The 63366-nt window shown below is 36.5% G+C and overlaps 5 protein-coding genes across 6 annotated transcripts; 3 read left to right on the top strand and 2 right to left on the bottom strand.

The window, feature by feature from the left end:
- Nucleotides 1-11209: 11209 nt before the first annotated feature.
- Nucleotides 11210-18931, bottom strand: LOC144666956 (uncharacterized). Its single transcript, XM_078528405.1, has 8 exons — nt 18915-18931; nt 17968-18375; nt 17064-17111; nt 16639-16850; nt 15572-15661; nt 14211-14544; nt 12422-12709; nt 11210-11630 (listed from the first exon to the last, which is right to left on the bottom strand). The coding sequence occupies exons 2-8, from the start codon at nt 18344-18346 to the stop codon at nt 11278-11280; spliced, it is 1704 nt and encodes a 567-aa protein (XP_078384531.1). The 5' UTR covers nt 18347-18375; nt 18915-18931; the 3' UTR covers nt 11210-11277.
- An 11681-nt stretch (nt 18932-30612) lies between these two features.
- On the top strand, nt 30613-36663 carry LOC144665977 (melatonin receptor type 1B-B-like). Of its 2 annotated transcripts, XR_013573100.1 has the most exons (3): nt 31711-31785; nt 34152-36029; nt 36072-36663. XR_013573100.1 is itself a non-coding variant. In XM_078527307.1 (2 exons), the coding sequence occupies exon 2, from the start codon at nt 34219-34221 to the stop codon at nt 35242-35244; it is 1026 nt and encodes a 341-aa protein (XP_078383433.1). In that variant the 5' UTR covers nt 30613-30648; nt 34152-34218; the 3' UTR covers nt 35245-36663. The 2 variants fall into 2 exon arrangements, 1 of the variants encoding a protein (XP_078383433.1); XM_078527307.1 differs by lacking the exon at nt 31711-31785 and adding an exon at nt 30613-30648 and having other exon boundaries at nt 34152-36663.
- A 5007-nt stretch (nt 36664-41670) lies between these two features.
- On the top strand, nt 41671-43155 carry LOC144666301 (D(1) dopamine receptor-like). Its single transcript, XM_078527706.1, has one exon. It carries the CDS (start codon nt 41909-41911, stop codon nt 42959-42961), a length of 1053 nt encoding a protein of 350 aa, XP_078383832.1. The 5' UTR covers nt 41671-41908; the 3' UTR covers nt 42962-43155.
- A 4946-nt stretch (nt 43156-48101) lies between these two features.
- Nucleotides 48102-49483, bottom strand: LOC144666750 (melatonin receptor type 1C-like). The gene has a single exon (XM_078528130.1). The coding sequence runs from the start codon at nt 49423-49425 to the stop codon at nt 48340-48342; it is 1086 nt and encodes a 361-aa protein (XP_078384256.1). The 5' UTR covers nt 49426-49483; the 3' UTR covers nt 48102-48339.
- A 7603-nt stretch (nt 49484-57086) lies between these two features.
- Nucleotides 57087-58878, top strand: LOC144665942 (melatonin receptor type 1B-B-like). The gene is made up of 2 exons (XM_078527224.1): nt 57087-57127; nt 57673-58878. Exon 2 carries the CDS (start codon nt 57690-57692, stop codon nt 58674-58676), a length of 987 nt encoding a protein of 328 aa, XP_078383350.1. The 5' UTR covers nt 57087-57127; nt 57673-57689; the 3' UTR covers nt 58677-58878.
- The last annotated feature ends 4488 nt before the right edge of the window (nt 58879-63366 follow it).

The following is a 63366-nucleotide window of genomic DNA, read 5'->3' as shown; positions in this document are numbered from 1 at the left end:
TATGGAAAAACTTAAATTCCGACCAGGACAAGCAATTTTACAGCGACATGAAGAGCGATAAACCAACGACACGGCACAATTTTAAATTTAGACAAGCGACACGGGAACCCCCCCTGGCAGGGCCTCTTTATACCTTAGTCGTCTTAAGCTGCGTTCACATTTAACCCGAAACATGTTTAGAATAAACCACGTTTCAACGGAACATGTTTCACCTTAACATGCTTGTTATTGCATTGTTCACATTAGGTGTAAGTTTCAAACACGTTTCATTCCTGGTGTGTAATTTATGCGGCTTCACGGTTCTTGCATAAATCTTCACCGTAAAAATATAGCTCGAAACTAAATTACAATAAAGTTTCCATTAAATCTTTGTCTTTCTGTTTATTTTTAAGCCCTAGCTTCGATGAAGCAGGGCTTTCAAGCGTTTAGCAAGAAGACAGTATTGTCCGAATTTCCGCTATCAGTCGGTAGCAGAACATTTTTATTTTGTGAAGTTTGTTTTTCATTTGCAATGCTGCAATGCTGCGCGCTTGTAGCCGCCGTCGTAAACTTTCGTGGCGATATTTTGCCAAATATTCTGCTTCCTATCCATCACCGATAATTCATATTGTATCGCTTTATTAGCCCATATTTTAAATAAACATTTGGTCTCATAGAAAGCCCAAATTTGAAGCTTTTGGGCACTCGCCTCCTCACCGCATGTCCGCCATTTTTAACTTGTTTAGTCTGATGGTGATTGAAACTACCCCACGAGATAGTTTCATTCACCATCATGTTTCAACCATGATTCGCGCAATGCACTGCCTGATGTGAACACTTTTGACAGCGAAACATGTTTCATTCGTGATCAGACTAATCATGTTTCGGCCTATATGTCAACGCAGCTTTAATCTACCGGTAACACTCTTTTTCTAGCCGTAATGATCTTCAACTCAAGACCTTTATCATCGAATATAATAAGGCCTTTGTTATATTATGGTAAAAAAGTATCCAAGTAGCGTAACCGTTTGACTAATACCCGGCGTATCTAATCGAACAAAATCAAACCAAAAATCAATCAAACCTAATCGAACAACTATCGTCGATTCGAGAATCTTCTTTGCTGTGAGTTCGATTGTCGAACCAATCGAACCAATCAAACCCAATCGAGCTCAGTCGATTTGATTGTGTTCGAAATCCGTCTCATGCAAGATAAGTAAAACACGCAGGACTAATCAGGGGGAGCATGCACCGTACAAAATGGCTGCAACAAACAAACAGAAGTTCGAAAGTTCGATTGACTTCGTACTGTCGACTGTTCGGTAATCGAACTTTTGATTTTGATCGATTGACCAAATTTTATTGTGAATTTGATCATAGTTAGTAGAGTCTCCTCTACTAACTATGGTTTGATTATGTTCGATAACCGAATTCAATAGAAAGATTGGTGTTTGATTGGGTTCGATTAACGTGTAAATGAATTGCGTGCAAAAGCTTCAAAAAAATGACTACTCGGTAATGGTAGAGGTCGATCACGGGAGAGATAATCTAATCGGCGCGTGTCGCGGGTAAAATGTCGCGGGTACAAAAAATTGTCGCGGGTCCGAAAACAAGTTATATTTTTTGTTTTATAGTTTTTCTTAAGTTTAATACCTCACGGGAGAGGTATAGCTTTCGAGAGCTTTATTTTAACCTCAAGGTGTGAGTCACCGTTCAAACGGGGTTTCACGATGGGTGTCGTAACTAGAGCTCGTCTCCGGAATAGGGGGACTCCTATATGAAACGAAAGCGGAGATGTTCGTGTGAAATTTTGAAAAGAACCCCTAAATCCCTAAGTAAGGACCAATCTGAAAGTGACTCAAGCTTTTCTTGGCCCTATATGATAACAAAAAAAAAATAAGAATATAATTTTTATTTGTACAATTCGTCGTGAGCAGACCTAGGCTAAACCATACTGCCCGGAAAACCCTAAGCGAGACCAAAAATCGGAAATTTACACCCCTAACGAAAAGCATCCCCGCCTTTCATATGCGAGTCCCCCCAGGGAGCTGGTCTCGCAAGGAGAGCTTTGACTCTACATTCATGTGCGCTTTGCCGGTTAAAATTCTTATTTTACGATTACCTAGCTATTTATTTCTTAAAACAAAGATATATATAAAATGTTTAAGCCAGACAAATAAATGCAAAGATAACCTTTATACAGACAAGGCGAATAAAAAATCAATTCTACAAGCTTGTTTTGTCGTTTGATAAAACATTAAAAAATTAAAAAAAAAATCAATTAAACTACTTACATTGAGCCCGGTTGTGTAAGCATATGTCACTACAAAGTGTTTCTTTTGAAACTTATTTTAATTTTCTGATCGTTACTTTTTTAGATTTTATTCATTTATTTCATTCAATAGTCTACTTTATATGAACTTGCATTTGCAGCAAGGGGAACTGGATTACAATACATGTAATTGCGGCTATATATTTAATGCATAATAATTTATAATACTTGCAACTCTATGTACACATTTATATACAATAGCACATCACTTATGTCAAATTACATACCTTACGATAAATATTATGCACAATTATATATAAATAAATATATACATAAAATGAATTTAGTAACATTTCTTCGGAAGTAGGTAAGGAGGATAAAATTTCAGGATGCTTGCTTGACCTTCTTCATTTGTGTGGGGCGAGTTGTGACTTGTTAGTTTGGCATAAACCAGATATTGTTTTCAATGTTTTCTTTTTTTTTTCACCGTAATGGTCATATACTTTGTCTTTATGGGTTTTAAGTAAAAGCTTAGTAAGGGAATTTCCTTTTTTTTAGCATTACGCCAGAGGCTGATATGTAAGACAAAGATAATGTCAATCAAAGGGGCTTTGTTAGCCCACTCGTGAATGAGAATACTAAATGTATTGGTGTAGAGCTATGAAATGATTCTGTCTTTTTGTGAGCGGCATGTTAGTATAGAAGTTGTTTGAAGGGAGATATGATCACGTTGGTTCCTTGTGTTTACAGCGGACGCGGGTAATCCATTCATTTTTTTTTTTTACGACAATCTATTTTACAATTTTATACGACGTCTTTTTTTTTCTTTCTCCTTTTTTTTATGAATCTATTAGAGATGCAAATCAAGTACTATACAGTACATTATTAAAAGGCAACAAAATTCGTCAGTTTGGCGAGCTTTTTGACGATAAATTATTTACGTATCATGACTATCGATTATCGTACAATACGCTTGGAACTATAAAACATTCAGAGACTGCTAAAATTGGACTTTATTCATACAATTGTCCTGAAATCAACCTTTTAATACCCAACACAGTCGCAGTCCACAGTTCGTGCCTGCAAAATCGAAAAATTTCATGAAAACACGGAATATCACTAGTGCTTCGAAGATTTTCATATTTTCTCTAAGATTATTTCTTCTATTTGTCATGTGAAATTCTTAAGAGCTATAAATCGAGCCATTCGAATAGGTTTTATACATACAAGCCATTAAACTTTGAACCTACAGTATCGGTCAGCGCGATAAGAACATTACAAAGAAACCTATATGCTAATTTTCAGCGCAAATGGCACGCAAGTCGAACTGGTCTAGCGGTAAAGCGTTTTTCTTCAAAACCATAGTTGATGTTAAGGGTCGCCGGTTCAAACCTCAGAGGGGTGAAACATTTTTTTTTTTTTACGACAATCTTTTTTACAATTTTATACGACGTCTTTTTTTTTCTTTCTCCTTTTTTATGAATCTATTAGAGATGCAAATCAAGTACTATACAGTATATTATTAAAAGGCAACAAAATTCGTCAGTTTGGCGAGCTTTTTGACGATAAATTATTTACGTATCATGACTATTGATTATCGTACAATACGCTTGGAACTATAAAACATTCAGAGACTGCTAAAATTGGACTTTATTCATACAATTGTCCTGAAATCAACCTTTTAATACCCAACACAGTCGCAGTCCACAGTTCGTGCCTGCAAAATCGAAAAATTTCATGAAAACACGGAATATCACTAGTGCTTCGAAGATTTTCATATTTTCTCTAAGATTATTTCTTCTATTTGTCATGTGAAATTCTTAAGAGCTATAAATCGAGCCATTCGAATAGGTTTTATACATACAAGCCATTAAACTTTGAACCTACAGTATCGGTCAGCGCGATAAGAACATTACAAAGAAACCTATATGCTAATTTTCAGCGCAAATGGCACGCAAGTCGAACTGGTCTAGCGGTAAAGCGTTTTTCTTCAAAACCATAGTTGATGTTAAGGGTCGCCGGTTCAAACCTCAGAGGGGTGAAACATTTTTTTTTTTTTACGACAATCTTTTTTACAATTTTATACGACGTCTTTTTTTTCTTTCTCCTTTTTTATGAATCTATTAGAGATGCAAATCAAGTACTATACAGTATATTATTAAAAGGCAACAAAATTCGTCAGTTTGGCGAGCTTTTTGACGATAAATTATTTACGTATCATGACTATTGATTATCGTACAATACGCTTGGAACTATAAAACATTCAGAGACTGCTAAAATTGGACTTTATTCATACAATTGTCCTGAAATCAACCTTTTAATACCCAACACAGTCGCAGTCCACAGTTCGTGCCTGCAAAATCGAAAAATTTCATGAAAACACGGAATATCACTAGTGTTTCGAAGATTTTCATATTTTCTCTAAGATTATTTCTTCTATTTGTCATGTGAAATTCTTAAGAGCTATAAATCGAGCCATTCGAATAGGTTTTATACATACAAGCCATTAAACTTTGAACCTACAGTATCGGTCAGCGCGATAAGAACATTACAAAGAAATTTATATGCTAATTTTCAGCGCAAATGACACGCAAGTCGAACTGGTCTAGCGGTTAAGCGTTTGGTCTTCAAAACCATAGTTGATGTTAAGGGTCGCCGGTTCAAACCTCAGAGGGGTGAAACAAAAAGTTACAAAAAAAGAAGGAAAATTAATTTATAATTTAAAGCATAAATTAGTATTCATAAATTAAAGTTAACAGCCCATAATTTAATGGATAAATTATTATTCATAAATTAAAGTTAACAGCCCATCGACCGACCGACCGACTGACTGAGTGAAAATTTGCATATCACTTTCCATAACCATACTCGTTTCATTACATTCACGAGTAAAAACTGACAATTGATGGCTTTGCAAGATAAAACCCACGCGTAGGACCGTGTATCAAATAAACCAGATAATTGGCCTATTTTTCTACACAGTTGTCATTCCTTGTTTCCTCATTATTAACAGGTCAAAGGCTTAGAAAATATATTTACCCACTGGACACTTGTTCTAGAGGAATATCCCCTGGTTCGTTGAGAGTGTGACTTTGGTTCCGATTGCCATTGGTACTCAGAGCAGACCCGGTTGCTGCTGGCTGTACTTGCTGAGGACATTCTAATATGTCTCGCAGCGCCTTGCGCATTTCTTTGGTTCGACCAAAATTCAACAAAGGACTTAAACATCCATTAAGTTGGAAAAGGAAAGCAAAGTAAGGCCTAAACGGAAGAAAGTTAGTTACTCCTTTCGCGTACAAAACTATGGGAATAAAAAGGGCAGGTAGAAATGTTAGCAATAATGCCAAGAAGATCAGCCCAACAGTGTTAGCTAATCTTTTTTCCCGCTCCAGTATGGCATGCACATGGGGTGCCTCATGGGTTGGAGTTTTGTTACAGTATAGGCTAAGGTAACAAAAGAAAATAGCAAACAAGCAAATAAGGTAAAAGAAAAGACTCATTATTTGTCCAATAGCTTTGTATCCATCGCCCATCTTCTCAGATAAGTAAACCACAAATGAAATCACTACACTGACCAACCATGTTATACATATAATCTTAATAGCACGTGATTTCGTCACGTGGTTTCGATACCACCAAGGTTTCTTCACTGCCATGTAACGATCTCTGCTGACTACTGCCAGGTTGCCAAGCGTTGCTAGGTTACACAAAAGAGCAAAGGCAAAGGTCTCACGGCTGATTTCACCAGGGCACATGTGTTTGTTTGTTACTGTTTCAATTTCTCTGAGGAGTGCAAATACTGAATATAATAAATCAGTAATTGACAGGCTGGACAGCATCAACAGTGATGGATGTTGAAGAGATGGAGTTCGTGCTACGGTGAGTGAAAACAAGCGTATTGCAAATAAATGACAGGACACCCAGCAGTATACTAAGTGGATGAATAGCGAGAATGGTGATGTTTCGCACCTGGTGCTGAGTTTCTTCAGGAAGGTTGGGCATCAGACATGCTTGATAAGGAAGGTGGCTGGTGTTGTTTGTAATCATCTTTATACTGACAAAAAGAGAAAAGGAAAGGATTTTAGTTTGTATCAAAGTGTACAAAGACTATTTGTAAAACACGCCATCTTGACGTTTGTTATTACATGCAACAAGAAACTTAATAAACATGTGATATTGAAGATTACATCATGAATGTATTTTCGAAATTACAGATGATACGGTCTCTTTACTGCTGTTCAGGTGTGGCCGGAACATCACGGAAAAAAAAGAACTGTTTTATTTTTTAGCTGGCGTACAGCTTTCGCAAAATAAAAGAAATGTTCTTTTTTTAAGATCATGTCAAGCGTTGACATATTTTGGCACATAATATGCTTTTGGCTCCCATTAATTTAACATATAATCAAGAAAATCATGCCTCGAAAGAAAACGGAACATCAGTCGATGGATTAGCGAAGAAATATTACTCTATAAGTTTTTGATATTACCAGAAGACCATATTAACGCAATAATCGTTATCCCATCCACAAACCTGATTTTTACTCTACAAAAAGACGGAAACCTAAATCCGACTACAATCAAACTCGGATTGTTATTAAGTTTGCATTCCACCCATCAAAAAAAATTGCATCCATCAAAAAAGTTTTACATTAGTTTGCGATTCAGACGAATTTTCGTCCGAAAAAACATCTTTCGTAGTCACTATTGAAATTTACACATTTTTTAACGATATACCCGTAAGAATATAGACAGTCATCTGATATGTGAACTGTTCGTTATTTGTCCAGATACTCAAGACCATACGCTTATTCTTGGAATCTCAAGGTTTTAGTTCTTAACTGCGGCTTTCGTGCATAATTATCCAGGGAGATTGCGTGTACCGCGCGCAACAGCAAAATTGAGGGGCAAAAGAAAAAAAAAAACATATTTTTTTTTTCAAATGCTAGTTATAAATTTTCACTTTTATAAGGACGACTGCCTCCGAAATCTAGGGAAATGTATGGCTTATATGGGCAATTCACTAAATTGAGCATATCAAAAACAACTTATCTCGGGCATTTTGCCAATGATCGGTATTCTATTCATCTTATTTTGACGAATTAATGTTTGAGATGAGCATATTAAGTGATAAGATGATAATACTGTAATTATAATGAAAACGTTTTAAAATGATTTGTATTTGCAAGAATCTTCCCTTCGGATCACCACTCTGTTTAAGAAGTACCTCGAAAGATTTTATATATTTCAAAAAAGCGTATTAAAAAGTTATATGCTGCATTTCAAGTAATATATAAGAAAAATGCGATATTACGACAGTATCGAATCATCACAATGTTTATAAAAATTCGACTTTTATTTAATTCACTTCTAACTGAAACGAACCCTTTTAATTTCTCATTAAGATTTGATTCAAATATCGATCATTGAAACAAAATGCCTAATACATTTACATGACATGCCCAATCATAACAAGAGCTTATTAGCCATTGAAAATCCGGGGTTTTGCAGTTAATCTTACCTAAGTAAAAAAAGTATTGAAATTTAAAACGGAACATGCAAAGATGTTTTTGGCGCTCAGTTTTGATATAATTTGCAAAATGTTTATGAAAATCCGGGTTTTTGCAGTTAATCTTACCTCAGTAAAAAAAGTAATGAAATTTGAAACGGAACATGCAAAGATGATTTTGCCGCTCAGTTTTGTAATATTTTGCACGACATGGCATCTCCCTGGATTAACACGCACGAATACCGAAAACTTCTTTAAAGGGACTGTGTCACGGCTAATTTAATTTTATAGTATTTTATTTTGTCAAATATTCGCTAAGAAACTAAATGTTTGCAAAGAAATTAATTCTATGATTCTAGATGACAATACCACAGCTTCATTGCAGCCAAATGTGTCTCCCAGGAGTTATAATTTGAAGTTACAAGCAGACAAGATTAACTTTGAAAACTGTTCCGCCGGATCATATTTCAAAATACCATATCGCAATCCGTTTCAATCTTCGACACTTCTGGCCATCCGTACCTTCTTTTGCATTTGGTGTGTTATTAAAATATTCCTTTACTGTTTTAGAGGTTATTTTATTTATTTCAGTAAACGAATTTGATGGTTATTTCTTATGCCTAAGTTTGGCTAAAGTCCGTGACATGGTCTATTTAAGGAATTATTAAGAAAACTTCACTTTCCAAGAATCAAATGCGTGATCATGAAAACCAGGAAACATAACGATGGTCCACAAATCAGGGATGAATATATATTTTACGGCTTTGGTGTTGAAAAACAATGTGGCTATTTGAGTACTGATCCACCCAATATATAATTTAGAATGCAAATATGCATTGCAAAATACATTAAAATGCGTATTTTTTAGATATTGTCGAATGCTGAAGTAAAAACGAAATAATAAAAAAAAGAGTGATAGTTAGGAGATTCACTTTTCCTTCTGTTCCGCTGAATAATGTCTAGTTTTCGGATAGAATAACTCGTAGAGCTTTAACCTAATAGATGCCTTTCTTTTGATTCTAAGACTTAGAGAAGAGGCAATTCGTAGCTTATTGTTGATATTTACCGTTTTTTGGCTTAAAAATATGTCAAACATGCCAAAATATGCCAAAGTTTTATCATCCTTATAATAAAAACGCTTTGGATATGTTTTTTTTCCAGTACTCAGTAAAGTGTACCTACCTAGAAAATATAAAACAAGTATAAACATGTCTTACTTGATGGTTGCTTCGCACGCGCACAAATATTCGGTAGTCAGTGTCTTGAAGTAAAACTTTAGGAAGATTTGTTTTTCTTTCCACTCAAAATAACGGTAACACCAATGTTTTCCTTCCTCAGGCGATTCACACGCTAATCACCTGCAAGGCGATTGTAAAAACTAGCGAGTAGCCCAGATTGAATGTACAAAAAAGTAGCACAAACAGACCTTGTCAAACTCGTTTATATGTCATGATGCTATAAGCTAATCCAGGCCGCGACTTCTGTCACTTGTATGGATTTTTAAAAAAACAATGTCCAAATGTCTAAATAGCATTTTGTTAGTCGAGAAGATAATGCTTGAGCATATCACAAGCCATATATGGTTATAATTATATGTTGTGCTTAAAAAAATACAGCTTATTGCGATTTATGTTGGCATATTGCGGCCATAATTTCAAAAGTTGGCATACGTACTAACTCCAGATATTTCTTTACAAGTTCATTCTTCTGGATTATTTAGTTAAAAAATAATTTAAATTGTAGTTTTTACAATCCAGATTCTAGATATCCATAACTTGTGTGACTTTTACGACTCGTTCAGAGAAAAAAAATAAATGTTTAGGAGGGCATTTTCAATTAAAATCCAAAATGTGTACGTGACGTTCGCATGAATTCTTCAATGATAACACGAGTTCACAAGCAATAAATGTCGATCGCGAGATTTGAAATAGACCTATTGAGTTTCCTGATTCAGTGTTGTCCTTTTTCAGATCATGTAATGCGTATTCTTTTAGAGCGGTTTCTTTAAAATGAATGGATTACGTATAGAAAGATGAAACACCCAATCTCTTGAGAACGACGCTAAAAAAGGTCCATTCATCTTTTGCGGTACATGGAATCTCTTTGATCGATTTAAACTGCTACAGCATGTCTCGGTTTTATTAATGACCATGAAAATACTACCTTCCAAAAATCAATTTTATGTACTTTATATGCATTTTACTAATATAATGATTCACATATCTCATAACTGTTATACATTTTCGCATATAGCGTGTAACTAATGTAGCTTTAGTCATGATAATCAAAGTTGTAATTTCCGTGCAAACGAAAAATAACGAAAAAATAATTAAAATTTTTTTCTACGGATTAACGTGAGATCTTGTTGAGGTAAGATATTAAAAAGAAGGATATTAATTTGAACTCCACGCAAATTTAATATCCGTTTTTTCCACTTCTCGTAATAAAATACCGTCTTTGGAAAAAAAAATTCTAAACGAGTAAAGATGAAGTTAAACGCTCTTCTTTCCAGAACTTATGTCCCCAATTTTTGGCTCCCTTCGGATTAACTAAGCTACTCCAAAAAAAGCTTGCTTTACATCTGGTTGATAAAAAAAGGTATTCAAGATGATTATTTTTCCTGGATTCATCATTGTGATATTTTACTAAAAAATTTGACAATTTGTCGAAATGTTTGCTCTTTCTTCTGATCAATAGCGATTTAAGCCCCTTTCTACATTAACCCGTGTAAATTTGAAAACGGAGGAATTTGAAAACATCATATAAAATGTTTTCCGTCCACATTAACCCGCGTAAATTTGAAAACGATACGCTTCATCGCACGCAGGTAATATATTGTTAAGCTAAAAGAATACATGACTATTTGACGTCAGCGTTTTCAAAAAGTCCCGGTTTCGCCCGTTTTCGTTGTCCACACATCACCACGTAGCCGACGTATTCAAACTTTGAAGAGTGTTTTTAAAGGAACCGTTTTTGGTGACCAAAAACGCAGTTTTAGTGTGGACGGTTGGCCTATCCGGGTAAAAAAGATGCGTTTTCAAATTTACTTGGGTCAGTGTGGACGGGACCTAAATATCAATCCTTCGTTTATCTTTCAAGAATTATTCAAAGACAAAACCTCCAACTCATGTTTTTGTATATACGTGATTTGCACACACTAACACAGCGTGTGCACAATTATGCGACTAGTCACTATGACAAAATATAAATTAACCAATGACAGAGCGTCATATATTTTTGTCATATTGAATTGGAAAACTAGTTCACATTACCACAATTCAAATGGCAATTTGATGTGTGTCAGAGCCGAATGTGTTGATGGGGGTTAGTCTTGGGGTAACTTGTATGCCACTTGTTTATACACCGGTTAACCTCATTAGCTATAGCAGCCTTATTAAGCACTTTATACGTTTTTCTGTAGAAATTAAATAAATCTATATAATACAAATCTATCATTTTACGTCCGTTTTTATTCACCATTTATTCTACAGCAACATCAAGTCACGCGAATTGGTAACTTTTAATATCTTGAATAATAACAATAATCAAGTTTGATATTCTTTCCGACCTCTCCGTACGGAACAGAGCCCCATTTCTTGTTTCCAGAGAAGGACCAGTCCTCAGTGTCCCACGAGAAGAATTCCTTGCTAACGTGCATTCCCTCTACATGCTGGCACTCGTGGGAATTCGACTTGAACAGCACGAAGGGCGTGTCTGTTGGTAGGATGATGGCGTTTGTAGCGTGTCCGTCTGTGCGGCAGCAGTAGTAGATCAGCGTGTTGTCAGTGTATTTACCATCAGGCATCGTCCCTCGATAGTTGTTGTTATTGTCTGAATTTTCGTCATCCCAGCGAATATATCCTTTGTTGAAACCTGTCAGAATCAAACGAAATAAAGCAAAGCAAAGCAAATTTAGATGGTAACCTAACGAACAATCAGTCAGGTAGACGGAAGGGGAGACAGACAGACAGACACACACATAGACAGACAGACAGACAGACAGACATACCAAAAAACATCTACTGTGAAGTATACTTTATCATCAAACTAATGTGTCATTGTTTCACGAGTGTATTTCTGTCGCAGCATGATTAGTATTTGGCTAAATTGTGAGCAATCCCATAACTTGTTTCTGGATATAGTTATCAATCAAACTATCTCTGCCATAAATGTGTTAAATTTCCCTCTTCACGAATTAACGACTAGACCATCAGTAAAACGGTAAAACTAGATTGACACCGACCAGTTTGTTCGAGGTTTTTTCTTATTTTCTTATTTCAATTTTTGTATAAAATAGTATGTAGTGCGTTTTTAAAAACTTAATTTGTTTTCCACTGTATCTTGTAATGGTTCGAATTTTGTATTTGTCGCATTTTTCATTCCCTCTCACTGTCTCCATTTAGGCTGCAATTTTAATTCAGATTTGTCTTCACTGTTTATGTCGTAGCTCAGTTTTATTTAGCTTACGTCAGCACACATACTTTAATATTCAAGATTTGCGACAATTAATCACAGCATATCTTTGTAATATTATACTGATGTAATAAAGTCGATCGCTGGCGGCTCTCTCCCCATGTAGTTGTTGTGTTGTTTTTGTCTTTACTTACACTATAAAAGAAATGTTTTCTATTCGGTTAAGCGAAGCGAAAACGAATAAAACAGACCTTCGGGACAATTTCCTTTTTTGAAGATACAATATTGCCCTGGAGACCAAGTTAGATCATAGTCGGTGCCTCGTTCGCGGGTCTTGATGCAGAAGGTTTGTTCATTGGTCCAAATACTCTTTTTCCCTGCCAAGTGGTATGGAAACGACCAACTGTTACCAATCTCGTTTTCGTGGTAGCGATACCCACGATGCCAAGAGAATCCAGATCCCTTGGGGCAACCTTTCGTGGTCATCGGGAGGCCGTACGTACCCTGAGGCCAAGTCAAGGGAATTACCACTGGAGGATCTGAGAAGAGAAAGAAGCCAGCAACATTCTAAACTATGACTTAATATTTGAAACAAACATCTGCTTATGAAAATCCATGCTTTTTTTGCGGAACTGATACGAATTTTTCCCTCCTCTTAACTCTCTGACTGGCAGTTACCCTTTTGCATTCAATGAATAGTGACCTTATTTAGTTCTAATCTGTTTTACATGACCTAGTTCACAGATGCATCAAATTATTCATTTAGGTTATATACAGTTTTAGGACGGGGATATGTTACTTTGTCACTTTCTCTCTCGTTTAATCAGTTCTGTGTCTTCGCAGCAAGTTCATGGGACCTGGCCTGCTAACGTTCTTAAATACGCCGTTTCAGAGTTGATGTATGCGTCTATTCTGCAACGAGGCTTAGTGTTAAGCCTTCCATTTGATCTATACTGATTTGAATCAAACACATTCTCATCATAGGTATTTAAAAAAGGCCTTCAATTAAAGTATTTCGAACAGACGCACCTTATGGTTGTCATATAAATTTATTCAACGCTATATAAAATTGGCATCAAGACTTAACGTTTTAGGTAACCTGCGATCAGGCGTTATTTTTCTCGCGGCGGAGGGGTCAACGGAAAAATGAACGCCTGATACAATTACTTGTCGAGTCGTCTGTAAAAAGTCCAGAATCTGGACTTTTTTCTGATTGGTCAGGAAACAAAGGGCAACATTAGAACTCTATACTGATTGGCTAATTGAGTTCAAGTCTAATTTCCGGTCCAAATATATCGCGCTTAGATGATTGTTATCGTGGCGGGTGTTGAGCGGAAGGAAGCGAGTTCTTCTAGCTTTTAGAAAATCTCTCAAGGGTTTTGTTCACAAAACATTTAAAGACGAACAAAGGGAGTGTATTCGACGAATAGTTTGTGAAAGAAAAGATGTTTTGGCCGTGCTTCCGCCACCAATGGTGTCGAAAGTATTACATCACACCACCAAAGACGCCAAACGATCGTGCCAGTGACGAAAACTACGACCTTGAAATGTCTGACCTGAGCCTTACACAAAATCAGCCTTTGCAGAAAACAAATTTTAAAAACCATCCGAACAGCTCGTTCAAAAAGGGTAATTCAAACACATGTTTGTGAGAGTAAAAATATAATTTGAAGGCGCTAATCATGCTTATCTGATTGCATCGCCAACATTCTCGACGACGTTGACAGATATTTTAATTAGGGGGTGGCAGACGACTTGACAAGTAATTGTATCAGGCTTTCCTTTTTTCGCCTTCCCTCCGCCGCGAAAAAAGAAAGCTTGATCGCAGGTTACGTTTTAGGCATATGTTATGTCTTTTCGGTAAAAGAAAGAGGTACTTTATCTGTGAAAATGGTATATAAAAGAGTAAGAGGCGGACCTTTGGGCGGACCCTCCCCGTAAACCCCCTGGGAAGGGGAGGGGGTACAAGGGGGATGTCAACAGGAAGTAAGGAAGGTGAAGGACGAAGATTGACTATGTAATTGCAATATTATAATTTACCGACTGGTGATGTGGTTCTCTTCAACCGCGGGTACTCCTTTAGGATTCGCTGCAGATTGCTCTTTTGAGACCTCAGTACTGAGTCGCTGTGCTGGCATGGTGACGTGGATCCTGAATCTGCTGCAACGTAGAAGTTTTTGTTCATAGCCTCGTACACAGGAACAAGCTTCAAGCCGATTGGTTCAGGCATGTCCATTCCTCCGGAGGTAAGGACAATCTTGTGCTCTCCGAATTTAGTGTCTTCTGTCATCTGTTCACGGAATTTGTTCATGTCTACTGTCAGAGATGACGTGAAGCCTGCGAAAGCACCCGACGAAGACACTGACCCTTTCAGCTACAGAAAATTCGAAAAAGAAAATAAGTTGATCTTAATACCACAGTGATAGTATAAATACACACTGTAGTGTGGCCAAGAAAACATTACAAAAAAAAAAAATAAATAAATAAATATGTTTATAGTGGTCATGCACTTAGCTTTATATCTCAACGAGATAGCTAGTTTACAGGCATGCCACTAAAACAGAGGAAACAAATAGTTTTAAAATGAGCAGATTTTCCCAAATACTTTTAAAACGATCTTTGTATAGAACGTACTGTGGGTTTGTTTGCTGGATTTGTTTCACTCAATCTGGGTGAGGCTTACAGGACCCTAGTCAGCCTTCGCCATTCTCAATGATATCGAAACTAAGAAAACTGTATGGCGAAGCGAACCCTTATTGCATTGCTTTAAGCTGTGTTACATGAAGTCTGATTAATTACCTTTAGCAGTTTTACAGTGATCACTTTCGTTTAAAGACGCTCTCTCTAAAATATATTACTCAAACTCTCGTATGTAAACAAAAACAATGGCGTGGCTGACTATGGTCCTTAAAGCTTTTCTGACCTCTAAAATGTGCTATATTTTTATGCTTGATCGGTCCAGTCTGCGATCGCAGTACGTATGACTTTAAACGAGACCTCGATTAATAAAAAAAAATGGCGTTTTGTCAAGAACACCCCAAGCGAGAATAAAATCTGTAATTTACACCTGTAGGCGGGACCATCCCAGTACTTTAATGTAGGTTTTCGCGGGGTTTGCTTCGTCAGCTAGGTGTATGTGTTAATTCTGCCGCAGTACTATTTTTTCTATAAATGTCATTACTCAATCACATGTTTTTCCTTTTCCTTGTTATGACCTTAAACGTAAAGCTTTTACAGGTTCCTTGCTAACCTAGTTTCTAATTTGCATGATTCTGTCATAAGTGGCTTTAAGTCACACAGAATATTGGTACTTTCTAGGCGACAGTTGTTTTTTCTTCCGTCAACCCAAACTGTCCAGCTTATTTAGACAAGATAAGTAGACTCTCATTGTTATCACTTACGTTTTGCATGGCGTATTTGGTGAATTCTGTCTTGCTGCTTTTGGACCGTTCAATTTCCTTTTCTCCCAACTCGACTTCGACAACAATGTGCTGAAAGGAAATATGTAATCATAAAAAAATATATAAAAAAATAAAAATGTTTTTTGTTCTTCACGCAAATACGAGTAGGAACCATATATAGAATTACACGCGCTGTTTACTTTCGTAAAACCGACTAGCATTTTACGGCTATATCAAGTTTTTCTACAAAATGGCCGGAATATTTTAACTTACGACTAAGAGAAATAGCCATGTACCGTTTTATTACGCCCATTTGAAGTTCCAATATTCATTGACTACTCACGAAAGTACTTTTTACCACTTCCATCAGACACCCGCAGTGAATTTTACTTTTACTAGACGCTGTTACGACGTTTTAACCCCAAGGCGTAAACCATTGGATAAGAACACCTCAAAACTAGTAATTGAATTAAGCCATATTTGCGCGTGGTATCTTGTAAAATTGTGTCTTGCAAAAGCTGGTTCTCATATAATCGCTCCGATAGTTTCTATCGCCGCTGTCACTTCAAAGAGTAACCTTTGATCGGAGCGATCAAAGGCCGTTCGAGGAAAACTCGAAGCGGGTTTCCCTCTTTCATTAAAGTCCCCCATTTTGTTGGATCTGGCGCTTAATTAAATAATCGTTTTTTTTAAGCCTTTATCGGGCTCTTCGCTCGTACCAGGCGATCGGGACGACTATACGAGAACCCTCTCATCACTATTCATCGTTTGTATGATCGCCTCCGATCGTATCAGTAGTCGGAAACGATTGAAACGTTCGAGAACCAACCTTAAGAGTCTTTTATGCCGGAGACGATTTTATGCCCTTTTCCCACCCTTGCATACAATGAAATTTTCGGACTTTAAAGACCCACATTTTTGTGCTGTTGTTTAGAATATCACTCTCAAATTTTACTACCTAAAGGTAAACGTTCGGCAATGGCGATAGATTTTTGCTACTTCGCCAATATAGAAAAAGAAGACAAAAGAAACAAACAAAAGTATGACTGTTTAGGCCCTATACTCACCGTTCCCCATCTTTCAATGAAATTGTAGTAGGTTCTTTCGGAGTAGCGTTCTGGTAAACCACACACAGCAGCTGCGAAGTCTTCGGACACGGGAAATTTCTTGATGGGAGCCAAGTCCAGCTGGTACCGTGCGCGGCCTCGATTGCAGACCTTCTTCTCTTCATAAAATACATTGTTATATGTGGACGTCTCCTTGGTCATCTTTTCAAAGTCTGAGCAAACAAAATGCAGTGTTTGAAAAGAAAAAGAAAATTAATCTCTATAATTTGCATTCTGGTTCAGATGCAGAATTTATAAGATCGACTCAATACAATAGCTTTGCTTCCTTGAGATGGAAATACTCCATTAATGAAAATATTCCACTAAATGAAATGAGGGTATTAAAAGTGAAGGTTCAGGCCAGGTGACCTACAATTGTCACTTACTTGTACTCAAAGTAAAGGCGACATTCCAGAGCTCTGCTTCGTAGCCACCTAGAGACAATAAACAGATGAGCCAGTGAAATATTAAATTCGACATTCTTGGAGACTTTAACTGAATTAATATTTTTTTGTTGAATACCATTCCTTTACAAAGATAGAGTCATGTGCATGCTTTGTGATCCTACTGTGATCTTGCTCCACTTCTTAGGCGCTTAACAAGAAGTTCCGGTATAAATTGGGCCTGCCCTAACCATTATCGCACCCAGTGGTCAGTCAGCCATCATATCGTAATTAAGCAACTGAAAAACAACCTGCGCATTTTCTGCCACAGTTACCATGTTATTATTTAACATAACAATCTATATCTTATTTTTGTTTAAGGTTATCTTTTGGAGCATGTTATGTTTACTGGGCCCTTGACTCTGCAAAATTCTACGGATACAAGTTAAGGGCACAAAAAAGATTAGAGTTTGCGCCCTGCGAAATGTTTTAAAAGTTGGTTGTGTTATCCTTTCAATTTATGAACGTCCTCTTTAAAGTGGATGTTAGAGGATCGAAATCTAATCTCTGCGGGGGGTTCAGAGGGGGCAGTTGCCTCCGTCCGCCAGGGAAACTAATTAAATTTCTATTACAGTGTTTGATTTTGCTGGGCTATTTCCAGTAGCTATATTGGAGTTTGCCCCCGCAGACGGATACGGCCCTGGAAACTTATATCTAAAAAGCTCTTCGCTGAAAAAGGTGTTTAGCTACGATTTGCTTGTACAGCCGGGTTTTTTTTTTCGCATAGGCTAATTGTTGCATATTAATTAAGGACAAATTCATTTTTTACGCTGAAAATTCTAACAAAACCTAAATTAGAACATTTTGATGGAAAATTAAATCATTTTCAATTAATATCTTTGCTCACCGTTTGCAGACACATCAACAGTGAGTTTCTTCTGGTAGCTCTTCGATCCCGAGAATACCTCCTTCTTAGTAGTGGTAACGCAGGAAGACCGTGGTGAAAAGCTTACTTGATCTGGTATCAGATATTTCCTGCCTATGGACATCTTGTTCGTGTCGTACGACAGTTTAAAAACCTTCCTTGTGAAGAGCAGTCCTGGATCAATACCACCGTTTGACAAATCACCACCGTCAGGATTTCCCTCCAGCAGATTGTAGCCAACACCGAGAAACTGAAGACCTTTGGGAGGGTCTTTATAATCTCCATAAGCATTGGTTTTGGAAAAAGAAATAGCCAGTAAACTGGTAATGACAAAGGCCGTCAAAGATGACATTGTGATCATCGACAAGTGTATTTATATCCCTGCGAATTCTCTTTAGAGAAAAAAAAGAAAATTGATTAATACATTACTTTTTTTGACTGGTAAACATTACACAAGACTGTGGTTGTTCTATTTTTCATATCGTTTAAGGCATTTAAAAAGAACAGTCATGGGTAAACTAACATATTTTAATCTGTTTGGATTAGTTTGCTGGATATAAGAGGGCAGAAGCCTTGGAGGAAAGGAATCGTTACCAAAATGTGAGAGCTACTGTTGCCCTTTCAAAAAAGGTGGATGGCGTCTACTCGTACACAAAATGACATTTTTCCTTTTCGAAGGCAACAGCCATTCAGTATATCTCATATCACGAACGATCGAAGAGACGTTTCAAAAATAAAATTTAAGGGCTTTGAAGGTCTTACGAACAGATTTCAGTCAGCGCAACGATGCATTGGTTGCCTCTGCCTCTGCCATTGCCATTGAATGATACTTAAATTTCGATAATCTCACATGGTTTAAAAAATAGAAATACTACACAGCAATTCAAGTGAACCTTATGTACCTGCAACTTTCAAATGGTGCAACCTACCTGTACACGCCAAATACATGGAATTCAGTTCAGAATGAGTTTTCGGAACCGCCTTTATTTCCAACCTTGTTTGCTCTGGTATAGTCCAATAAAAGGAAAATAATTTAAAGTATTTATTCAGATGTCGAACATTTATTGATATCAGGGAGACGCTCCATAACTCGTTTGTTTTGATTATTAGAAGATTTTCTTGTTTGGCCAGGTTTTTAAACAATACAAACTATTGCTGCAAAATCCAATAACACATAAAGGACCAAATATAATTTGAATTGTTGTTTTCTTTATCCTATGGCAGCGAAAGATATATGTATGAAGAAAACTAACAAGTCTCGCTATCATGAGAGGGTAAAAATTTTAATAAGAATACAGCGAACAATAATTTTGATCTAACATTTTAGACCTTTATTAAATAATGCAAAGCAACGACAAGTCAACTCAAGTCAACTCTATTAAGGCAGGGTGACCCAATCAGCACTTGGCTGGTATCAACAGGGGCCCTGCGTAAATTATGACTATATTATAAAATTTTTAATATGTACAAGATAAAAACGAGTAAAAAAGCGCTTAAAAATATAAATGAATTATAATTATTTTAAAAATTAAGAAGAAAATGGGAACCAAGTTACATAAATAAATTAATAAGGGAAAAAAAACTACTGTCTAGAATGAAGTCTAAGAAGGTTTTTAAAAATAGAAAGCGATGTTGCTTTTTTTATTGAAGTAGGAAGATAATTAAAAAGAACCGCACCTGAGTATCTTAACGCGCTTTTTCCTAGCGTTAACTTAGGTTTCGGCAGGTGCATGTCGTTTCTTTGTCTTGTCTTGTAGGAATGAACGGTGCGATTTCTAATAATATTTATGAAGAGTGCGCTCTAAATAAGTTGGAAAACGTTGCATTTTTCTATTACATGATGACTTTGAGCTGAGAAAGGATTACTGTTTTTTTTTTTTTTTTTTGAGTGATCGAATTCAAATTATCTCAGGAAACCATGGCACGCTGAACAAACAAGGCAGATGGAAAACACTTATAGACTTCCATTTTGTTTTCTTACGACTTAGTTCATGAGTAGTATTCTGTTGACATTATTTAGATAATACATTATTATTTAAAGACGTGTTCCACTGCAGTTATTTACCGTTTACAACGTTAACAAAGAGGCATAATTGTCCCTCTCAATATATTTGACCGTTAAGGACCTTAAAGGCGTAACATTTCTAATTGGAAACCTAAATACTAAACATAATGTGCACGTCGTATTATATTTGAGATGCAAAAACTGATAATAAAAAATATAATAATAAATATAATTAAAGTTATATATATGACTGCCAAACGTTGCAAAAGTAAATGTCAGTACAAAATGAAAGTAAACATCGATGCTGGTCATACTTTGTTAGTTTATAGGGCTTTTCACTAAGCATCTCAGAAGCAATGAAACATTGAATCCAATCGTTTTCTGCCTCTATCAAACGCTAATAACAGCATTCTTTCCCAAAAGCATTATTCAATTTGATTATTTAACTCAAATGTACTCGCTGAATGCTGTTCATTTTAAAGGCCGGGTTGTAGACTTGTAGTAATGGTAAGGTGCAGTTTTGTTAGGCATTTTTTTGAAAAAGAGCCTACAATGCGGACTAGCTGGCCCTATATTGCGCATATTTTGCGGGTGTGTCTAGCGAGCTCGTTCCTGTAGTTTAAAATTAGGCATTTATAATTATCTGGCGCCAAAAATGCTGTTTTCTTTAACGGAAAGGAATCGTACCCCTCATAAATTTTAAATGTATCATCACAGACCTTGCTTTCTATCTGCGTCTTTGATTTCCGTTTCCCCCGTTTTCTTATCAAAAGCGGCGAGAGGCGATACTTTTTGATAAACAATAGTGAATAAACAATTTCATTTAAATATCTTTGCACTCATTTCAAAGGCAAGGTAGTAAAGATTAAAATGACTGTTGCACAGTTAGTGATATTAAAAAAAGGAAAGTGTTGGTTGATATTGAATCCCGAATAGGCGTTCACCTTTTTAAACAAGAACTATTCTTGATCTGGAAAAGGCCTTAAGCATAACTATTCACTTTTGGTATAAGACTAAGGATGACTAATTCTTACGATTCTCGGTTAAAGGATGAACAGAAAATAATGTTAGTAAAAAAAAAACTAACTCCTGTAGAATCGATGCCAAAACAGCAGATGAGCAAACGTGCGGCGTATGATCAAATAGAACTTTAATTTATAAGTGAAATTTTTTGTTGCCTCTTTAGATTTTCGTTTTCCCTTTTGCAATGATAAATTGGTTACGTGAAATGTTTATCGATAAGAAACCACTGGTCATTCTGGTGTTGGGAAGAATAATTACGTGAAACAAAGGTCGGACATTCAAAAACGTAAAATTTAATTTTAAGCAAAGCGGTTTAGTTTGCCTATGGACAATCTGAATAAACCGGCAAGCCTCTCATGAGCATCCTCGTCATCTTTATTTTATCATTATTAGAATTGTAATTTCTTTATAGTGGCAAAATAAATAAATTTTGAACTTTTCCAGAAGGCGACAGAATCTTCCTTTTCCAGTGGGTGACGTTAAGAAAAATCATTCTTGTTAGCCACCGGCTCCATTGACAACCAAGTTCTCTTCAGGGCCAGCGGTAGCTTTCTTTCGTTTCCTTGACTCCTTTTTTTATTATTTAAAAGCTAAATTGCGAATATTCTTCCAATCTTAAACTGGCTAATTTTGTTTCGATGCAAACTTATAATAAAAAATAGGTCACCAAGGGTGACATGAGTCTAATGCCGTATGGCATAGTGATACAGATTGCGCGGTTTTCGTAAGCCGGTTAAAATTGGTTAGAGGTTTGTGTTCGGGAGTTTAATTTAAAATGCTTATAGCAAGCTAGGGGCATCGTGGATGATTATGGATGAAAACGAAACAGTCATAAATGTTATATGCTTCACAAAATTTAAAGTATGAACAGGAGTTGATGTTACTTCTTCCGCATTGTCCGTAAAAGCAGAAACGATTAAACATTTGGACAAGATTGCGTGACGATTTACAAAAAGCATGTTCATTACAACAAGGGTTGAAGAACTTCACATCGTTTTCTTTCAGATTTTTCACCATTTTGATGATGACTCTTGAAACAGATTTTGCAATAAAAGCACTTGAAATAGTGACTGTTACTCCATTGTACTGTAAGCACTTAGTGACAGATTTTCCTAAAAACGGGTGTAAATGCTCACGTCAATATAATGATGACCTTTTGAACGATGGAAACTAGGCAATTATTATCGAGCTACCATACACAGGAGCGAAGACTGTTTATCATGATGTACAAATTTCGCGAATCATCACTTCCATATCAATGTAACCATTTTATGATTTTTCTAGCTGTAAGAAGAACTTAAGATCTCTGAGAGTCGTAAAAGCATGAAATTCGATTTCAGTGTATGGCAAAGGCCGGGACAGTGTAATACTGCAAAGCGGCCAAACAAACGCATTTTGATTTAGTCGCGTAACTTGATTTACATTTATCCATGTACATCTTTTATTTTTGAAGGTTTTTGTTTGCACTGTAAAGAAAAAATTGGTCAAAATTCGAATGACTTAAATACAAAAACCGAGGTAAAGTTTTCTATTTTTTAAAACAAAATAAATATTTGGTCGCATTGTGTAAATAAACGCGAGTCACCGTCGAAATATTTTTTCTCAAAGACGTCTTGCTTTTTAAGCAAGACGAAAACACAAGTGCTTAACTGAACTGAAAACGAAGATTTATTTTCACAAAAAGCTTACAAATGTCTTAACTGGAAAATTATTTCGTCCTGTTCAAGTGTTGAATAATCGTGACTTGAGAAAGAACTTTTAATTATGCGTGGGAACACGTGTCGCTGATTGGCTGTTTTTAATTGAAACTAATCGTGCGTGTCCGTACGGAGTCCGTTCTTGCAGCTGATCATTGTTTTCTACATTACAGCGAACGATTATCGATCCCAAACCATTCCCTTGGGATTGCTAACAGCTTTTTTCATACAACAAAGAGTCTAATGCGCATGCGCAAAGCGCACGCAATCATTAGACTCAAAAATAATTAAATATATCATTTTCTTGCTTTCGAAGTAAGTACACTTTCTCGAAGTATGATCAATCGCCTGATAAAGTCGAATTTAAAGATAACGTGTTCAACATAAAAACAATGTAGATTTTGAAATTTATTTGGTAACACGAAAAAGGTTTGTTAAAAGGCTGTGTTTTTTTATTTCCGCCCACTCAAATTTGCGGGAATAAATAATTTTGCTTGAAACTCTAGCGACTGAAGGACTTTACCGAGGCTAGAACTTCAAGTTTGATTCAAAATGATTTTCTGGCTGCGTAAGGAGCCATTAATTATTTTGCCTCTTTAATTCGGGCCCGCCGCAACGTCAGGAAAATTTGAAAAATACGCTTTTTTCGAGCCGCTGTAAAATATTTCATTCGCATCGAGCACGGACATTTCTTATATCAGTTTGTTCATAACGATTATTTCTAGTTTTCCAAGAAAGTAGCAAGTTTTCCCTAGATTTACCTGGAAATGCGAAATCAAGGATAATATAGATTTAGGCAAGCCTAAAAGCGGAGCTTCCCTTTAATTTATTTAATCTTTGCTGGAGTTACAATGTTTTCATTTTGATAAATATGCGGTCAAAACTTTTATGTATACACTGGCCCATAGGTGCAAGACAAATATAAATCAATCATAATCTCGAGGCAGAACAACTAATGGACAAAAAAATAATTAAGAGTTTATTCTCTCCTTTCTAAAGAATAGTAAATAATTTTACGATCCTCTTATCGTTTTGCTTTAATACAACTCATGGCCTAAAAATTAATTAAGAGTTTATTGTCTGCTTTCTAAGAATAGAAAATAGCAGGCATATTCCCGTCTTGCTTTTCTTTCTGTATTTGTCTTAACATCGGCGTACGGAAAAGGGTTTCTCAGTCACGTACGCAAATTTAAAACTTATCTTTTATTTCTTACCGTGTGCAAAATTTAAACAAATTTAAACGTACACTAAATCATCTCTATTCAGTGTAATTATTCAGTGTAAAAGTGGACTACACTAAAGCAAAAAAAAAATGTTTGAACTACTTTAAAAAATATGAGTCAGTTTATATTTTTCACCTCGCGCTCGAGCCTGAGATGGGGTAAACATGTTTTTCAGAGCAAGTTTAGTTTAAATAAATTTATTTTGTTCGAGCTTTTTGCTTTGTCGTCGTTTAGCACTTCGAAAAACGTCACTTATACTGTATGAATTTCTTGCGCCCAGAAAATGTAGGCTGAAAGTCGGAATAAACTCACAGAAATAAGAAATAAACTCTCACGGCAAGGGATTAGAATTCGACTTTATTGACGGCCAAAGAAAATCGACTTACGGCAATAGATAATCGGTTAATCCATAGCAAATAAAACCAACTCAGGGGAACAAAAAAATGAACTGACATGTAAGCGTAAGCTTAAATGTACTACAAGTTACAGTTAAAGCGACTTAAAGGGGCAAAGTATATTGCCTAAGTTAAGGAAAGATCTAAACTTTACCGACACAGAATCTATCGAAACTGCGCTTAGAAAATAAGCTTAAGTTTATAAACATCATGAAATTTTCTGTCATAAAATCAGGCTCAGCAATTCAGTACAGGTTGTTACCTTGCATCAGGTTCCTGTATCTTTCTTCAGCGGACTTGATGCATGCAGTGTTTAGCTTCGTTTTTACACGATCATTGCTAAAGTTGTTGTATTCTTGATGTTGACGGCCGAAGATTCATCCGCAAACAACAGAAACTATCAAACTGGACGTGCACAAGGAATATCATTCGCAATTATTCCGGGTCTCATCGTACACCTCTTTCTTTATCTACAATTTCACGGAATATAGCTGACTTTTGAGGACATCGTGCGAGAAATATTACGGTAAGAAAGTTCTCGATTCTCTGTCGCTCTTTTTTATACCCTCGGTTTCATTCAGCCTACACAGTGAACACCGCGCAACACATTTTCCCGCGTTTTCATAACATTACTTCGTTTAGATCAAACTGAAACGTCCACATCATCCAGTCGATAGAAGATAACGTCAATTGCTCGTTTTACGGTTACGAAAAATGCGACCATACCAATAAATTGAATTTAACCGTGTAGCGATCGAACGAGAGCCATCAAGCCATATTGTTTTTTTTTTTTTTTTTGGCGTAAAGGCTTCGATACATAACACTCACACACGAAAAAAGACTATCAAAAAAGAGCAGTTGATTAATAAACCTCTCAGATATTTTGCTGTGTAGTATCACGTGTAATTTTACCCCTTGTGTACATTTTGTCTTGCCTTGCGAGCTTTATTTGCTGTTTGTAATTTCCTTACTTTTCTTTAGCCACGCGCGGGCAACGTCGTCCCCAGGCCTAATCCGTGCGTACGGGCGTACGTACGTACGGACGTAGGCGACTCCCAAAATTTCTCGGTTCGATAGGATACCATTTGCCTGCCTATGGATGCTCCGCTCACGCGCCTTCGGCGCGTGGGAGCTCCGCTATAATGACCACTACTGATCGGCATCGAACGAAGGCTGAAAAATGACCTTACTTTAGAAACGAATATTTCAGTTTTGGGACCTAGCTGATATAACTCTACTCTACACAGCCGAAAGGTGTAGTCCTTTATCGGCTAAAATATGCAAAATCCCATGTACGTTTTCAGTATTTCAAAAGTTATGACCAAATTTTTCAACCATTTACCGACTTGTCAGGAAATGGTTGTCGTCTTCTTTTCTGTTTGTTCTCAGATGAATATACCCCCACAAAAATCGAGTTTTCCGGTCAAGACCCAATTGTCCTTTGCTAGGAAAAAAGTAAAATGGATTAATACGGATGGACCTCCTTTCCCAGGTTTCAGGGAGATGAAGCAAAGTTTAAAGTCTGAGATCTTATAGGTTGCACTGGGCGACTAGTGTCAAATAAATAGCATTGAATTTCGAGGTCCAGAAAACTTTATTGCGGGGTGAGCTACACGATCATCCCCTCAAGAGTGGCATGCCATATTGGAAAGTAATAAAGACGGTGAACTTCTCTTTTTAAATGGATAGCTGGTGGTTTCAATGTCTTAGATATTGCACGACCTTTCAAAGGTGTTTTTAAAGGAAAGAAATATAATAGCATTTTGCGCAAACCCTTCCCCCCAAAAATGTTCAAAATCATCATTCGTTTACACAGTTGACTGATGTCCTCTCTTGTTCAGTTGGGAGAAGTTAAAGTTTGGCGTAGAGGCGTAGAGTTGGTGTAGTAGAACCTGGTCCTTATTTTTTTAAGTAAAACCTTCCAAGCCCAAGGCAACGTTTCTGAATTTGTTGACAAATTGTTGACAAATTGTTGTTGATTTCTAGACAAATCGGCGAAAGTTTTCTGACTCGTATTTCCGGGATCTTGCATCTGCAAACTGGATTGTTAATCTATTTGCTACCATATTAAGCTATGAAAAGACTCTCCAGTGTTAAGGAATTACAGTGGGAAGGAGGTAAATACTTTTCTGTTATTCGAGTTGGACAAACTCCAAGTTACGTGTGCCAGTCTTCAGGTATGGTGGCTACAAGCTTTATTTGAAACTCCGGTGCAGCTTGTTCTCACTATATAGATGACAAGTCGATTGGGGAAATTCTGACAGTCGATGGCTTTTGGTCACTTCGCTCAATTTGACAAAGTCGACAAAGTTATTAGTAAGGCCGCGGCAGGCGGTTTTATGTGGGATCACTCTTTGGGCCTCAACAACATTCATTTCGCTGACAGAATATATCCCGTTGAACATGTTACACCGATTTATGATCATGAACAAAAGAATTAAAATTTTATCTTTATTCAAATTAACTCACACGCTTCCAGTACTGAGGAAACCGACCAAGTTACTTACCGTAGCAGAGAAACGACGGCATGACCGCCCCCGAAAAAAAGCTAGGATGAAATAAATAAGAACGTGCGTACAACAACTTATCTCATTCTTTGGGTAGTCGTAGTCCGTAGTCGTGAAATCTAAATAATATATAATATCACAGCGAAAGTTAGTTCCCAGTCCTATGTGGTCGGTCGATCGGGACAGAACCGTTCGAAGGCCCAGGACATAAGCCGATAGACTGACGTCATCGTCTAAACAGGGTTCAAATGTTGTATGCTGGAAGTTTTCATAGCTTTTCATCCCCCGTCGGGCACATTATGATGTGACAACTGTTTCTCCAAAGTTCTTAACTTTACCCCAACAACTGTATACTTAAAATTGACGTTTGTCCAAACATTTTTCATCTTTTTTTCAGTAACTTGAAGTATTACCACGCTAATATTGTTTTGGAATAATTTTGTATCAAAGTATGCTGTTTATTTTCTGTCGTCATAAGAAAATCGAAAACGTCACGAATTTGCATTTAAATTAAAGGGAATCGTATCTGTCCTTGTGACCTAAATAACCCTATGGCACGTAATTTATTTCTGCGAGTTCTAGTCTTTTCATTCATTTTTTTTTTTTGAATTCTGGATACATCAGTCAGCCACTGTAGAATAAGACGTTGTTGTAACACCTATTTTAAAACGTTTTAACATCCGCATGGTATTTAATTTGAACTGTATATTGACTGTTACTCTAAAATAAATAATGAACATGTTGTAAATAGACTTGTAGAAAATCGCAAAAAATAATTCCCTGCAATAAAAGTCATTTGTTCCTATCGCAAAAATTAGTTCCCGCAAAATACAAAAAATGGCCAATCGACAAAATTAAACTGTTGCAAAAATTAAGTGCCACAAGTAAATTTGACCCATAACCCAGCATAATGAAAACAAAAATCACCGACCTAAAAATAGTGCGTTAAGTTGCATAGCAAGCGTCTGATTGCCGTTCCATTTAGGTGATTGGCCGTGCTTTAGTAGGTTACCAAGTGCATAGGTTTTCATGTATAATTAAAAAAAAAATAAAAATAAGTAACTGATAAAAAGTCTGCTAATAGTCATTTTCACTTTGTCAGAAAACCACAATTCGAAATTTCTATCACTCCTTATAAAGCCACAGGCACTAATGTTTTTCCATTTGTGTTAAAAAGTGGTGAAAATCTTATATGGATGGACCTATTTACTTTGTCTGTCAAGTTTCGCTTTGTAAATTTAAATTAAACAGCTGGTTATCAAACTTGGCATGAATATTAACTTTCTTATTATAAATTCAAGATACGAAGTAAACACTCCTTTTGTTTAAGCTTTATATATTTCCAAAACCAGTGTCATATCCTCGCGATACAATTTAGGAATAATCACCAGATCAAAATCATAAAATGTTTTGTTTTTAAATAAGTGATCAAGATGTTGCGGTAATCCCGTCTGCAAAACGTGAGAAAGGTAAGAAAAATATAAGTATTGTCAGTCATCCAATATCATTCTGAAAGCAGATTCGGCAAAATGCGTATTCTGAGTTATATAAGTACACAACGGGCTCTACAAATTACACCGCCAAACCGGAAAATCAGTGTTTTGCGACGTTGAGCTATCTTAGCATTGGGCATGAAAATGCCATTTTAGAGTAACGGCAGATTAAGTTAACCGTGAAATGATAACTGGAGAGATATTGCTTTTAGTAACAGCTGCTGTTCAGTTTTCTCTAGATCTTTAATGAATGTATGCGTATAAAGCCGAACGGCTGGGAAAAAAGGCAACGAAAATCAAGTCACGAAACATACCTAAAAGAACAGGCTGATAAGGATAAAGTGAGAGCAGAAATGAATCTAAAATGGCAAAAATTACTAAAGTTATGGAACGATTAGTTCATATATATGGAATGGCGGTTTAAATACAAGAACTCGTCTGGATAAATATTCCTTCTTCGCGTTAGTGTGGGAATTGAAGACAGCTTTGTCTGTTGTGAATATGAATTCTTATGCCCCTAACTCAGTTAATAGGTTTTTCTTCTAGTTAGGTCGATTTATAAGTTGTATGACAGTAAATTATGTATATCTGCAATTATCGTTAAGCTGTTTGCCAGTTCATTTATTTTGTGAAATATACGTCCTGTTACTCGTCCTTCAAGTAAACAAACTTTAGCTTTTTCACTTTTATATCACTTGATTGTTAAGAAAGCGCGCATGACATATGAAAATTGTAGAAGAAAAATAAATATCTTATTCGACGTACCGGTTTTATATATACGATCGACACTCGCGGATATTTGACTTTCCTCTTGCATTTTTCCTGGCCTCAGTCTATTAGGCTCGAAAAAATACCACAATATCTCTTATCTCTTACACAAATCCTCGAATAAGTTGTATTTATTTCTTTATTTATTCACCTTTTTTTATTTTGAGCTGAAGTTAAATCTCAAAATAGAAAGCAGATGGTTTTCCTTTGCGCCGAAAAGAAATGCTCCTGGCATTGCTCTTGGCTGACTGCTTTCACGGAACAGCATGTTCTGAAATTAAATAAAACGACAATTTTCGTTTTGCTGACGTATTGCCTATTTCCCTTTAATTACAGTTCACCGAAACACTATATCCTTTGCTGCCAAAGTTTACAATATCCGTTAATGACAACGTGAAAGTGTTGTATTCGTAGATATTCTTTGAAACACTTATATAGTCAAAATCAAAAGCTCTCAAGTGCCGGTACGTGATGAAATGCCATATAAAATGCCAAATAGTTAGATATTTATTTTGTTCATATGACGGCTTCTCGGATTATTATTTCATGTCATCTATTCCGGCGAAAAAAAAAAAGCTTTTGTCGATGTCGATACTTGTGTGCTTTTGCATATGTCGAATTATTGGGGAAGCCAAGTATTTAATGACGTTTCTCTTATTATGAAATGTACACTTGTTGGTGTTCGTTGACTTCGTTGACTTCAACCATTTTCGCAAGTTCCTTGAACGACATATAATTTTAATGCTTTTTTGCATTAATTCAGTGTATTTATTTAATATGCGAGCCTCTACGGATATCAACCTTAACTCCCTTTATAGTAATTGATACGAAAAATTATGTCAAATCAGCCATCTGAATGATTAAAAAGCGCATAATTCACCAATCATATTTTTTTAAGAAGATGACCTTGTATACGTGTGTAAACACTGTTTGGTCGCTACGCCCCTGCAAACAAATGTGCTTAGTCATTTATGCAACAATTTAGGTTAAAGGACGCTAACTATTGTAGTATTGCCTTTTTGTTGTTTTGTTTGTTCTGCGAGGGTGGCTGACGGTGGAATGCTCAACACATTCTAGTTTGAAGTTAATAGAGAGATTAAGATTTATATATGTTCTAACAGCAAACGGCAAACGGTAGAGAGTTGCTGAATGTTCACTTTGTCGCTAATTATTGAATAAATACACTAGAAAAAAATAGAAAGTCACTTGCTTATTCACACCAAACACGAAACAACTCATTTTGACGTATAAGCAGCAAACTGCAAACAGCATTTGTTTTGCCGTTCGCTGGAAAAACAAACGCAAAACTTAATCACTCAAAATTTATAAGAAGATTCATAACAAGAAGACAATTATTTTTTAAAGTCTTCCTCCAGTTGTACGTGCTCCCTCCCACGGGAACCTACGTAACACTCTTCAGTAGAAATGATTAAAATATTTTAAAAGGAGCAACCAGGTGTTATCACCTAAATAAAAGTAAATCATCTAAATCCGCTTGTTAGTCATTTCTTGCGCTCAGGGCTGCTACTGACTACTTCACAACCCGCGTGCAGTAAGTATGTCATTGTTGTTTGTTACGAAGATTATGAACACATTGGTGCCTGTCGTATAGTGACTTTAGAATATTTTTGCTTCCTTGTTCAGTATATATAAATATAGTTTATTTTCCATAAAAAAATGAGTCTGTATATTAAATATGGAAGGAAATAGAGAGATCATACTTTTTTAAAAAATTAATTATCCTTTATTTAAAAAAGTATATTTTTTTATTTGTATTTATTATAAACAATTTTATCTAAGTATCGAATAGAAAAATTTGAGACGATATCAGCATGATACTGAAATTGCAAGGAGATTAGTAAATTCAGAATTAGGTTATAACATTACGGTTTACCAACAAGGAAATTTTTATTTTTAATAATGTTTCTTCGCTTAAACAGTCATTCCTGATTCTTGATATGCATGTTAGATATAAACTTATTTTAAAGGGATGTTCTACCAGAACTCGGGCCATTTAAAAAAAAAAAAAACATCAGCCCCAAATTTCCAGTCGAAAGCGAGAAAATACATTCAAATGCACATTTGCCTTAGCTGAATGTAATTAATTATGAATAAGCACTGTTGAAAACATTCACTGCAGGTTTCAATTTATTTTCCTAACATAAAACATTTATATTGATATGTGAATTAAATATCGCACGGCAAAAATGCAACGCTACTGACTTTGCGAAAACGGAAAAATAAAAGTGCTGTCTCACCTCGACAAGGCAAAAGTCCTTTTTCGGAGGTCTGTACAGTATCTTTCAAAAAACATAACCAGGTAGATATTTATAAAACAATAAGTGAATGTGATATAGGAAATGGGAATTGTGCAATTAACATTACAGTAATGTTATATATTTACATTTAGTAACTGGACTTTCTGTATGCACCAGACTTCTCAAATTAACTGCTTTTAACCAGTAAGCCGATACAAATACAGTTACCATATATGTATTTGAAAATATATTATTTATCAATGCCACCTTTGCTAGACATAACAAGTTCGATATGCAAATTGTTCATTTCCTAAGGTGCTAACAAAACATACAGGTGTTGTTAAAGCGTTCATAGCTAAATGACCTCGCTGCCTAGTTTCTGTCAAGCGAAAGTAGGACCCCTGTATAGAGTCGCCAACGAGTGGATTCAGGTATAGATAGAAAATTGTATACTAGTTATTTAAAAGAACTTACTGAAGTTCATTTGTCTTAGTGGCCCCGTAATTTAATTGTAAAGCATTCTCGAGAAAATCTAAGTCAAACCTAGTAGAAATGTTCAAAACGCGCGCCATTTTGTTTTGAACTGGTAGGAAACGTCCGCTTTTACTGAAATAAAGACAATTTCAAATCCATTTTTCTCTCACGGGGTCAGCTTGAGTGCTAAAGTTTCGGCAGGTTTTTATTAGCTGTACATTAACTGTTACAATGCTATCAGGTCTCTCAATTTTTGGCTTGTATTGCTCAAATGTTGGGTAGAAACCATTATTTGTAGTTGTTATTTGTAGTTTCTTTTACGACTCTAGGTTATGTTTTTAAAATGTATTCTTTAATATACGTACTGGTGGTATGAATGCTATGTATGCAGCTGAGATAAAATTGTGTTTTATCTGAAATTAAGCACCAAATTTTGAAGAATTATTAGGCAATCAATCTTCTTTAGATATAAAGGTTAAAATTTTTCTGTTAAAGTCGGCAATGTGTTTCGCTGGCGCGGTGACAACACAATGTATTTTGGGCATCCTGTGCCATTAATGGAAAACGAGCGAACAGCACTGAAGCTCATCTTGCTTTGCGATTCGCCCCATCGAAGAATGGTGTAAGCACTTCACTAGTTAACTTCAGTAAAGTGATCTACTTCAAAAGGAAAAACTTAAACTAAAGATAAATACAGTAAAAACCCGCGAGTAAGAACCTAGGTTTTTTCAGGTTAGCCTAAACTGGTTCTTACATATATAGTAGTTAACACAAATTTAGGGTATTTAGGTTTTTAGTAGGTTCTTATTTTCTGGGAAAAAATACATTGTTGCTGAAAGAACTTTTAGTAATATTAGGCCTATGATTTGTATAAAATTTGCATACCACACAAGTGTTTATGTAAAAATGAAGCACTAATCATTTAGAACATGACAACAAACTTATTTTCCCAAAAGTAAATATTTTTTTTATAAATTTTAGAAAGTAAGAACCTGTTTTTAAATTTTAGGCTAAATAGGTTCTTATAAAAACGGGGTGTTAATTTGCAAATTTTAGCCTAACAGGTTCTTAAATGTTAGGTTCTTACTCGCGGATTTTTACTGTATTGTAGATACACTGTCGGTACAATAATATAAAGGCAGCCCATCTACCTTATTTTTTCGCCGTTTTTAATTTTTATCTTAGTATTTGGCAACTGCGTATTGCGTCGCCTACTGTGAAAATAAAAATAATTAAAAAATGCACAACAAACAAACAAACGCCGAGAAATTAAAACATTAAGTATAAAGGAAATGCTTAGGGACGGACCATTATTTTTTTGGAGGGGGGGGGGGGGGGGGTAAAAAATATTGAAAAAAAAATTGTTTGCAGGGCCTGGAAAGACAAAATGAATTGTTTGCAAACACGATATGTATAACAAAAAATAGTAAGAATTTCGAAAAAAAAAATGTTTGCAGAGGCGCATAAACTAAAAAAAAAAGTTTGCAGAGGGAAATTGTTAATCCCCCCCCCCCCCCTCTAAGAAAATAATGGTCCGTCCCTTATTGGGTGCAAATGTAGCTCTCCAGTTGTTAATTGTAATTAATCAAGTCGAACCCGTCACAAAATCACTTATGGGAAAATTTCATTCCGTACGTTTAATCACCTTATAGTTTTGTCCTACGTTATCTCGAACAATTTTTTTTTAACCGATCAAAGACGTGTATTGAAAATGCTTCAATTTGATTGGCTACTGGCTTGATGAGAAGCTGTCTATAAATAGACTACTCGCGAATCTGATGTCACAAAATTAATAGTAAAGACTTATACTTGCATTTTTTTAAAGAAATACTTACTACAGTCTCAGTTTTGATTTAGTCGTAATTGTGAACTCGATGTTTATTTTAAAATTTTTGATGATATAAATAGCCGTTTATCACGTTCAAATCACTTCCAGATAATGATGTCTTTGTGTTGTTATGTTCAGGCAAAACCTGAAATCAAAGAGTATCGTAGCCGACGTCAGTTCCTTTGCGTTAGCTACACGCTTGCTCCATTCATAATTCACATGAAAACTAGACACGGATTTTTCGTTGGAAGTGTGTTATCCTAAGTACATTTATATAATAGTTGAGACTTGCTGTCGACTGTCGGACGTCGACTGACAGTATTTGTTTATTATGAGCAGAAACTCATTTAGATTTTGTTTGTAGATAAGTTTAACACCATTCATGTCTCTGACAACAGATGTCAGTGTTATAATGATAAGACGCTGCATGCCGAATAATTCATTTGACGCAGTAGTTCAATACTAAAAATTATGCTATCCTATCATTTATTTTAGGCATTTAGGCACTGAAGTGTCGACATACTACCCTTCCGGTTCCATCTTGTGAGGAAACTATCAAGTGATGTCGTCGACTTTAGAAGGAAGAGAAACTGGGGTTATTGTGGTCGAGGCTACCAGCCTTATTCTTTTGAATGTGGTGTCCTTAGCGGGAAATTCTCTAATATGCTGGGCTGTTTATCGCAACCGAAGCCTCAGAACAACAACAAATCTTTACATTATCGCCCTAGCAGTAAGTGATCTCAGTTCAGCCATATTTGTTATGCCATTTTCATCAGGTGTTTTAATCACCGGCGACTGGCGATATGGCAGTTTTTATTGCAATATACAGGGCTTCTTCGTCGTGTTGAACATATACGTTTCCCCTTGTCTGATGGCTCTTACCGCCTTTAACCGATACGTCAGAATCGTGAGGACAAACATTTATCACAAACTTTTCTCTATGCGAAAATGCAAACTCTGGATTATTGCTGTATGGATTGTTGTCATTACATACGTCTTGACGCAAGTTTTGGTTGGGAACCAAGCAATCAGATTTGTTCCCCCATACGCGGTCTGCTCCACAACTCATCTGAAAAGCACACAAAAGGTTGTTCATTACAGCATTGTTATTCCCGCGTTTGTGGTAGCCCCCATTGTAATAACATCAGTCTGCTATTACAAGATATTTCGAGCCATCAAATTTCACAATAAGAATGTGTTACCATCGTTACAAAGCAGAAACAGCACCTCGACAGTAAGTATTTCAAGCCGCGAGATAAGAACCAGTATTTCGCTGTTTGTTGTGGTTATAGTCTTCGCGTGTTGTTGGATACCGTTGTGGGTTCTGGCCCTTCTGTTCCGCTTTCAGCTCGTGGAAAGCCTTCCGAGAAACGTCACCCTGCTCATAAGTTTCTTGGTATTCTTTTCTTCTACTATCAACCCATTCATTTACGCTGGTATGAACAGATCGTTCCGAAATGAGATTCGTCGCATTTGTTTACCAGAGACTAAACAAGAAACCAATTCATTGCACATCAGACAAGGCAGACGAACCGAGGACGAAGAACCAAGGTTTACGTCTTTAAATCACGTGGAATTGCAAGATTAAATCAGGTTTAGAAAGATCCCGGAAAAAGAACATTAAACGAACAAAACTGACGACTCTACATTCAACTTTTAAAGAATGAAAGGCCATCTTATAATAGCACTTAATAAATGAGCAGAAATGAGTAGAAATAAGTAGAGATGAGCACGATGTAACATTAAGCTTGGGATGGATTGGAAGACCAGTCTAAAATATAAATAAATATAAATATGCTAATTTATCTTTGGTTCAAATTTTTTCAAAGCAGTTTAAAACTTTTATTTAAGATGATGATAATGAATATCAGATGATGAAAAAAAATCAAATTGGTTAAAAAAAATAAACCTAAGATAAATTTAAACCACAAATCTGTACATAAAAGCGTCATCAAAGGCAGCCATTACTGCACGTATATATTATGATTTTCTGGAAAGAGTATATCTTCCAAGCTGGTATACATCTGTGCAGCTATCTAAATTTACGTCAATGGCGTCTGCCAGAACGTCCAGTTAATATCGCAGAAGTTTCATAATGCACATCTAATGCCAATTGCAAATCATGACATTTTATGGGAAAAATTGTTAAGTAGACATCGCTTAAGGATTCCGAATAAGAATCGCGTGATTCTTGTATTAACAACGTATGTAAATGAAAACAGGACATTTATTTAAAAAAAGGGTTTATGAAGCTTGTTGCGTAAGTCTTTCCCAAAATTTTTTAATTTCTTGTTCGGTTGAAGAAGCGATTCGAGGAGCCATGTTTTTACTCAGCACACGTGCAATCACGCAATTTGCGCGCACAACCTACAGGTTGTTCACTATACTGCTAGCAGATTAGTGAATAATCTTTAGGTTGAGCGCTAGCTGATTTTAAGAATTAACTTTAGGCTCTTAGCCAATAAGAAGACAGATAGTGACTAAAATATATAATAGCTTAGGTAATCTGATACTTATTGTATAGAAATAGCTGATCAAAACTGTTATATGGTTGATGGTTTGAACCCCGTAGTTCGTGGGATCGTCCGGGTAAGAGTAGTTCTAAAACGAACTGTAGTTTTTGACTAACGTTTCGATAGCCTGAGCTAAGGTCATCTTCAGAGCTTTCTGCGAAGCTGTTACATCAATTAATTTTGAGTTACACAAACGTGTAACGATACAACGTGTGGACACTGGTCTTTTTGCACATTGTAATTTCAAAGAACACAGTAAAATAGCTTTTAAATGTGAAGTACCTTGAAGTGCAAAGTGAAAAGGTTGTATGGACTGATTAAGCCATTCTTCTTGCTGCGGGCCATTTTTCCACCCGCATGCGGACAAAAAATGAGTATTTTTCAAATTTGTAAAATACGTTGATATATTTAACGTTTTAAACAGTTTTGAGCTACATAAATCAAATTTTAACCAAATGTACATTAAAACCTCATGATAGAACAACAATAAAGACTCATCCTTCCACGGAAGCATGTGAAAAGTTCAATGGTCTGAGCATTACACTCGTCCAAATAATCTTCATTCCATCGTCGAATTCATGGCCAGAAATATCTTCCTCGATGTCAGAATTGTTCCACGATCTTTCTGGAGCTTAACATTAATTCTGCTCATTGCTTGCCAGTTTCAAGCGAAAAAAGAACGAAACAACCACATAATTCACCGAAGAATCACTTGCCGCAAATCCAAGATGGCGGATAGCATGTGTTTTGGGAAATGAGGAAGAAGGTTGTAGGCTTTCTGGTCATGTATCTGTCACCAAATGTACAAGTCTTTACCAGGCCCCCATAAGTATTTTTATATGCGGCTAGATTGTTTTTTCGCTATGCGTTAGTATGCATACAAGTACTTTAACTGAGGACGTACTGAGTACGTCCTCCTAGCAGCGAAGGGGTTAATCTGTTAATTTGGGCAATGGTGTATTTTTGTTGTGTTTTTTGTTCTTTTGTTTGGTTGGTAAGCACTGTGCCTCGTATAAATGATACATTGTTGTGCAGTTGTAAAACAACTAGAATGAAAGAACGAGAAAAGAAGCACACCTCACTGCTAAAATCCATAGGCAGAAGCGACCTTTAGGTTGTCAGAAAACGGCGATTTTCGGAGGTAGCTGATTATGCGAACAGAAAAGTTGGTTGTGTGAGCAGAAAAACTGACTGCGAACAGAAAAGTTGGTTGTGTAAGTAGAGAAGCTTGTTACGCGAAGAGAAGCTTACAAGAAAAGCTTGTTAGCGGTAAAGAACATGAAATGAAGATTAAACACATGATCGTAACTGCTTCTAAAAAAATAAAAAAAATAAAAAACAATGGGGCCTGGTTAGGTAAAGAGGGAAACTGGTACATATTGACTGGTTGTGCGTGAAAGTATCGAGGGTTCTGAAAGAGGATGGGTATAAATCCCGTTTCCCATCCCACTACTCAATTTCTAGCCTATTGTATTCCGAATTTCCTCAAATCTCAGTACCAGTTCTATTGTTTTTGTTTGTGATTCCCTGTCCCAAAAACCCAAAAACCTTTAAACCAGAGAAAATTTTCCTAACTCTCAGTTCCAATTTTATCTCTGCAGGCTTCTCAGTAATAGGGCGTGCACTTAGAACAAAATAGAAAACACTGTTAGTGGTTGGAACTCGTTAATAAATTATAGGCATCAAGTTTACTATAGTTTGTTATATAAGGACGCATTCCACTTGCCAGAACTGTTTGGCCAGACCAGTATATTCGAGAACAGACTTCCGTTGTTAGTAAGACTTTTCTTGTCAAAACACTCAATACATAAATTTCACCTTCAAAATCACCGGACCCGCCGGCCAGTTCTGACAAATAGAAATCGCCCTAGTATCTACCTCACGCGTCTATTTAATTTTGTATAACCACTTGAATATTAGCTAATAATGTACCTTTAAATTATTGTTTACTTTGCGTGTTTTGTTGGGTTAAGTTATGCACATTGTTTTGAAGCAAAATCACTGTTGGACGCAAATGTGCAAAAGCTGATCATTATTTGCAGATCACGAGGTGGGCTATCAGCCAATGAGAAGTTAGGGAAATGCATCGAACGTTTATCGAACTTGTGCATTGACGGCTCGAACTGTTCAACCTTCTCTTCTCGAATGATAATAAATAGCTAAATATATACTATACGTATACACTAGCTATATGGATCACATTTTGTTTAACTGAATGTAAAGACCGAGCCAAAAAAAGTGGTCTTAATACTCGATTTAACCTATTTGAGTGAAGTTTAGAGGAAGTGGACTAATTAACAATTAGACGGCAAGCTCGAGGTTTCTATTGGCTGATAGCTGGCGAGGGGCAAAGCCTCGAGCAAACGATTAAAAGCCGGTAAAAACCGAGAGCGCAATATAGCTAGAGTTGATTATTTGATTGTTTTGTTGATAAAATTCCGCAAAAAAAAAAAAAAAAACTGAGCGCGCACACCAAGAGCCGTCTACCGATCGCTAAAAGGCACCTGTGTAACCAATCAGATCGCGCGTTTTGCCAATAGACGGCAGCTGGGTTATGCTGACGAACAATAGCAAGTTCACAAGTTGGTATAAACGTCGTTTAAACCACTCGTTTTCTCCAGTTTTTTTGCCGTTTGAACATTTCAGACAACGGATTTCTTGGTTTAGACTTAAATGGGCTTAGTGCAACCCTGAATTCTCTAGGAAAAAAATGAAAATATTTCCACACAGATCCATACAAACATGTTATTTATCAGCAGCAAGGACCGGTATGGGATAATAACGGCTTGAAATCTTGACAGTACGCACGGAACGTAGCGAGGATCGTACAGAAAAGACAGATCGAAGGCCAATATATATTCTCCCTGTAGCTTGGTTAATAAGAGACTTGTTACACGACTGGAAAAATAGGTTTTAAAATGTATAAGCAGAAAGCGGAAAGGATGAATGTGGTTTGCCGGGTCGGAAAAGAATTCTCTGACTTTGTTTTACAAACCAATAAAACACACGAGACCTCGTGTGTTTCGCGCGAGTCAAGTGTCGCTTGGCGGCTCGGAAAAAGTTTATGTCCGCCACTTGCCACCAGCACTTCCATGAACACCAGTTGTTAAATATACGCAGCCCTTTTTAAAAAGAAAAAGAAAAAAAAAAGAATAGCAAGTCAATAGTGTTCCTTTAGTAGTAGAACGAATGGGCATTCTAGATGTTGCGTTCAAATAATGTAATTTAAACTCTGATTATCTATGTTTTTGGAATTCTCGTCTTAACCTTAATTTAACCTTTAACGGCACGTCCGACTTAGGCTTTGTTTAAATAATCAGCCTTTTAATTCTGTTTAGAAGATTTTCAAATGATAATATTCCTAAAGATAAGATGTTCTACATGACACGAGCATGGGACAAAGAAAAATTCTGAGTCCCCGACGGGAATCGAACCCATGGCCTCCCAGAATACCGGTTGGGCGCTCTAACCAACTGAGCTACGAGAGACTCGTTGTGAGCTGGGCCATTTTTACTAGGTTGATATGTGACACGCGTCCTACATACTGCTAGGATCAGCAATGTCGAATTCATCAAGTTGTGTAGTAAATAATAAAGATGGTAAATTTTAAGCTCGGTAATAAATAATAAAGATAAGATGTTCTACATGACACGAGCATGGGACAAAGAAAAATTCTGAGTCCCCGACGGGAATCGAACCCATGGCCTCCCAGAATACCGGTTGGGCGCTCTAACCAACTGAGCTACGAGAGACTCGTTGTGAGCTGGGCCATTTTTACTAGGTAGATAATATTCCTGTCGGTCACCTGGTTTTGTGCTTCAGCTAAAAAAAGGAAATAAATAACTTATAAGACGTACATGGTCCTTTCACCGCTTCAACTCAAAAAGGGAATATTTTAAATTTCCATTGAGAAACCAGGAACGAAAAAACTAACTGTTTTTACTTTAATTTTTAATTTACTTATTTCCCTAATCGAAAGGACTGTGTAATTGTCCTTCTCGCTGAAACGTTCTAACGAGTTCCATTCATCAGATTCAAATTGGCGAAACACATGTACGGATGTACTCATTTTCGGTACTGTCACCGAGGAAATGGTTATTGCGTTACTTAATTCCTATTTATAAAGAAAGGAACCGAATATGTCGTTTAACTTCGGTACAGTTCTTACATTTAAAGTACATCGGTGAAGAATCTTGCTGCCAGCCTAAAAAAAAACATTTAAAATAATATAATCAAGCGTAGCTATCGTTTTAAATCTTAGTCCTAAAAGTTCTTAAAGAAAATAATTCCGAATGCGATATGTTGATATAAATTTGCGTTGCTTACTTAAGAATGAAAACCATTTTTCTGCTTTCTAAATATTTCATATGTAGAAATACATTTTTTTGCGCAAAGCAAGATTTCGCTGCTGTGAATTGTTTGCCTTCGCTTGTAACGAACTTCATTAAAGATGTAGTGTTCGGCTCGTTTGTTTCATTACGGAGTACGCATTTCTTTGGAAATTTTTCCACACGCAATCTTTAATTGAAATTTGAATTACGTTTAGATGTGTTAATTCCATCTAAATCGTTCGATCCAAATATACTTGCTTTCGTTTTATTTTGAATATTGGACCATTACCTCAAGCAAAATAGAACTGCAAATTGATTTACGTAAGTTGTTTGTGTAATTTATGTATGCATTCATTCCTATAATATTTATATTTTCTAAGTGAAATTTTTATTTTCTTCTTTCGTGACGTACTGATGGCTCCGAGAAAATAAAGACATTTGTGTGGACCATATTGACTATTTGTAAACCGGGAAGGATCATCAAACTGTTTGCATTTTCTAAGCGAATCCCCAAAATTAAATATACAATGCATTTGTTTCAAATCTTAATGAAGGCCATGTTCCTTGATACCGAAATTCAGTTATTTCGCAAAATAAGCGTAAAATTAGAGCACTGCAACCATAATGATTGCCTTATTTATCATCCGACAACAAAATAGATGAAAAAACGTTAAATGGAGTTTGTGGACAATTTTAGCGTTGATCGGGTTTTATGAAACATCAAACAAAAGAAACAGTAATGATTACGATCACAGAGAATCTTCTTTCCGTACTAACATTGCTTTAAATTGTATTTATCTTCCTTTCAAATTAATAAAAGAAACGGAAATCTATTGAATTTCTTGTTCTGTAGCAGCACGGCACGAAACACAGTTTTTTCGTGATTTCCAAAGCATCGCATGCTTCCATCAGCTTGAATTCTCGTTTTTATTGAAATTTTTCCCGGTAAAATATTGGGAAAGAAAGCCTTGCAAAGTCGAGGACGACCAGCTGGTCTGAATGAAAAAAGACAAAGGGAAACAACAACCCGTCAAATATGCAATGCAAATGGACATTACCATTGGATGAAAATAAAATAAGCTTTAATTAACGAAAGGCTTGAGGCACAAATTAACATATACTTTGAAACAAAATTAGAGTGTATTTACTCACAGTACAAAACGTGTTTACCTGATAAAAGTCGAGAGGGATGTTTATTTTCATTTCCTTTACTTTCAAGCTTAGTTACAGTTTACCTGTACGCAGCCATCGTCGCCTTTTTCAAAGTGTTGTTAAATTCTGCACTCTATAGTGGGTCAAAGACGCGACAAAAGCAAAGAGTTGTCGCTGCTGTATTTGTTTAAAACGAACATCGCACCGCAAAGGAAAAAAAAAGAGACTGAAAGGCCGCACGTCAAACGCCCGTGAAATGGCAGATCTAATGGAGGAAAATCACTCTCTCGATGACAACCTGACCGCTGCCTTGAGGACGACCGCAAAAACCGCTGAAAACTCATCGGTACTTGACTTAGCTCATACCGTTTCGCTATCTGTAATAGGCTGTGCTGTTTTGGTTTCGAACACGCTTGTTTGTATACTTTTCTGCCGGTACCGTAGACTGCGAACGATTACAAACACTTTTATTGTTAGTTTGGCGATAAGTGATCTTATGGTTGCCACGGTTTTCCTGCCAACTTATCTCGCTGGCTTGGCTATAAGCCCCTACATCATTGCCTACATTCTTTTTGCGTATCTTTTCAACTTCTGTGGCATTACCTGGGATAGATACGAAGCGGTTCTTAACCCTCTGTCATATAGATCGAAAGTAACAAGAGCAGTCGTCTACAAGATATTAGCCCTAGTATGGACTATACCATTTCTACTCGCGATAATACCAATATTTTGGGAGTATCGCAACGGGATCAAAATGTCTGCGGAGCGTATCTACCAAGGAGTCCTGATAACCATTGTCACAATGTGCTCAGTTTCGATCTGCTGGGCGTACAGTAAGATATTTCGTGCAACACGTCGTCAGGTCAAATGGATGATTGAAATGTCCGAGACAAATGCAAGAATAGTAAATAACACACAACCAATCACACTTATCCGACAACTGTCAAAGAGACTGTCAACAAACCGTTTTTCAACTGAGGTAAAAGCGGCAAAAGTTTTCGCTCTCGTCGGATTGACATTTGCAGTTTGCTGGTTGCCTTTAATAATAATAAACGTATTTTTCGCGATCGGTTACCCCGATTTACTTCCAATTGCTTTTCTAGATGTTTCGCTTTATTCACTGGTAGGAAATGCATTAGCGGACCCGTTAATTTACTCTTTCTATAAGTCGGATTACAGACGCGCTATTAAGAGATTTTTTCGTTGTTGTAAATATGGAGACGAAAATCTGTCAGGAAACTCAACAACGGCTAATGATTCTGTCTTTGCAGACGAAAGCTGTAATAAGGTAGATAATAATCTCCTTTAAGCCGGCAATCTTATTCAAGGACATATCCAGTTAACAGTTTAAAACTAGATGAAAAGAAATTGCTTTCTACTTAAAATTAATTGTGAAAAAAATGTATTTTATATTTACCTTACTTGAAGCAGTAATGACACATGACAAGTCAATAAACATGGCATTTGTTGCGATTTGAAATACTGTTTGAACTATCAGCCCTTTTGTTCCCCAATTTTATTTTTTGCTAATAATGTTTCAGTGTATAACACAAGATTCCAAATAAGGTTTTTTTCTATGTTGATGTTATGTATTGAAAAATGACCTCTTTTGAAAGTCCCATTAAATGTATGCTCTTCAAGATTTCATCTCTTGAGCCAGATAACAAATAAAACCTCAACGTTTGTCACTTTAGATTTATGGGACTTTTACTATTCCGCTTTGAGTAAAATATGTAAATTTCTTTAAAAATAAGGTGATTTGAATAACAAACAATTCCCTCTACTTATAATTTTCTAGCGATATGAAACAAGTACCCCCTGGCATTTTAATCCATTTCCTGATAAAGATGCTACTGAACTTACACATCTTAAGGACAATATCGTTCTCCCTTGCATTTTGCACGCACATTTATTGACCGAATCATACAGCCTTCTCGGCAAATGTCCACGGCAAAATCAGAATTAAAATTCTATTCCAGACATAAAAGAAACAAGTTTCTTCAGTGTACTTGAATTAATTATTCATGAGCGAGCCAACCGCTCGCGGGACAGCAAGGCGAAAAGAGAGAGGGTGTTGAAACGGGTTTGTGGGAGGCGACATTCCATGTTGTAATAGCCTGGGCGCCAGTTTTTAGATTTTGTTCAGTTTTACACGAATCATGGATGGCGGAATTTACAGATTTTGATAAATTACCTGGCATGCTCTAGGCGTGCTTGATGATTCGACGATTTAGATATAATATTAGCAGAGCAAACAGGGAATGCAAAGTCTGAAGACATGTAAAAAAAAATAAACTCCTTGTCGTGTTGTCACAAGTATCAGAGTATCAGTGATTCAGGAGAGGCCATCTTTTTCGATAACAGACATTATTATATGACTAGCTCCGTGAGCGGTCAAGATGAAGGGAAATTCGTGTTCTGATTGGCTACCCGAGCGGTCAAGATGGAGCCATCTTGACCGCTCGGGATCGCCCGCTGTGCTCCCGCAAGCGAAAAACTTTTTCCGACGCTACTTGAAAGAACTTTTCGTCGTATTTTTTCGCTATGAAACTTTTTTTCCGAAACAACACAAAGATTTTCTAGCGAAAGAAAAGCCGATAACAAAGAAATAGGTTTTGAAGCGAGAGCAAACAAATTAAACAACAAATGTTTACGAGTTTCGTGAATTTTATTTGCCGCAAAAACCGGCTAATATAAAAATTAATACGCAGAGCGACTTCAAGATATGATACCAGTTTTGTTTGGCGGAAAAGGGAGAGACTGAGTACAGTAGCATACCTGAAGAAGCACTTGGCAAACTTTTGTAACATCTTCAGCCCGCTCAACTCGCCGAAAACGCTTTAAAACGACCTGAGACGCAGGCAGACAACAAAGAACACAACATGGAAACAAGGTAAGTCGATTTTATTCGTAAAATATTTAATTTTATACCTTTTGAATCAAAATCGCTAAGTTTTCATACAAACCCTTATAAATCGCATCTTTGTAACACAACACCGCTCGAAGCCAAGAGTCACGTTCGCTTACACTTTTTAAATAATTAATTCACGCAGTGAACTTGGGCCCCTGTGGTTGGCACAATGCAGAAAATGATTTTCTTTTTGGTTTTTGAAAGTTAGAGGGCGGTATTTGGCGAATTCTGCGACCTGACTGGTTCCGGTCAAAATAATTCATCCAAAAAATAAGACCTAAAAACTTAAAACAATCTGCGACTTTAAAGTTCAAAAGAGTCTTCCTTCCTTGCCCTATCTCAATGGTCTTGCGGGGATCATCGGAGATCTCCTGTGAGTTTTTAATAGTGTCTTTACAGCAGTACAGTGAACTGGTTCTTTGAAAGTCGTATAACATTAGCAAGCAGTATGTTGAAGTTAGACGATTCCGGACTTCTTTTCTTCGGTTATTGTTTTTTGCCACTCTTCTTCTTGGTCGCCAAGGTTACTTCTTTGTTGGCAATTTCAACATCAATGGATTGTTTTCAAGTATGCTTTTCAATTTTTCCATTTTTTTTTTCAAAAAAGTTCCCGTGCGATTTAATTTCTTTTTCACAAGCTTGGATTCTTTTCAATTGATGGTTTTGTGTAAACATCAAAACCATATCGTTTTTCAATTTGGTTCCAGTTGATTTGAACCTCAGAACTACGCATCTAGTTTGGTTAGCAACCTTCAGGTAGCTAAAAAGACAGTTATTAATATCTATGTCTGTTCCTATTGGTGTTTCTTGCTTCTTTATTACGTGTTGGTGCGCGAACAACTCGGATATATCCTTCTTATAACATGGAAGGTGCAAACCATTTTTTTTTTCAAAATTAATGTCGAACAGCATATGCAAGACAAGAATGAAACTTCTTTAGTGATGATATATTTATAACTGTCTTTTCTTTTACTACGTTTTAACAATTTTTTGCAAGTCACAGGCACTTCCTCGATCGTGATTTCTAAATAACCCTTACACTCGCACATGCATCACTTATACATCGCTTTTCTTTACCCTCTGATTTGTAGAGTAGCTTATACAGCTCATATCTCCGAGCATTTCACAGTAAGCACAGCACTAGTACAACGGGAAAATACCAGACCACAACACCGGGAACTCCATGCCCTACTCTTTACGATAGTGTGTGGGTTCTTTTACGTCCCATTTGCAAAAGAATATATATAACAACAAAAGATATGTTACTTCCGGACGAATTGCGGCGAATGTCGTCTGCGCACTTGAGCGCAGTAGATTTACAATGACACCCTGTCGTACCGGTCTATCTTTTTTTAGCGCAATTTACACCACATTTGCAGTATAGAAAGCTAGGAATCTAAATACATGGTATGCACCACCTTATCGTGGTAGAGCGGTTTGTGTAAGTCGGCGGGAGTCTTGTACCCGTGGTAGGGCTAACCATGCCGAAAAGGTCGAAGGGTAGAGACCAGACAAGGTCAGACAAAGCTGTGTCCCCCTGGTCCTCCGGGTTGGGGGTTGGGTGTAGGGTTAACAACCCTACCCCATGAAAAAATCTTATGCGCCCACTGGCGCGAAGACATGATGATGAGGTTAATTCTACGTTCGAGCTAAGTGGCCCATCAGGCCGAAGCTCATCCCGTTTTTCGTTGCATGATGCGACTAGGGGTATTTCTACTCCCCATTTGATGGGATGCTAGTTTACTGTCCATTGCAGTGTAAGCCCCAGAATTAAAGTCGCCGGTAACGATTTATTGACCTGGTTGGAGAGAGGCACTGCGATAGTAAAGTGTCTTGCCAAACAAGAACACAACGCAGTTACCACGGTCAGGGCTAGAACATGGACCGCTTTAACTGGAGTCCAGCGCACTATCCATTAGTCCACTACGCCTTCACAGCTAGAAAAATGCTGTACTTTTAAATCTTGACTAAATTAATTTGTATATCAGCGTCTAAAAGAACACCGTATTATTCACAGCCAGTTTGAAATCCAGAAGGTGTGCTTACCACTGTCTAGCAAGTTCGTGTTCCGTGGCTCCGCATGAAACGTGGGGGCGAATAAGATGGTACGATTTCGCCTACGACTATTGCATGCAACACGCTTACGCCTTGACTACAATACAAATCGTGTCGAGTAAATCGACCTACCACATCCTTACCACAGACGCCGGGTGCGCGCGTGTAAATGGTCCTAAGTCATGTCGCAGGCCTATCGTAAGATTAGTCGCATGCGAGAAAGTCGAACCGTGAAAACCGGCCCTTAAGTTTTTATCGCGGTTGAGAACATATAAATTTGATGGCTGACAAACGTAAAAGTCTCCATTTTTAAAAGCAGTTCGACCAAAGTTAGCATTAAAAGTAGCAACAAAACAAGACAAAACAACAACAACAACAACAACAACAGTTTAGCCTTTTATTTTATAAACATTGTTGGTATGTTTTCAACCTCGGTCTCAGTTCAGGTGCCCATATTTGTGAGCTTTTTTAAAACGTTAAATGAACTATTTGCGAAATTCAGGTTAACTTCTTCGTGCTGATAGTTTATTTGTGAGTAATGATATTATCATCACTCGCAGATAATACTAGTAACCCGGCACGGCCATGTAATATCCTCTTGGCTCTCGTTTAACTATTGCGAGTTATTATCACGGTCGAGGTTTGGCTTTACTAAAATGAATAATTTAGGGCATATTATGTTTGTTTTTGCCAATGGTGATTATTAATCTAAAAATTGTAAATGACGATTTTTGCCTTCTTGTCTTCACTATGTGCCAATAATTTATTCCACTTTCACTTGGCGGTACGAGCGGAGATCATATCAATGCATTGTTGGATTAATATTAATCCATTAATATTTACTTTCTTTCATTTGCGATCTCCCTACCAAAGGAAACAACCGTTTTGTGTTTTAATTTATTTATATTTAATTATTTTGTCCAATTATCCCTGTTTAGATGAAGGTCTCACAGTTATATGCGATATTTACATGTATATTAGAGATTATCATTGCAAAACAACAAAGTGCTTTTGCTTGGTATTTATAGACATTGATAGCTAAAACACGGGGCTCGACATTCAGAAATAGTTATAATTATTTAAAACAAGGGAAACTTTTCTTTCTATTCAAGAGAAAAGCACACATGAATGTTTACAACAGATTAAAATGGCTATTCGTTTTCGCTGCCTATTTAACGTTTTCATATTTTTTGCATAAATTTCTTTGCTGATTAGTATAGGTTATTTGGTAACAAATGGCACCTATCTCGTGAAGTATCTGGCCGGGTTTCCAATACAAACAAAAAAGAACAATAACGAAAAAATACCAAATAGAAAACTAAAGTTAAGGTTGCAATAAACACAAATCTAGGGAAAAATACAAAACTAGCGATTATATTTCGTGATACTTATCTATCGTCTTTAATAAATTATGAGCTGGGAGCTTAAAACAATCATGGAATATTATTTTTTTTTTAAAACTACGGTCAAAAATTGCCCTTTTTAAAAATGATCTTGTTCATACATGTGGTCCGTAAGAAATCTAGATTCCCTCAAGGCCATCGTTTTTAATCTTGTCTAATCATGCTCATCCGTAATATGACCTCCTAGTTGTTCACTTTTGTTTTTCTTCAATGTTGAACGATTATTAAAAACATGTTTGTTAGTGGCAGCTTTGCAGAAAATATTGTTATATCACTGACAAAATATATTTTTCTATGTAAATCAAACATTTTCCTGAGCTAAACTGTCTTTGGATGAATATCAGAAACTTCACATGCCGGCGCTGTGTCAAATCGAGGTGCTTGCTTAACACGAACTATTGTCAATTCCAAATTTGTTTCGATCGTTTGTTCAGCATCTCCCACCTGTCGCAATCTTCGAAAACAAATAAGTTTCTTAGCCTCTCGGCGAATTTTCCCGTTCAGTGCCAGACATACTATTGGGTTAATGCAACTGCTGAAAAACGCGAATAAAATGTACGTAACATATGCACCTCGAGGCAGGCTTCCTGTCCCCATTATCGCATTAAGAAAATCCACTGTTATAACAGGAACCCAGCAGATAACAAACCCAACTACAAGGACAAGAAGCATCTTTGTCATTCGTACTTCTTCCGAGCTCAATCCTCCTGCCTGGTGTGAACGGATTGTGTTTTTTGCAGCCAATGCATGTCGCTTTACAGCACGAAAAACTTTGTAATAACACACTGCAATGAGGCTCATGGGCAGAATGGTGTAAATAATCAAAAGGAAAAAGGTATAAGTAATTTTTCCAAGTCTGCGCTCTGGGTCGAAGGTCATGAAACAAGCGGCTTTTCCCGGTCGGAAGATGTAAGACACAAGTCCGCTGAAATAAGGTGAAATAGCCAGAATAAAAGGGATGACGCTGACGACTGCAATCATGGCTGCCGTGGATTTTTTAGTAAAATATTTCCGATATAAACTTGGTCTTATCACACAAAAGTATCGATTGACAGCCATTAATGTAACCATGTGTAGTGATATCCAAACAAGGCAAAGGATAAAAACACCTTGAAATAAACAAGAGGCGTCGCTGAACATCCACGTACCGTGTATAAAGATTGATGTCGTGAATGGCATGACCAACGAGGCTGTTAACACATCAGCGACAGATAAACCCACCAAGAACATGTTTGTAACTGTGCGAAGCCTTGGATTTTTAAATATCACGGCGATAATGAGCAGGTTGCCAAAAAACGCTGTTATGATAACAAGTATCATGAAACACGATTCAAACACTACAGTTCCTTGGCTTCTGTTTCTTAAATCATTCAAGAGCCGAAGTAAATTTTCGTCATCGTCCATTTTCTTGGCGAGGATATATACTAATAGTGATCTAGTCGTCAGGGTAACTGAGCAGGAATAGTATTAGTTTTGAAAGCAGACCACTGTTTTTGATGGAGTATAAAACATCTGGCATCTGCTTCTGATCCTTTGGATTGGAGGAAAATATCGGGTTTTATAATAAAAGTTTAAACAGATCCACAGTTGTTTACATTGCGAGGTTATATAATTGGTCGGACATTGACAACGATTACAACAGCATCAAAGTTTTAAGAAATAGATTGTATTTTTCTTTTAAAACAGTCACAGTGTACTATTAAGTGTGTTCTTAAATTGATGTTCTGTTCGTCGGATTGACACAGCGCTTACTTTAAAATGCACATTTAATGAAAGTAGAAAAGACAGTGAAAAGACAAAAAAGCCTACCTCAGTGAGCGTTTAGTGATAGCTATGGTCTTACATTTGTATTTAACAAATAAAGAAGCCTAAGCCATGTTTTATACTGTCATAAAACACGACGGGCATTTGAGAACACGAGGGAAATGTAGAAAACATGAGCCGCAGGCGAATGTTTTCTACATTTCTCGAGTGTTCTCAAATGCCCGGAGCGTTTTATGACAGAATAAAACATGGCTTAGGCTTCTTTCTTTGCTTTATGATATAGATTTTAGACACCGCGAGTGAAAAGTTTAATTAAAAATATGTACAACAGGAGCGAGTAAACAAAGATAAAAAGCAGAAAATAGTTTACGGGAAGACCAGAAAACTGACACAATTTCATTCAGTGTTTGACGTAAAATAAGGCTAAGCATTTCAGGTAAGTTTGTTACCTTTCAATCTTTATCTTGTCTTTTTGAACTTCAATAAACTTCACCGACTCTGAGTGCAATTTCGTCTCAGCATAATAAGCTTATAGTAGTCTCGATGACGTCTGTCCCTTGCTTCGTTCGACTTGAACAAGGCGTATAATTTCCAGAAAAGCTATTGCTTCGGATCTTCCCGTAAACCTTAATTGTTGTCACAATCAAGCTCCAGCATGAATAAACGATTTAAGAGGAGATTGTCGAAGAAAATCTTCGAAAGGAAACTCTTTCGCTCGGTTTCCTTGCAAGTTTCATTCAGCTCAAGCAGTGAACACCGCGCCACAATTTTTCCCGCCTCACTTCGTTTACATCAAAATGAAATGTCCAGTGGATTTATACTTAAAAAGGAATTTAATAAAACAATTATTCCATTCGCACTTGTTGGATACGAGTTGTTATAGCCAACAAACAGTCAACGACGCGCGAAGCACTCGAGGAAAGCTGACGAAAAACAATAAAACATGATTTTTCCGGCTATGTTTTATACTCTGATAAAACATAGGTTTTTAGCCAATCAGAGCGCGCGTAGACTTCTATCTATATTATAATACTTAATATAAATGGAGTGACATGTCGTACAATGATTCAATTAGATTTCAGAATGGACTTTGAAAAATAAGCTATTTTTTGCCTTAAATACGTTACTGTGTAAAACAGAATTTTTTTAAAAGATCCTTTTACTTTCGACTTTTTTGCATAATAATCCAATTACTACAGAAAGAAAACAGTCGATACGCAGCAATATATTATCTAGCTTAATGTTTGCTGATTGGTTTACAAAGATAAATACATTAAAATTGATATCGTGTTTAAGGCCTGAAGAATAAATGTTATTGTCATACATGTTGTATCGTGTTTTCTTCCTAAATAAATGTGTTTGTGTTATCTTTGTAATAGCAGGGAATCTTAATAGTTGAGGAAGGGATTCGGATAATTACAAAGCTTTCCTAGCTGAGGGATATTTTCTGAATAGCTTTTAATCAAGTTGATCCGTAAAGAGAGAAAATTGTTACTATAATTAAGTTTCAAAACAACGCCAATTAGAAACAATTCATCTCAGTTAATTTTTGCTGTGGCCGCTTTATTGTGGGGACAAGTCATTGTTCTATAAAATCTGAGAACCTATGAAAATTGTGCGCAATAGGGATTTTAGTTATTTTAAATCGGTCTCTGCCAAGATGTTCTCGGAACAACGTTGAGAAACAGGTCCCAACAGTTTTTTTTGTTCCATAAATTGTTTTAGTTAGTAAACTTATATAACTTCTAGACTATCCTTTTTTACGGAAATAAAAACATGTACTATTTTAACCCTTTCAGTGCTAATTTTCTCCAAAAAGCGTTGTTTTTTTTACCGTTAAACTGAATTTTTTGTGCTACGATCCTAAATTTATCTTAACTTTGCTTAACAAGCACTTTTCCACAATGCAGCAAGATTTTAATGAAGATTCCATGAAAAAATATACAAAATTGTACTTTTGTGCATGCGCATAAGGCCATCGACAATTTTTAAATCAATTAGTTCATAAACATTCCTAGTTTTCTAAGAAAATAGCAACATTTCCTTCGATTTACCTGGAAATGCGAAATCAAGGATATAATGACCTGATTTAGAAGCGAAAAATTTCATTTTCGGGACCTAGCTGATAACTCTACTCTATACAGCTGAAAAGTGAAGTTCTTTTTTTGGTAAAGTCTTTCAATTGCCAAAGTTTCGAGCATTTTTTAACGCGAATTTGAATAGGCGGAAATAAAAAATAAAGCCTCTTAAATATTTTCAATATTTCAATGTTTAAAAAAAAATCGTGTTTTCAACCTTTGCTGCCAAATTTAGTTCCATTTTTTACAGACAGGCGGTCTTTAGGTGATGTTAAACTGAAATCGCCATATAGTCCAGTCAATATAAGCCATTTCGTTGTCTAACCCAAAACAAATTGCAACAAAAATAAAACATGCCTTATTCGACTTTGCATATATTGAGGAATAACATACTAAAAGTCACCGTGAATCGGAGTATTGGAACCTCGTCTTTTCTTGCGATATTTGAACTACAATGAAAGATGAGAAATTTAATTTATGCATAACTAATGTGATTTTTACAAGTAACATTGAAGGGTCCTTATCGACAGAAATAATCAAGCTAGCAAAACCAAACAACGACAAGCCAACAAATCAGTTTACAACAAATGTAGCAGTTATTACTTATCCTATTTATTGCGTGAAATGACATTACTATTCTGCCCTTTTTGGTACCTTAGAGAACGTACTACCTGCGGCCGGATTCTGGCATATATGCAAGTATAGTAACAACGTTCGCTAATCGGATATTTCATTAAAAAAGCTGAGTTTTCTTCAAAAATTAAAGATACTGAAAACTGATAAAGTATAATTATACCTTTTTAATGAAAGAATAAACGCTGTTTAAAAAAGTTACCGTCTGAAAACTAGAATTGCGGCAAACAATTATGGCGGGAGTCTTGGATGACACCCTTAACATAATCTGTCAGAAAACGTAATGCGTGAATTTGCTCCCCCAAAACCCTTTCTGCTTATTGGAAGGTGCCTATAATTCCAAGAATCAACACTGATTGATCTTTGTAAAAGTCCCCCGAGTGACTGAGCCGTCACAGACGCCGGGGCCACAACCCCGGCGTAACTATGGGCACGCCTCCATCTCTGCACTTAATTCTTTTACAAAAGGATGAACAAATTCTTTCAGGAGTAGCAGAATTAATTTGGCAAAAGAAAAAGGGTTAGAATATTTGGAAAAAGTTTGGTAACAACCTGCAAATGACTTCAAATTATTTATAAACATGAATTCAAAATTGATTTAAACCACAGTGACAAGTTTGGTATCACTCTATATCCACTCTACATTAGCATTTGTATACAGCCACGTCAAATGCTATACAGTTTTGTACGCCAATTAGTCCAGTCAAATTAGTATTGCACCCAAAACAAATTGCAACAAAAATTAAACATGCTGCTCTTGAATTCAAATGTGGTGTAGAATACGCTGCTGAAAGTCACCGTAAATCTAAGCATTGGAACCTTGTATTTTTTATGACTTTTAAACCATTGGCGAAATTCCCAAATTGGCTGGTATGTAATATGGCGGAACCAAATAAAACAAAGTTCTAGCGTTTTTTATTACAGTGTTGCATCTTGTGACAACTGTATTTTGTATCAAAAGGACTTCGGCATTACCCTACGCATGTAATACGTCATTACTATGCCGTTTAAAATGCAGAGGTAGTAGCGCGACGAACCTTATCTTGTTTCACATTTTGGAAAGGAAATCTTTCTTTATAACATACACTCTTTCTCGAGTGAATCTAACATCATGCATCGCTTATCCCTTTTATCGTGAGTCATATTTGGTGGCTGGTCTTCTTCGATAACCATCCAAAAATACAGTGGCAGAGCCATATTTTTTGAAACATATGTAAAGTAACGACTGGAAATAACGTCATACATGCAGTGTCCTAGTTGCACATGGCATGAGTAAGGTATGGCTTATGTCCTGCCGAGAATGAAGCTAGAGTTTGGCCGTCGGAGATTTTCGTTTTTAGGAGCGTCAGTTTTTAATTGTTTACCGTTGGACATGAAAAAATTGAACTCTAGACTTCTTTTTAAACGAAGAGTTATAGAATATTTTTATTTGTAATTTTTATTCATAAGTTTTTACTTGTTTTTTAACCGTTGTCTTTTTAACATTTCTAAACTTTTTTTAAACTTTGTAAGTCATCTTTTTAAATTTTAATATCTTACAGGGCCCCTAAGATAACAGTACTCCAAAGTACTGATGGGTTAATCCTGTTTAAATATTTTTTTTTATTTTTTTTATTTTTTAAAAAGGATTTTGAAACAGCGAGAAAAAGGCGTGTCTGTTGATGAGTTAATGATTTCCACCGCAGTGGTTGAACAAATGTGACGATTGGCGTACAAAACTGTATAGCATTTGACGTGGCTGTATAAAAATGCTAATATTGAGTGGATAGAGTGATACCATACTTGTCACTGGCTGCCTGCCCTTTTAAACTCTTCAGTTATTTCAGGCCACCAGACCCTTAATTATTTATTAATACCATATATATGTGTTTTCCTTTTGTAAATATTTAGGGTGAATAAAGTTGCTGTTGTTGTTGTTTGAATTCAATGTTTGAATTCATGTTTATAAATAATTTGAAGTCATTTGCAGGTTGTTACCAAACTTTTTCCAAATGTTCTAACCCTTTTTCTTTTGTCCAAAATCATTCTGCTACTCCTGAAAGAATTTGTTCATCCTTTTGTAAAAGAATTAAGTGCAGAGATGGAGGCGTGCCCATAGTTAAGCCGGGGTTGTGTTCCCGGCGTCTGTGACGGCTCAGTCACTCGGGGGACTTTTGAAAAGATCTATCAGTGTTGATTCTTGGAATTATAGGCACCTTTCAATAAGCAGAAAGGGTTTTGGGGGAGCAAATTCACGCATTACGTTTTCTGATAGATTATGTTAAGGGTGTCATCCAAGACTCCCGCCATAATTGTTTGCCGCAATTCTAGTTATCAGACGGTAACTTTTTTAAACAGCGTTTATTCTTTCATTAAAAAGGTATAATTATACTTTATCAGTTTTCAGTATCTTTAATTTTTGAAGAAAACTCAGCTTTTTTAATGAAATATCCGATTAGCGAACGTTGTTACTATACTTGCATATATGCCAGAATCCGGCCGCAGGTAGTACGTTCTCTAAGGTACCAAAAAGGGCAGAATAGTAATGTCATTTCACGCAATAAATAGGATAAGTAATAACTGCTACACTTGTTGTAAACTGATTTGTTGGCTTGTCGTTGTTTGGTTTTGCTAGCTTGATTATTTCTGTCGATAAGGACCCTTCAATGTTACTTGTAAAAATCACATTAGTTATGCATAAATTAAATTTCTCATCTTTCATTGTAGTTCAAATATCGCAAGAAAAGACGAGGTTCCAATACTCCGATTCACGGTGACTTTTAGTATGTTATTCCTCAATATATGCAAAGTCGAATAAGGCATGTTTTATTTTTGTTGCAATTTGTTTTGGGTGTAATACTAAGTTGACTGGACTAATATGTTTTTAGTTTTCCTTTAGATGAGGTTAAAAATAATTTAAATTGTTTGTCCAATCACTCATTTTTGCTCCTTCGCCTTCATTGTCTCGGGAGTTAGACTGACGTCACACAGATAATTAAACTGAAGGCCAATTTTAATTTGGCTTTGGTCAATTCAAAATAACATTAAGTAGCTTGCGTTTTCTTCTGCAAAGTGCTTCCAAATACAAATTGTTCATTCGCTACATTTCTGCTCAGTATTGGCTACAAATTATAACCTTCTTAGTGTTTCTTTCTCGTTTTTCGAAAATTCCTGATTCAGATAAATTGCTCAGGCATCGAAGCGTTTTCCAGACTGTAAAGCCAAAACAAAATACAAATTTCGTTCACACCACTAATTATGAAATAATGTTTTTCTTAGTTTTTAAATGTTTTCGTAACATTAGTATTTGACTTGCTTTATTGTTTCACTTTTAAATTTAACTTGAATATATTAACTTCGTAATAGGCTAAGTGCCGGAAAACATTCAAATTTGGTAAAGGGTCACGCGCGACGCACCCATACTCAAGACTTCCGGGGTGTAATAGCGGTAGAGTTACGTGCAAACAACATAACCACACCTTCCCCCAACAAGAAGCAAAATTATCAAAACAGCAATAAAAAAATAATGATGAGAAAAAAAACAGTATTGAATGAAATACAGCACAAGCAGTCCATTCTTTTAGTCCGTTGAGCGGGCTTTTTTCCAACTTCCTTTTGTTTTCGCTTCACGCACAACGGACTGCTCGTAGTATTTCTTTAATAAAATATCTTAAAATATCTTACATGTGTAATTGAGGCCTGAGCCATTCACATGCATATCAGTTAGCATTTTCTTCATGGACAGCTACCGTGCGTATGACGGTATAGGCCTTCGAATACAGCCGCATCTCATAACTCTGCCGCTTTGGTTGTCTGGAGCGATGAAGGGGCGGCTGCATTTACAGGTTACTACTGTAGCAGCCTTTGTCTTTTCTTTGGGAGCTATGTCATAGTAAGTTAATCTTGTAAATCAGTGCAAGTTTTTTCAGTCTTGTTTCCTTTCTCGGTTTAATGTACCATTCAAAAAGATTATATCCATAAAAAATCAACAGTGCCTTCACCCTCATTTTCTTGCGACACAATCCGGGAGGCCCGAATGACACAAGTTTTACGGATAAATTGCCCAGTGTCACTCATCCCGCAATAAGCGTCAGTCAATCGGCAGCACTAAGCGCTACCGCGAAGTACGGTAAATTTTTAGTTCGCCTTGGAAATGTTTCTTCCAACTTGCGTCGCAACGCTTTTACAAAACTGTGAGACAAGCTGCACGCAACCGTTGAAGCAGGGCATGGCGGTGGTGGAATTAATATTGAATTGAGATGCATTGACGCAAATCCAGCTGAAGTCTTTGATCTTAGTTATATTTACAATATTACCATTATTACTCGAGTGGAACGAACAAGATTAAACTGAGATAAATCTTGTTTAAACACCTTACCTTCTCAAATAATAACAATTGTATGGATATTTTTGTGCACGCTATGGACATAGAGCTAACTTGTGAAGGGAATTTATCGTTTAGCTCTAAGATCTTAAAACCTTCTACTTAGTTTTTTGGTTTATGGCTGACTGGTTACGAAGTACGTGACAAATCTCGTTCCAAGATATATAATTATATATTTATAGCTGCAAACCTTTATCAAATGCCGAAGGCCATTGAAAAATGAAAGGCTTTGACATGTAAATATACTACGACGACGTTGATACGTAAGGTGAGTAAAGTCTGTGCTCTGATGTACTCGGTACATTCATGTCTATGTACACAGTGGCAGTGACAATAGTTTTGTCTCAGACAATATTGACAAAAGTTGTCGACTCCATGTCTTATTTAGAGTACCTGAAATAAAAGCTCTTAATGGCCAACCGCTTTTCAAGGAGTTTGTTATGCATTCGAAAATGGGAAGATACTAGAAGAATCGCGTAGATGATACTAAAAAAAGTTGGGAAAGATGACAAGAATCACTCAAGAATATTGGCTTTAGACGCAGCGCCGAGCCACATATGTTTGATTAGACAGTAAACGCCTTTCTAAGTTAGCGTCAGGAAAAAGCTAAATACAGTCAGTCAGTGGTCAGTGCCAGGGAAGCATTAACATAAAAATTGACAAGTGGACATTTAGATAGGAAAAGGAGGGTCAGTTGTATTGACGGATGTCCGGCCCCAATACCTATATTATAAATGTACTGGAATAATATCTTCTAATGAATGCTCACATCAACAGTTCACGTTAACGTTCACAGTGTTCTATGCTCGATAGGGAGACAAACTCAAGAAATGGAAAACGGATCTCATGAGTCCACGATTTTGAATTCAAGAGATAAACTGACTGTGGCCATCGAAGGAGGCCTAATGTTGCTGATCAATTTGGCTGCGTTATCAGGCAATTTTCTGATGTGTTTCGTTATGTTCATGAAGCCACGTTTCCACACAACGACGAACATGTTCATTGTGTCCCTAGCCATGTGTTACATGTTTGCTTCTTGCCTTGTGATCCCATTCACTGCTGGCTCTCTGATGGCGGGAGAGTGGCCGTTTGGACAACCTACATGCGATATCCAAGGATTCGTCTTTCTCAGTTTCACTTGGGTATCGTTACAGACCTTAACAATCCTGGCTGCGAGCCGGTATTTTAAAGTCGTCCGTTTTCCTTTCTACAACAAGTGGTTTTCGCTAAACCGATCCATTGGAATAATTCTAGCAATGTGGGTCCTTGCTGTGTTGGTGCTGATCATTCCTTTAACATTTGGCACCGCAACGTTTCAATTTCAACCAGAAAGATCAATCTGTTCTATGCCAGTGAGCAAGAAAAATCAAACCGAAAACATAACCAATACTGTGATAACACTGGCCCTCTTCACGGCACTGCCAATTACTTCCATCATCGCATGGTGTGCTAACAGAAAACATGAAACCTACCTTCGTACCTCTTTGCATTTTGAAAGAAGTCAAACAAGAAGCGAGGATGACCTGAAAGCCATTGCAGAAGAAAGGAAAACAAATAAAATTTTATTTGCGCTGATAACGGAAGTCATGTTTTTATGGTTGCCTGCTATTATAATAAACATGTTGGAATTTCCAATACAGTCAGTTAACGCTCCACGCCAAATCCAACTGGCTTCCACATTTCTTTGGTTTGCAGTTCCCGTTCTTCACCCCATCACATACGGGGTTTTGTGCAGACCGTTTGCCAAAGAGGTGATAAAAGTAATTCCAAGATCAAGCTTGAGACGAAATAAGGTACACGCCGAAGAAGCTGTCTAACTAGCACTGCATGGCCGTTTTTCTTGGAGAAAGGACTAGAACAGACTTATCTTAGAGAATACTATTTACATGGCAACAATTTATTACTTTAGTACCTAAAAAATACATTTCATACAATGTATATTCACTTCCATAATTTATTACCTTTTATATAAAGCGTTTCTGGCGTTTATAAATAACATAAAAACAACTAATATAATATTGAAGATTATAATGTATAATTAGTTATTGAAAAAAAAAAATGTGATAGCTGCAGTTTCTTTCAAATGTTTGTTTGATTGTTTTAAAACATATAATATTTCGGGATATTTTTGTCCGATCTTTGCCTCGTACTTCAATAACATGTTCTTTCCATGATCGAAAGCGTTTAGCCATATACTTTGTAACTTTGTCCTGTGAATATTGAAACAACAAAGGAAGTATATGACAAACTGACGTAACAACCAGCGACTAAAAGAATTCTCAAACGGGTCAAGTGAAAGCAAAAGCTGTCTAAAAATGCTTTGTTCGGCGTATTGTGAACATATTTGGCTCAAATATGAAAGGAAAAAACAAAATCGGACTAAAGCGTGGGTGTTTAATAAATTGCATTCAGCGCGTTGTTGAAGATCAAAATGCAAAGGTCAGCATAATTATGTTGAACATCACGTTTTATAGCCAATTAACAAAATGGCAGTGGAGTAATTTCCTTAGTCTTTACGTTTGAGCTTCCTTTTCAGCACTTGAACGGTTGCCGTTCCATCCAAGTTTCCTATCTATTTTGTTTTTGCATATACATTGAACCACGACACGCAGTTATCTTTGCCACCTTTATTGTCTTTTACCCGCACTCATATACTTCATATCGAAGTCAAAACTTAGCTTAACTCTAAGGTTGCAATTGACAATAGACTTCCACCAATCATATCGTGCTTTTTTTCTTGTTCACATAATAAAATTTTGGTACGAAACTAATCAATCAAAAAGTGATACAGTTTTTGAATCCAATAATTAATCAATTTTAACGAAACAACTCAACAATTTGAAAGTAACATCCTAGTATTTGCCAGGTAACAACTGCTTTGTTTGCAAATAGTGGCAGCAAAGTAGGAAAGAGAGGCAGTGAGCTTCCAGCTGCAATACGTCGGTTTTGATTCGCTTTTATCTTTTGCTGCAACAGTGATTTACAACGTTTATTTGTCAACGTTACTTGACGTTTTTCTTCAAAAACCATCAAGATTGCGTACCAGTAAGAATGATGGCAAAGTAACATAGCTAAATTAAAAAATAAACATAGCTTTAAGTCACTTTTCTTTCCATTCAGTACGCACGAGCTTTCAATGAGACCGCGCGTGACTAGCATGTTATTAAGCTACTTTGGCTTCATTTCTTTCCATCTTGCCACAGATCAACGATGTGTCGGCAGAAACAGGAAAAGGAAAATGGACTTGTATACCTTCTGCAACCGAACCGCATTACCGCAACCTCAGGTATGAGTGTGTTTTGGATAAACAAACAGATCGCTCCATCAATATCACCCAGCTTCAGCAAATGTTCGTGTTTAATATGTATCAGAGTGCTAAATTCCGGAATTGTTGTACAACTATCAGCAATTGTTGGACAACGTTGAAAATGATATCGTGATTTGACACTTTCTGAAGAAATTTAGCATAGCGAAGACGGAAACAAATGAATGGCCGTGATACGTGGCGCGGACCAATCATGACATTTTGCAGTGAACATGTTTTATAATCGTTTATAATGATCACTAAATCTATTTTACAATAAATTGATTCTTTAAATAACAAATTTTAAGATGCGCCGGGAACCGTGCGCTTGTTTTTGTTCACGGAGGTACTAAGGAATTTTTGATGGTTATGCGCACGTTTTTCCAGCTTAACCCTCGGACGTACAAGCAAACTCATACCCCCATCATCGTACAAGGGATGGAACCCCTCTCCGGAGTTTTCGTTATATTAAGGCGTAGCGAAATTATTTTGCTCTGAGAAAAAAGCCCTAAGCTTACTCTACAAGATGACATAATATTTATTGGCTGTGACGTCATATGACGTCACGTGACGTCATAAGAGCCGCCATCTTGGATCCGCCATCTTGGATTTCAACATTTTCTCAAAAAGTCACAAAATAACGGAAATTGATGTAAAATCAAGCTAGAATGCTTATGGAAAGTAAAAATAAACAAATTTTGCACTTCTGTTTTAAAAAAACTGAAAAAAAAATCAAGAAAAATGTTAAAAATGACGATTTTTGGCAAGACCTGCTTGTATTTATGACGTTGCCATGGCAACGTCATATACCATGGACACATGGTTGACACATCAAAATTTCTGCAAAGGATGAATGAATAGCTACCGAAAGTTTCAGCAATGTATGGTAAATGCTTTTTTTCAAAATTTGGAAAAAACCCTTATACCCCCCCCCCCTCCCCCCCCCCCCTTGTACGTCCGAGGGTTAACTACGGTATACAGTATGTTCTTGAGCACAAATGTTTTCCAAGCATTTATTTGCAGTGGAGTGTGTTGGTCTGTTAATTAATCAACAAAATGTTAAAAAAATAATACTTTTTAATTAGAAAACAACCAAGAAAAACTTTCTTCTCGGTAATTAAGGTAACTGGAATCATTCACAGTTGTGTTTCAATCCGATCCTAGGGACGGTGGAACAAGATTGTGGCTCAACTTTTCCGGCGTTTTACTGCGATTTGTGTAGCATGAAAGTATAGCGACTTTTTTTTAGAAGTGATATATGTTTCTCTTTGAAAATTTAGTAGTTAAACTATACCCATTTGTATTCCCGAATGGAGATTAAGAGAGACTTTGTAAGAAAGCAAAGTGTCTTCCCCATGAACACAGCACAAATGCCCACTGCCATAGTTCAAACCCGGACCCCTCAATTTGGATTCCAACGCGACAAAGGCGCCTCCAGCTATTTCACTTCAATCTTGTAATTGTGGTTACTTTAGTTTATATTCAGGGCTTAATTAAACTATACTTTATATTTACAACATAATAGCGTCTTCCAAAACACTAACCTAAACGCTCGACTAGTCCACTCATAGATAAAGGGATTGATAGTAGCACTCAGAAAAATGAGAAAAGTAGGAACCAGTTCGTCTTTTTCTGCTATGAGATCAGGGCGAAATCGCTTCATTAGAGCGATCGTCTACATAGGAAGCCAACACATGGCAAAGCCGGCAATCACAACTGACAAGGATTTGGTTATTTTGATTTCGTGAATTGATATTCCGGCTTGAGACATGGTTCGTTGCAAAGATGGGACAATTTCCAGATTGTGCAGACGAATCTTTTTGTAGACGTGATAATAAGAAAAGATGGCAACGGTGAAAGGCAGGACGAAAAATAACAACAGAATCACGCTGTAGTGAAAAATTCCTTTTTCATCTGACATGTGTAAAACTGAGCAAGTGGCGAAGCCAGGAATGAATGTAAATCTTTGCCATCCAGTGGCTCGTGCAGTAACAATGTAGCACAGTAATAGTGTTTACACAGATCCAAGAAGTATTTTATATCGACGATTTGAGAATATACTGTTGTACTGATCCGTCTTAACGATCCGCACATATCTGTTAAATGCTGCAAGGCCCATGGTTGCCAGAGACATATAAACGACGACGTAGTCGATAAAGGCTTGAAATTCGAAAACTTGGCTGGGGAAGAGCCATTTCCTGGCTAATATCGTAACTATAGTAAGCGGCATTTGACAGACGGCACAAAGTAAATCAGAGAAAGCCAGCGAACAACATACAGATTTGTTGTAGTTCGTAGCCATGGAGCCCGAAAGAGCGCTAAGCAGATCATTATGTTTCCGACAAGGCTTGCTGTGTTCAATAAAATTAACGCAATGGCTTCGAATATGGTTAAACATAATGGCTGACTGAGAAGTTCAAGAGACATTTTGAAGGCAACCAAGTATTGTGCCGTTACTGCACTAGTGGCTTTTCTAGTCTTTCACGTTTTTCCCCTTTTTTATGTATATTTGAACTGTTAGTAGGGAGGAGATTTTCTGTCGGTCTATTTACTTTGCGAAATGAATTTTGTCACCTCATCTACAATTAAGTCCATTTAAACTCTGATTGCACGAATCAAACGGGTTTGGGTACATTTACGAACCACAATTATTTGATCACAAGAATTTTCCTCTTTTTTTTTTATTATGGCTTTTTAAGAGACAGCCGAAGAAATGAAAAGGCAAAATGGCTATGTATGTTTGCCTTAGAAAGGAGCAAGATAAATACTACAATTCCTTCCACAGAAAATTTATCATTGTTTTCAAAAAACTATCACATGCAAATGAAACGCTGTAAGTTCATTAAGAACGAGTCCTCGATTGAATAGTTATTTGCCATTTATTACGTTGTGAAAACCCACGGAAAACGGCGAAGGTTTAAATAAGGATTGCATTAATATTTGTTTGTCGCTAAGTTGTAGTTGATCAGGTAAAAAAGCTTTCCACGTTTTAAAAGTTAAAAAAAATAAATGCATCCGATTATACAAGTCAAACAATTGCAATTGTTTCGTGATTATTAGTGAGTGACAATCTATGTCAAAGATATTATCATCAGTAGCAGCTGAACGTAAGAAGGCAACGTTCTGAAAGGAATCTTTCCAAAAGTAAAATACGATACATAAATCACATGCCAGGGGCTGTGTTATCATTAAACATAATATTT

The sequence above is a fragment of the Oculina patagonica genome, chromosome 9 (assembly GCF_052425735.1).
Source record: "Oculina patagonica isolate OP01 chromosome 9, crgOcupat, whole genome shotgun sequence".
Taxonomy (NCBI): Eukaryota; Metazoa; Cnidaria; class Anthozoa; order Scleractinia; family Oculinidae; genus Oculina; species Oculina patagonica.
This window is presented reverse-complemented; position numbering and strand designations above follow the sequence as displayed.

What these genes read in the sequence shown, in the direction of transcription:
- LOC144666956 (XM_078528405.1), bottom strand. Translation starts at nt 18,346, where the DNA reads ATGATCACAATGTCATCTTTGACGGCCTTTGTCATTACCAGTTTACTG. An exon ending in TGTTGATGTGTCTGCAAACG is followed by an intron (nt 17,112 to 17,967) that starts GTGAGCAAAGAT and finishes TATTGTCTCTAG; the next exon opens with GTGGCTACGAAGCAGAGCTC. An exon ending in AAAAGGAAATTGTCCCGAAG is followed by an intron (nt 11,631 to 12,421) that starts GTCTGTTTTATT and finishes TGATTCTGACAG; the next exon opens with GTTTCAACAAAGGATATATT.
- LOC144666301 (XM_078527706.1), top strand. Translation starts at nt 41,909, where the DNA reads ATGGCAGATCTAATGGAGGAAAATCACTCTCTCGATGACAACCTGACC.
- LOC144665942 (XM_078527224.1), top strand. Translation starts at nt 57,690, where the DNA reads ATGGAAAACGGATCTCATGAGTCCACGATTTTGAATTCAAGAGATAAA.
- LOC144666750 (XM_078528130.1), bottom strand. Translation starts at nt 49,425, where the DNA reads ATGGACGATGACGAAAATTTACTTCGGCTCTTGAATGATTTAAGAAAC.
- LOC144665977 (XM_078527307.1), top strand. Translation starts at nt 34,219, where the DNA reads ATGTCGTCGACTTTAGAAGGAAGAGAAACTGGGGTTATTGTGGTCGAG.